At 44.8% G+C, this 72089-nt stretch overlaps 1 non-coding gene across 1 annotated transcript; it reads left to right on the forward strand.

Moving 5' to 3' along the window:
* The first annotated feature begins 42997 nt into the window (after nt 1-42997).
* On the forward strand, nt 42998-43161 carry LOC127028005 (U1 spliceosomal RNA). Its single transcript, XR_007767913.1, has one exon. It is a non-coding gene; the product is annotated as a U1 spliceosomal RNA (small nuclear RNA).
* Nucleotides 43162-72089: the final 28928 nt, after the last annotated feature.

Here is a 72089-nt window from a genome sequence, read left to right on the forward strand (position 1 = left end):
GGGGATTCACACACTTTCAAGATTCCTGGGCAAGGTACTGATCTATTTGGTTTTGAATGCTTTTCTCTGCTTCCCGAGGGATAGGATACTGTTTTACAGCTGGGGGCACTCCTCCCTTTGTTTTTTATGCATATCGGCTGTGACGATTTTAACAACCCCGCATCAGTTCCAGATTTACTCCACAATTCCCTGGGCACAGCTTCTAGGGCTTTTGGTATCTCTAGATCGGGATCCTGGACTTCAGATACTACACATACCCCCGCAATTATCAAATTGGTACTCCTTGGTGATAAATGTAATTGTACACCCAGGGTTTGGAGGACATCTCTCCCTAACAGGCAAGCTGGGGAATCTTTCACTATCACAAATCTTCCCCATACTCCTTTATTCCCTATTGTTAATAGTAATGGTTTACTGAGGGCATGTTCCCCTTTCCTGGTCACTCCTTGAATCATTACTCTATCTTGAGACATGGAGTCTTTCGGTATAAAATTTAGAAGGGACAGTGTCGCTCCTGTGTCGACTAGGAATTCAATTTCTTTGTTTCCTATTTTCCCAATTATGTGTCCTCTATGGTCTAATTTAGTTTTCCACATCCTGTAAATCTCAACTTCCACAGAGTCTTCTAAGTCCCCTCCCTCCTGTCATTGCTGTCCCGAGTTACTGCCCTCCAATCTCGGTCCTAAGAATTCTGAATTCAATCCCCTTTGGGGTCCTCTGGGTCAAGGCAGGCATTCTTTCTTCCAATGACCACTTTCCCCACAATAATTACATCTGTTTACCTAGCCATCTCCAAATCTACCTGCTCCTCTGTATCCTCGACCTATTCCACCTCTTCCTCTACCTTCTATTTTTGTGTGTTTTATAATGTACATAATATATTAGTACAGTAGTACATGTATATAAATTATAAATAAACACATATACATATATTGGGGGTGCATGCTCAGAAATTTTTTATTGATAGGAGTGTGTGATCAAAAAAGCTTGGAGACCAGGAACAGGGATCCAAGCATGATAACAAGGCTGGGAGGGCAGGGGCCTCTACAGCTAGGGCCCCGTCCCACAATACCCAAGAAAGGCAAGCCTGGGGATGGGAGCTGGGATCAACTGAGAGTCCATATCACCAGACAAGTTTGTGGTGATGAGCAAGGTCCAAAGTCAAGCTGGGAAATCAGTCTATAGGTCAAGGTTAATAGACAGGCACAGCTATAATAAAACTGGAAACAGGTAGTCCCTCAATGTAGCTTAAGCAGGAAGTAAAGGTCCAGGCCTAAGTTTAAATGGAGCTCCTGGGGCCATGGGCAGGGGTTATGGGGTAGAGGTCCCAGGTGAGGCTGATCAGGGCAATTAAGGCTTATTGATACATTCAGGACCCTGATACCATGTGTTGTTTGCATTTTTTTTTATATATATATATATATATATAATGCAAGGTCCATGTTATTGAGTCACTTACAATTTGTTTTCTCCCAAAGTAGATTCACCTGGGTTTAGATGGCATAAATGCACCACCTCTGGAAATTTCTCCTAGTATCCAAGTGTAGATGATCAAAACAAGTGTATATGCAATAATTTGTCATAACTGTTCTCATTATTTCCTGCATATCATTTTTATCTTAAAATAAGTTCTCTTGAATTAGTTTAGTTTAATTTTGTCCCTGGTGTAATAGGCAGAAAGCCTACAACCTTGGGGCAGGCAAGAAATAAAGATGGTAATCGATTAACAATGTCAGTGCCTTATCCATGATGCTCACTTTCTTATGATTTTTTTTAGCTTGAACTCTGAGCTTGAATTGATTCCAAGTTTCAAACAAGTATATGAAGTGTACTTACTAGTAGTTATGTGTATTGCCTAAGCCTAAATGAAGTGGGAACAGGAAACTTAAACTATTTTCCAGCGTTAATTTTTTTTCACCTATCTTGAAACTTTTATTTCTTGCAGGGCAGAGTTAGAAAGGAGAAGGGGAATGCAAATGCAGAAGTACAAAGTTCTTGGACAAATGTGTGTGTGTGTGATAGACTGGCATGCTCAGAACTGTTATGACCTGTTAAGCCACTACAGACTTACTAACTTCTGTGCTCAAGCATTGCCTTTTTAATGTGATGAGTCAGGAAAAAGTTCATTTTGTGGAACTCAGCTGTTTGGGGGAAAGAATTTTCAAATGAATAATCCTCCCAAAACGTACATTTTGTTGCAAATTGTAAATCTTCTCTCTAAACTAAACCTGGCAAACTGGTAAGGAAATCCCACCTTTAAAGTACTCAGTCAGGGATCAGTTTGGCAGGATCCAATGGGGACTGCCCTGAAGGACATAGTGGCCCAGGAAAGCTGGCTGATCTTCAGGGACAACTTCCTCAAAGCACCAAAACAGTCCATTCTGATGAGCATAAAGTTGCACAAGTGTGGTAGAAGGCCAACATGGATGGACAGGTAACTCCTGAATGAGCTCAAACACAAAATGGGAAGTACAGGGAAGATGGAAGTGGGGATGGGCTACCCAGGATGAACATAGGGACATTGCCAAAGTGTGCAGGGATGGAATTTGGAAAGCCAAAGCTCAGCTGGAATTAGAACTAGTGAGGGATGTGAAGGGCAACAAGAAGGGCTTCTTCAGGTATGTGGGCAGCAAAAGGGAAGCTAAGGAAAATGTGGTCCCACAGTTCAATGGGACAGGGGATCTAGTGACCAAGGACATGGAAAAGGCTGAGGTACTCATTGCCTTTTTCGTCTCTGTTTTCACTGGTAACCTGTCCTGGTTTCGGCTGGGATAGAGTTAATTTTCTTCTTAGTAGCTGGTATAGTGCTATATTTATGGCTCTGTGGGCCCATGACGCCTCAGGCCATCAGGGAAGAGATGCAATGTATAGATGGGCTCGTGATCGAGGGGTGGACCTGACCATGGACACTATCACACAGGTTATCCATGAATGTGAAACATGTGCTGCAATTAAGCAAGCCAAGCGGTTAAAGCCTCTTTGGTATGGAGGACAATGGCTGAAATATAAATATGGAGAGGCCTGGCAGATTGACTACATCACACTCCCACAAACCCACCAAGGCAAGCGCCATGTGCTTACAATGGTGGAAGCAACCACCGGATGGCTGGAAACATATCCCGTGCCCCATGCCACCGCCCGGAACACTATCCTGGGCCTTGAGAAGCAAATCTTATGGCAACATGGAACCCCAGAAAGAATCGAGTCAGACAACAGGACTCATTTCCGGAACAATCTCATAGACACCTGGGCCAAAGGGCATGGCATTGAGTGGGTGTATCACATCCCCTATCATGCACCAGCCTCTGGGAAAATCGAGCGATACAATGGACTGTTAAAGACTACATTGAGAGCAATGGGTGGTGGGACCTTCAAACATTGGGATACACATCTAGCAAAGGCCACCTGGTTAGTCAACACTAGAGGATCTGTCAATCGAGCTGGCCCTGCCCAATCAGAACTTTTACATACTGTAGAAGGGGATAAAGTTCCTGTGGTGCACATAAAAAATATGCTAGGAAAAACAGTCTGAGTTACTCCTGCCTCAGGCAAAGGCAAACCCATTTGTGGGATTGCTTTTGCTCAAGGACCTGGGTGCACTTGGTGGGTGATGCGGAAGGATGGGGAAGTCCGATGTGTGCCTCAAGGGGACTTGATTTTAGGTGAGAACAGCCAATGATTTGAATTGTATGATGTTGATTGCTATATAATCCTGCCATTGTATGTCATCATTATTCTAATTGTTATATGCTATATCAATGGTATTACAGTAAGAATTACTTAGATTAATGAAGAATGAACTTTGATAAAACCGAGCAAAGTGCAGTAGTGATGGAACCGGGACTGACTTCAGCATGCAACAATCCAACACCACACACCATCCTCCTGCTGCTCCCAATGTCACCTGCCCACTGCACCACACTGAAGCCCAATCCTGTTCTGCTGACTGAGCGGACTTTGCTCCATCCCTCCTGCCCAGACAGACTGTTATGATAGATGGAGCCCAAAGTCATGGACTGAATGAACTCAACAGACATTTGATAGGGATGGCCCATAGGCTGTGGGAATGATATCTGTGTGTGTATATTAAAAGACAGGAAAAGTGGTGGTGATTAATTGGAAATGCATCAGAAAGTGTGGGATCTGGGCATGATGTAAACGGTATAGAATAAGGGGTGGATATTGTTCTTGTTTCGGCTGGGACAGAGTTAACTCTCTTCTTAGTAGCTGGTATAGTGCTGTGTTTTGGATTTAATGTGAGAATACTGTTGATAACACTCTGATGTTTTAGTTGTTGCTAAGTAGCACTTATCTTAAGCCAAGGACTTTTCAGTTTCCCATGCTCTGCCAGCAAGCAGGTGTGCAAGAAGCTGGGAGGGAGCACAGCTGGGACAGCTGACCTGAACTAGCCAAAGGGGTATTCCATACCATGGAACGTCATGCCCAGTATATAAACAGGGGGGAGTTGGCCGGGAGGGGTGGATCACTGCTGGGGCATCTGTCAGCAGGTGGTGAGCAATTGCATTGTGCATCACTTGTCTTTTCTTGGGTGTTATTTCAGGTTTTTTTGTTATATTCCTTTTCATTACAATTATTATATTATTATTATTATTAGTTAGTATTATATTTTATTTTACTTTAGTTATTAAACTGTTCTTATCTCAACCCATGAGTTTTCCTTTTTTTTTCCTCCTCCCCACCCCACTGGGAAGGGGGAGGGGGAAGCAGCTGCATGGTGCTTAGTTGCTGGCTGGGGTTAAACCACGACATAAGCTTTGCCCTCAGGTATCTCAGGTCCCTGAGCCTAGTGGCAGAATCTTGAAGAGTGAAGTATTACCCAGAGTAGAGGAAGATCAAGTTAAAGAGCACTTAAGCCAATTAGTCATTGTCATGGTTTAGGTCAGGATAGACTAAACATACACTTTAGTTACAGCACAGTAATTGGATCCATGTGAAGGAGTTTGGATATTTATTGCCTCTGTAAAAGAGTGATTAATGATGTGAAGAACACTACAAAGTTACAGAAAACTGGTTATCTCTACTTCCCTTTTCCTTGCTGACAGGAGTGGCAGTTGTCAGTAGTCGGGAGGAGTAGGGTGTTGAGTGTGATGGTTCCAGCTATGTGAGCTTGGTTCCAGGCATCCCTGAGGTCCTCCACAATAATGTGTCCCTAAAGGTAGAGATATGCGGTTCCCCTTTGTGCTGAGATGGATGAATTTTATGAGGTGGAGAGACTCTTCCAGGTTGTTTTATCTTTACTGGTTGGTGGATCATTCTGAACTGTTAATTTTTGATTGGTGTAGCAAGTCACCAAGCAAATATTATCGTATAAGTTTAGTTCTGCTATTTCTGCCAATTACACTTGTTTTTCATAACACCTGCTTAATTGCGCTTTATCTAACAAAAGTTACATCCCTAACAACTACATATCAACATACTGAAGGTCAAACTGTGGGCCTCTGACATCACCCTAATTACTTGAGTGATGTCAGCTCTGTAGGCCAGAATACATTCCACCCATTTCTCTAAACCTCTATAACTCTCTCTCATCTAATTATATGTAGTGGGAGGTTACTTGCATCATAAATAACACCTTCTGTGACAGTCTCCAGATCTTTACATATAAGACTATAACAACAATGGTAAAGATTATAAGTGCCCCCCAACAATACATCAATAGAGTGAGTGAGGAGATGGAACAAGGCATTAGCATTTGGGCTCCAAACAAAGATTGTATTATACCAATGTGCTTCATCTGCAGTGACTACACTGTGAGCAGTCTTAAGTATATTCCCATTGTCACTCGATGCTATGGAGACAGGCAGGTTCTTTAGGGAGCCTTGGTAGAATGAGGACTGGCCACAGGACTGTGGTTATAATTAGAGCTTTATTATTACATAGAAATTTTAACAATCAGCATAGCTTATTGTTACATGGAATTTTTAGCAATTAGCATAGCTTACAGTTAAACAGAATTTCTAGTAATTAGCATAGCTTTCTTATTATGTAGAATTTTTAGTTACATAGACTTTTTAGTCACCTAGACTTTTTAGTCACCTGGACCCTCTGCAAATCAGGTCAAATTCTTAATAACCATTGCGTGTGATACAATAATCACAATCTAGACTTAGACTTTACCTAAAAGAACATGAGTCATTCACTCAGTCATTGGAGGAAGAAGACAACAATGGAGGCATCTCTGACCACCAGGGAATCATGGATTTTGCCATGCAGTCTAAGTCCCACTTGTAGCTGCTTGATTTTATAGGCAATATCTCATGTACTGTTACACTTTCCTGTTCCGTAACGGGTGTCACCATATCCTGGCAACAATGCTGGTGGGCAAACGCTCTTATCGCAATGCTGACAGTAGTTTTGCCTGTTCTGTAATGGGGGTCATCACATTCTGATGACAACACTGGTGGGCAAATGGTCTTATCACAATATTGAAAAAGGGGGAGAGAGAAGAGGGCGTGATACGTGATCAGCACGCTTACATATTATGGCTGTTTGCCTGAGAAAATGGCATTGGTTATGCTAACCATATTGCCAGGGGTCAGGAGCAGGGGGTACCGGTCACACCCATGTTGATGTAACACTTAGATCCCTACCTCTCAGTGTGTATCTAGGTCTCTTAACAGTTTTGTGATTTGTGTCTCTAATTCTGCTTAGCTTTGGAGGATGCTATTTAGGTATCCCCCAACCTCAGAGCCAGGTACTGTCCATTGAATACTTTCTTTAGACAAGTTTTTCACATCTGCCTGTGTGAATACTGAGGCATGATAAGTGCAATTACCAATTATAGCCACAGTAGCATTGGGTTTACATTCTTGCATGGGTGGAAACGAACAAGTTCTATCTTCCCACTCTACTGGTAGAGCTACAGATTACACAAAGACTCCCGTTCCAATTAGTGGTTACAAATTGTTTTTCTCTAAAAGATAGAAGGATACAAATATATTGAGTTCTGCTATTTATACAAGTCAGGCACAATGCGGGGTTCTTGTGTGTATATCCATTTCTATTCTGGTTTAATCATAATATCTTACTATTCACTATCACTTTTTAAACTTTCATATGCGCTTGCTTAACTTTCAATTCTCTCATCTTTTAACCACTTAAGTACAGGTAACACTTAGTTGGTTTCCCTTCTGTTTTAAACTTTTTACCTTCTTGATACCCCCTCTTAGTTTCCTTTTGTTAGTTACATATTTGTTTAAAAGAATACTGCTGAAACCAATAATTTTATCACTGGGTTTGGTTGATTCTTTTCAAGTTGCTGTTCTTCAAAGGATCACCTAGTAAAACAAAACAAAAAGATTTACCAAGGCCATTAAGTTGTTATACTTTGGCTTTAACTGCGACTGCTGAAACTATTTTATGGGTCAGTCTACACGACACCAGGCCTGCTGGTGACAGATGGGGTACACCTTTCTCAAAGGGGGAAAAGGATCGTTGCGCAGGAGTTAGCAGGGCTCATTGAAAGAGCTTTAAACTAGATTTGAAAGGGGAAAGGGATAAAACCAGGCTCACTAGAGATAAGCCTGGGGGTGGCACGCCAATGTTTAAGGGACGGTGTGCTAGCGAGGTCCTTCGGTCTGCCATCTCAGTGGAGGTAGGGGATGGAGATCCATGTGGCAGCAAAGAAGCAAGGGTTATTGATGTGTTAGAAACCATGGAAGCGCCTGAGAACGGTCACATAGGAATTAGGGCTTCTCCCCCAAAAAAGGTGGCGGGATCAATGGCCCAACTGAAGTGCATCTACATCAATGCATGCAGCATGGGCAACAAACAAAAGGAGTTAGAAGCTGTTGTGCAGCAGGAAAACTATGATATAGTTGCAATCATGGAAACATGGTGGGATGACTCGCACAACTGGAGTGCTGCAATGGATGCTATAAACTCTTCAGAAGGGATAGGCAAGGAAGGAGAGGCGGTGGGGTAGCCCTGTATGTTAGGGAGTGTTTTGACTGTCTAGAGCTTGACAATGGTGATGAAAGGGTCTAGTGTTTATGGGTAAGAATCAGGGGAAAAGCCAACAAGGCAGATATCATGGTGGGAGTCTGTTATAGACCACCCAACCAGGATGCAGACGCAGATGAAATATTCTATAAGCAGCTGGGAGAAGTCTCACGATCGCTAGCCCTTGTTCTCATGGGGGACTTCAACTTACCAGATGTCTGCTGGAAATACAATACAGCGGAGAGGAAACAGTCTAGGAGGTTCCTGGAGTGTGTGGAAGATAACTTCCTGACACAGCTGGTGAGGGAGCCAACTAGGGAAGGCACCCCACTGGACCTGTTGTTTGTGAACAAAGAAGGACTTGTGGGTGATGTGATGGTTGGAGGCCGTCTTGGGCACAGTGACCGTGAAATGATAGAGTTTTCTATTCTCAGAGAAGTAAGGAGGGGGGTCAGCAGAACTGCTACCTTGGACTTCAGGAGGGCAGACTTTGGCCTGTTTAGGGGCCTGGTTGACAGAGTCCCTTGGGAGGCAGTCCTGAAGGGCAAAGGAGTCCAGGAAGGCTGGGCATTCTTCAAGAAGGAAATCTTAAAGGCACAGGAGCAGGCCGTCCCTATGTGCTGAAAGACGAGCCAGCGGGGAAGAAGCCTGGCCTGGCTGAACAGAGAGCTTTGGCTGGAACTCAAGGGAAAAAGGAGAGTTTATGACCTTTGGAAGAAGGGGCAGACCACTCAGGAGGACTACAAGGATGTCGTGAGGTTATGCAGGGAGAAAATTAATGTGGCTACTGCCATAAAAGACAATAAAAAATGTTTCTATAAATACATTAGCAACAAAAGGAGGGCTAAGGAGACTCTCCATCCTTTATTGGATGCGGGGGGAAACATAGTGACAAAGGATGAGGAAAAGGCTGAGGTACTTAATGCCTTCTTTGCCTGAGTTTTTAATAGTAAGACCAGTTGTTCTTGGGGTACCCAGCCCCCTGAGCTGGAAGACAGGGATGGGGAGCAGAATGAAGCCCCCATCATCCAAGGGGAAATGGCTAGTGACCTGCTACACCACTTAGACACACACAAGTCTATGGGGCCGGATGGGATCCACCCAAGGGTACTGAGGGACCTGGCAGAAGCGCTTACCAAGCCACTTTCAATCATTGATCAGCAGTCCTGGCTAACCGGGGAGGTCCCAGTTGCCTGGAGGTTAGCAAATGTGACGCCCATCTACAAGAAGGGCTGGAAGGAGGATCCGGGGAACTACAGGCCTGTCAGTCTGACCTCAGTGCTGGGGAAGGTTATGGAGCAGATCATCTTGAGTGCCATCACACAGCATGTACAGGACAACCAGGCGATCAGGCCCAGTCAGCATGGGTTTATGAAAGGCAGGTCCTGCTTGACTAACCTGATCTCCTTCTATGACAAGGTGACTCGCTTCGTGGACGAGGGAAAGGCTGTGGATGTTGTTTACCTGGACTTTAGTAAAGCCTTTGGCACTGTTTCCCACAGCATTCTCCTGGAGAAACTGGCTGCTCATGGCTTGGACAGGTGCACTCTTCGCTGGATAAAAAACTGGCTGGATGGCCGGGCCCAAAGAGTTGTGGTGAATGGAGTTAAATCCAGTTGGCGGCCGGTCACAAGTGGTGTTCCCCGGGGCTCAGCATTGGGGCCAGTTCTGTTTAATATCTTTATCAATGACCTGGATGAGGGGATCGAGTGCACCCTCAGTAAGTTTGCAGATGACACCAAGTTGGGCAGGAGTGTTGATCTGCTTGAGGGTAGGAAGGCTCTACAGAGGGATCTGGACAGGCTGGATCGATAGGCCGAGGCCAATTGTATGAGATTCAACAAGGACAAGTGCCGGGTCCTGCACTTGGGTCACAACAACCCCATGCAACACTACAGGCTTGGGGAAGAGTGGCTCAAAAGTTGCCCGGCGGAAAAGGACCTGGGGGTGTTGGACAACAGCTGACTGAATATGAGCCGGCAGTGTGCCCAGGTGGCCAAGAAGGCCAATAGCATCCTGGCTTGTATCAGAATTAGTGTGACCAGCAGGACTAGGGAAGTGGTCGTCCCCCTGTACTTGGCACTGGTGAGGCCACACCTCGAATCCTGTGTTCAGTTTTGGGCCCCTCACTACAAGAAAGACATTGAGGTGCTGGAGCGTGTCCAAAGAAGAGCAACGAAGCTGGTGAAGGGTCTAGAGCACAAGTCTTATGAGGAGCAGCTGAGGGAACTGGGGTTGTTTAGTCTGGAAAAAAGGAGGCTCAGGGGAGACCTTATCGCTGTCTACAACTACCTGAAAGGAGGTTGTAGCGAGGTGGGTGATGGTCTCTTTTCCCAAGTACCAAGTGATAGGACAAGAGGAAATGGCCTCAAGTTGCACCAGGGGAGGTTTAGATTGGATATTAGGAAAAATTTCTTCACCGAAAGGGTTGTCAAGCATTGGAACAGGCTGCCCAGGGAAGTGGTTGAGTCACCATTCCTGGAGGTATTTAAAAGATGTGTAAATGTGGCACTTAGGGACATGGTTTAGTGGTGGACTTGGCAGTATTAGGTTAACAGTTGGACTCGATGATCTTAAGGGTCTTTTCCAACCTAAATGATTCTATGATTCTATGATTCTATTTCTGTTAAGATTACTCAAGGTTACATCCATCAGCCATTTCTTTCCATTCATTTTTTTTCTTTATTATCACAGATTTTGCTATATCTTGAGACAGTTTCTAGCCTCTTCTGTTTTTTTATAAGTGTTATTAAAGATGTTGGTTCTACTTTTATCAAGGTTTCAGGATAATAGGAGATATGGTATATCCAGTCAATTCCATGTTCATCTGTCTATAATTTTATCATTTCATATCTGAAATGAGTGATTCTCAGACTAAATTCTTTCAGGTGTACCATGTCTCTGCAAAATTTGTTTTTTCAAGACCTACTATTGTGCTTTTAAGCAGTGTCATGGGCTACTAGATAAGTCTTCAGCCAGCTTATAGTAATTTCTACCATGGTAAGGACATATCAGTGCTCCTACTAGTTCTGCACAGAGGTCCAATGTAGTTTACTTGCCATGCATATCCAAATTGGTAGTTTAAACTTCATCTTTCATGATTTGATATATTTCGTTGTTCAGCTTTTTTCACTAATGCATAAATTTCAGTCCTTTATTATTTGTATAATGACACCTTTAGACAAGTCCACCCCTCAGTCTCTTGCCCAGAGATAGGTGGCATCTCATCCTGGATGTCCTGACGTTTTGTGAGCCCATCTAGCTACAAAAAGTTCCCCTTTATGTTCCCAGTCCAGGTCTTTGTTGATTGTTGCAATCTGAGCAGCTCAGTCTGCTTGATGGCTGTTGATTTGTTCTTTGGTGGCTCTTCCTTTTGGGACATTGACATGTTGCACCCACACATTGAGTTTTTCCAAATCCTGTGCAATGTTTTTCCACAAGTTAGCCATCCAAATAGACTCTGTTTCCCAGAGGGTGTTGGCCACCATCCAAGGGTCAGTATACAGGTATAACTTGGGCCATGTCCTCTGTAATGCTACATCGATGGCTAGTCTTATGGCTTGGACTTACACAAATCGATTTGATTGTCTTTCACCTTCATCTGTTTTTAATCACCTGTTAGACAGGATTCCAAATGGCAGCTTTCCATCTTCTCCAATTGCCAATACTCTGATAGGAACTGTCAGTGAACAGGGCATATTGTCAATCTTCTTTGGATAGTTTTTCATATTCCAGGGCTTCTTGAGCATGTAGTAATACCTTGGGTGAGGCCCCCAAAATCACAATTTTCAGGCTATTCTATCAGGTCTTCTACCAGGCCTGGACATTCCTGTTTCCCCATTGGAGCCTGTTGGGTAATCAGAGCTGTCCATTTACTCCAAGTACCCCTCGACTCATCACGTGACAAGTGCATTTCTCCTTTCAGCATGCAGTGAAGTGCCAGCAGTTAGGGGCCAACAGTTGTGATGCTGTTCCCACCACTTTAGATGCTGCCTGAATTCCCTCATAGGCAGCTAATATTTCCTTTTCTGTCAGGGTATAGTTCTCCTCAGATCCTCAGTAGCCTCAGTTCCAGAATCCAAGGGGTTTTCCTCTGGTCTCTCCTGGTGCTTTATGCTATAAACTCCATTGGATTGATTGGTCCCCTGCTGATGCGTGTAGCATGTTTTGGACATTTGGACTAATTATGATGGGGCCCAGGGTAACTGCACATGCTACTTATTGTTTTAGTTGGTCAAAAAGACTTGTTGTTGCTCAGGTTCCCACTCAAATGAGTTCTTTTTCCTGTTAACTTAGTACAGGAGGTTCATGAGCTGACTGTATCTGGAAATGTGCATCTGCCAAAATCCCACCATTCCAAGAAAAACTTGTTTTTCCTTTTTATTGATCGGTGGTGCCATTGCCATGATCTTATCAGTCATCAGTAGGAATGTGACAGTTCCCATCTTTCTATTTGACACTGAGAAACCGTATTTCTTGCACAGATCCCTTCACCTTATTCCTCTTGGTTGCAAATCCAGCATTTAGTAAAATTCTTGTAATCTGTTTGCCTTTGTTTTCCACCTCTTGAATAGTGTTTCCCCATATTATGATGTCATCAAAGTACTGTAAGTGATCTGGGGCATTGGCCTCCTCCAAAGCCCTTTGTACATTCCCCTTCCTTCCATCCTTGTCTCAGGCAATTGTATGATGTGTACTGTACTCCTCTCTAAGTAAAGGCAAACTGTGGTTTACACTCAGGGTCCAGGGGAACTGAGAAAAATGCATTAGCTACGTCAATGGTCAAATATCAGGCAGCATTCTTTGTTCAATTTCATACTGTAGTTATAGCATACCTGGTACTGCTGTGCTCAAAGGTGGTGGTACCTCATTCAAACCTTGATAGGCTATGGTTAATCTCCAAACCTTTCTGGGATTTGCACTGGCCAGATGGGGCTGTTGAAGGGCAAATGGGTTTGAGGAACCACCCCTTGACTTTCTAGTTCTTTGATAAGACCACTTATGGGACCAAGTGAAGCTCTGTTGATCCGATATTGTCATCGGTGCACCATTTGAGTTGCAACTGGCACTGATTGAGGTGACGTCTATAGCAGCTCTGCTACTGACTCTCCTTTTGAGAAACCAGGTGGTTTAAATAGCATAGGGGTGTTCTCACTCATTTCCACAACAGCAATGCCAAATGCCCATCCATGCCCTCACAGGTCCTTAAAATGTCCATTCCTTACAAAGTAAATGCTCAAGATGCAAGAGACACCTGGTCCCATTACCACTTTGTAGGGTTTCCAGTTTCCTTTAGCAAGACTGAGTTCACCTTCTACTACATGCAGCTTCCACTGGCTTCTGGTGACTCCTTTGATGACGATTGGTGTCTTTCCACTCAGAGTGTAAGGAAACAGGATGTATTGAGCTCCTGTGTCCACCAAGGCTTGATGTTCTATGGGTCGATGTTTGTCAGGCCATTAGACCCATATAGTCCAATAAATCCAGTTATAGGATAATATAATTTTAGAATGGTTTGGGTCGGAAGGGACCTTTAAAGATCATGTAGTCCAACCTCCCTGCCATGGGCAGGGACATCTTTCACTAGATGAGGTTGCTCAAAGCCCTGTCCAACCTGACTTTGAACACTGCCAATGATGGGGCATCCACAACTCTGGGCAACCTGTTCCAGTGTCTTACCACCCTCATCATAAAGTATTTCTTCCTTATATCCAATCTAAATCTAAACTCTTTTGGTTTAAAACCATTGCCCCTCTTCCTATCACTACAGGCCTTGGTAAAAAGTCTTTCTCTGTCTTTCTTATAAGCCACCTTTATATATTGAAAGGCCACAATCAGGTCTCCCCAGAGCCTTCGCTTCTCCAGGCTGGACAACCCTAACTCTCTCAGCCTTTCTTCATAGGAGAGGTATTCCAGCCTTCTGATCATTTTTATGGCCCTCCTCTGGACCCGCTCTAACAGGTCCATGTCTTTCTTGTACTGGGGCCCCTGAACTGGATGCAGTACTCCAGGTGGGGTCTCATGAGAGTGGAGTAGAGGGGCAGAATCACCTCCCTCGACCTGCTGGCCATGCTTCTTTTGATGCAGCCCAGGATACGGTTGGCCTTCTGGGCTGCGAGCGCACATTGTCGGCTCATGTCCAATTTTTCATCCACCAGTATCCCCAAGTCCTTCTCCACAGGGCTGCTCTCAATCCCTTCATCCCCCAGCCTGTATTGATACTGGGGATTGCCTCAACCCAGGTGCAGGACCTTGCACTCAGCCTTGTTGAACTTCATGAGGTTCTCATGGGCCCACTCCTCAAGCCTGTCAATGTCCCTCTGGATGGCATACCTTCTGTAGGAGACTAATTCAAATAAGAGGCAGTCCACATTGAAGGATAAGAATATAAGGAGAAGGCAAGTGCCAAAAAAGGGGGGACTAAGAGGAAAAGAAGAAGAAAAAGGAGGAACTTCTGGATGAGCGCACCCACAGACCAGAGACCCCCCCCATTGGCTGGACCAATGCTGGAACCCGGACTAGTGATCTCTCTCCCCCCCCCTTTCTCTCTCTCCTCTTCCTCTTCTCAAAATATATTGTAAGCCTAACCAAGAAATCCAGTCAGAGTTTTGCCAAGTGCCTTATTCTGTCCGAAAGTTTTAAAGTTTGGAAGTAAAGTTGCTTTGATTGAACCTCCTGAGAACTTTGTCATTTCTCCCGTGCACCACCCCAGAGTATATCAAACTACCTTTCCCTAAATCCGCTGAGCAGGACAGGACATTTTAATTGGCATCATGGACAGGATGCTCTGTGAGAAGCGGTGAGGAGGTTTGTTTTTTTTTTTCTACGGGGATAACAGCCAGAGCACTGGACAAAGGAGAACTGATTTTTGGTCAAGACCGAAATCTCCGGCAGAAGATCATGGCAATCCAGGATACGCCTGATCTTGACTGCTCCCCACTACTAGATTTGTTAAAAGACTATAAAGCCTGTCCGACCCTGAGAGGACGGAGCTGAGCTGAGGAACATTGGCAATCTCTAGCAGTTGTGGCTGAATGAATAAGAGACTTGGCAAAGGAAAACAAATTTAAATGCAGAAAGGGAAAAGCTGTGGTGCGTGGAGTTCTGGGAGCTGCCTTGATGGTGGCCCAAACGGATAAGTGCGTGGTTAAGAAAAACGAAAAGGAGACAAATGAATCTTTGTTAGAGCTAGTCAAGACCTTGCAGACCAGCTTAGAGATCGAACACTGAGAACGGTGGCAAGACGAGGAGGCGCTAAATGGAAAAAGGAGGTTAACAGGGAACTTACATAACAGTTTATGTGAGGCTTTTGTGAGAGAAAGAAAATTAAGATTGGAACTTGCCCATTTGCAGGAGGAGGATTTGGATAGCGAGTCAAGGTTTTCCAGCCTTGCTGAGGAGGCGGACCTCCATGATCGAGAGGTCACCCCTCATTACCCATGGAGGGAGCCTGATGCAGCACAAATAGACCCGCAACCTCACTCTAAACTCCGACCGCTCATAAAAACTGAGGTTGCTTATGAGGGGGAGGACGAGGAAGCGGAACCCATTATAACGACTAAACAAATGCCCTATAGCGCAACTGAGCTGGCTAAGCTGCAAGAAAAATACAGCAGGCAAGTAAAGGAAACTGAAACTGAGTACATATGGAGGGTTTCCCTGATGGGGGGGACAGGATAAAACTCTTGGAGGAGGAAGCACAGGGACATTGGGGTCCTGGAGTGTTTTTGACAATGCATGATGGTAGGGAACCCTGGTCTCTAACCCAAAGGGCAGCCTATTGGGCAGGAGGTTTAGACCCCTTGGAGAGAGGAGAACCCATCTCCATCCCCACTCCAATGTTAGGTCAACTTACTGAGAGTGTGCAAAAGGCGGCTTGTCTCCAATTAATACACGACAGGTGTCTTGTACCCCGTCAGCCTTCTCCCTTGTTGTTATTTGCTGATCCAGATAGAATGACCCCCTTAATTAAAGGATTACCTGACTCATTAAAGCTGTACGAAACCCAACTGCAAGATCAGCTCAGAGCTGCTAGCATGGGAGGACCGCAAGCTGGACCTGGTCTTACTTGGGGGGGAAATAGCAGAGGAGCTAGTAAATTATGGCCGACGGGTGGGATTTGTTGCAAGAGAAGTGAAGAGCCAGACAACTGTCCGAAGGGCAGAGCTGAGGGTAAAGCCTTCTCGGTTCCGAGATCGGAACTACGGAGGGGAAGCCTCAAGGAACCAGTTATGGAAAGAGGGATTAGAGAAGGGAATTCCCCAGGAATTGATGGATGGACAACAGCTCTCAAATTTACAAATGTTAGTGAGAATGTGGAAATCGAGAGATAGGAGTCCTCAGAAGTGGGACCGTCCTTTTTCAACACCCAGCAAGCTGATGGTCCCCATGGCCCCACTAGTGGAGCAGGATGTGGCTGATTCTGAGAGGTCAGGAAACTCTTGGCGCCGTCCCCAATAGGTGAGCCGGGGGACGGCCAATGGAAATATCTCAGGAGGCTCACCGAAAATAAAGATGGGGATCTGTTGGCAACTTTTCCCCTTGGTCCCTCGTGATCCCCAGTTACCTTTTTAGTAGATACAGGGGCCCAAATATCAGCCCTGAATGAGGAAACTGCCAGATGAAGCGGGATAGTCCCCAACAGAAAACAGATACACGTCACTGATGTGTTCAGGTACTCTAAGCCGCAGCTCATAGCCCGAGTAAAATGCTGGTTACCCGGTGACAGTACCCCTATGGAGACCATAATGATATTGGGCTCTTTCCCTCTAAACATTATGGGATTGGATCTCCTGAAGGGGAGAACCTGGGTAGATTCTAAGGGAAAGGAGTGGAAATTTGGATCCCTGGTGTTCTCAGTGAGACTCCTACAAACTGCCCCTGTGCTACCACCATCTAAGGTAGTGAATGTAAAACCTTACCCTCTGCCATTAGGGGCAAGAGAGGGAATTGCCTCGGTCATTCAGGAGTTAAAGGAAAGGGGAATTGTTGTTCAAACCCACTCCCCCTATAATTCACCAGTATGGCCTGTTTGTAAGCCAAACGGGAAGTGGCGACTAACTGTGGACTATCGTCGCTTAAATGCGAACACTGGTCCCTTGACTGCTGCAGTACCTAATATAGCCGAACTAATTACCACCATTCGAGAATGAGCTCATTCTGTTTTGGCTACAATTGATGTAAAGGATATGTTTTTTATGGTTCCCCTTAGAGAGGGAGATCAGGAATGTTTTGCTTTCACGTGGGAGGGAATACAATATACCTTTACTCATCTCCCACAGGGATACCAGCACTCACCCACTATAGCACATCACGCTCTAGCTCATGAGCTGGAGCGAATCACCCCAGATGGGGATACAAAAGTGTATCAATACATTGATGATGTATTGATCGGGGGTGCTGATATCGCTGAGGTGAGACAGACTCAGACAAGTATAATCGACCATCTAGAAAAAATAGGCTTACAGATTCCCCCTGAGAAGGTGCAACCCCCTTCCTCGGAAGTGAAGTTTCTGGGTATATGGTGGAAGGGAGGAGCTGTATGCATTCCCCCTGACACACTAGCTATCCTAGAAGAAGTAAAAATTCCTGGGAACAAGAAGGAGCTCCAGCATGCCTTAGGATTGTTGGTGTTTTGGAGGAAACATATTCCTGATTTTTCTATTATAGCTCGACCCTTATATGACTTAACCAGGAAAAAAGCTTCCTGGGATTGGACGTCAGTCCACGAGGAAGCCCTAAAGCTGCTAGTTTTTGAGGCAGGAATATATCAAGCTCTCGGGCCAATTCACCCACAGGACCCCCTGCAGATTGAGTGGGGTTTTGCCATCCACAGGCTGTCAATTCATGTGTGGCAGCATGGACCAGAGGGTCCTACACGCCCGGTCCAATTTCACTCATGCAGTTTTAAGGATACGGTATTCTGCATGGGAAAAGAGTTTGTTTGTGGTAAATTTAGCCTTACAGGAGGCAGATAAAATTTGTGAGGCAGCAGGCAATAATACTACGAGGCCCCTTTAAGGTCCTTAAGATTGTTACCTCAGGTATGCCTCCCCCTGTCAGGGTGGCACAGAGGGAGACTGTCAGGAAGTGGTACGTGCAGATAGAGCATTATTGTCATATTCATAAAGTAGAGGAAGGACCACCTAAAGCCCTTTCTGTGCAAGAGCCGACTCAGATCGAGCTGCAAGAGGCCCCTTCCCTTTCCCCCATTAAATCTGCACTGCCTTATACCTCTGATTTACGGAATGTCTGGTTCACAGACGCTTCCTCTAAGAGAGAGGGGAAGACATGGAAATATAGGGCAGTAGCTTTGCATGTTGACACAGGAGATCAGATTACAACAGAAGGGGAGGGCAGTGCTCAAGTCAGAGCAGTCTGGAGTGTGATTGTTAGGAATTCAGAAGATAAGGAACCAGTCTTTATATATACAGACTCCTATGCGGTCTATAAGGGATGTACTGAGTGGCTCCCTTTTTGGGAGCAAAACCACTGGGAGGTAAATAGGGTGCCGGTATGGCAAAGAGAAAAGTGGGAGGAAATTCTGAAGATTGCAAAATCTAAAGCGGTGTCAGTGGGATGGGTAGCAGCCCACCAAAGGGGGGACCACCCAGCCCACCTCTTAAATAATCAAGTAGATTCCCTCACTCGGTTGGCTGTCTTAGTGGAGGAAAAGGAGGCAGAACAAGAAGAAGATAAATGGGGACATCTCTTGGAATGGCTGCATGGGAAACGTGGCCACTCCGGGGCAAAAGATTTGTTAAGAGAGGCAGCAAGTAGAGGGTGGCCCGTCACCCGAAGGGCATGTAAACTGTTATCTCCGCCTGTGGCCAATGCCGCACCAGACTGGAGAAACATCCTCTGCAAGACCCCCCTCTCCATCTAAGGATAGGGAAAGGGTTGTGGGAAACCTGGCAGGTTGACTATATTGGCCCTTTTAAGAAATCAGGAGGAAAACAATATGTGTTGGTAGGAGTCGAAACAGTATCAGGTTTGGTGCAGGCTGAAGCAGTAGCACGGGCTACAGGGGAAAGTACTGTGAAAGGGTTAAGGTTATGGTTCAGTTTCCTGCCCAAAGTCAATACAATCGGACACTGGCAGTCACTTCACAGCAGGAATAGTCCAAGAATGGGCAAGGGCTGAAGGAATACTGTGGGTGCTTCACACCCCTTATTATCCATAAGCAAATGGGATAGTAGAAAGAACAAACTGTCTCCTAAAATGATTTTTGAGACCTCAGGATCCGGCGTGGTCTGACCAACTTTGGTATGCTATGACCAAAGTGAATGACTGTTGGGGAGTAAATGGATGTCTGCAACTTACAGCATTTTGCCCCAAGGCACCTGCCATCCCATCCTGGAACAAAGGGACTGACGATCCCCAGAACCCTTCACATTTCCGAGGCCAGCCAGTGCTGGTAGACCTGCCAACCATTGGGGAAGTCCCGCTGGTCTTAAAGACCCCTCTGAACATGTACGCATGGGTAGCCACAGATGCCCGTGGCAGGGAACATAAAATTAATGCCAGATGGATAGTTCCTTCTTTTTGAAACCGGTTCAAGTGGAACCGAGTTTTCCTTTTCTCTTTTCTCTTACAGGTATTCAACGAGAAGACAAAGTTGCAACAGGACTGAAGATTTATGCTGGTTTTAGCTGTGTTGATTGCTTGTGTGGTTTTTAGCTTGGTGATTTTTGCAATGTGCATATATGTTTGCTGCAATCATTGTTTTGGGCCATTTGTATCTCTTCCCTGTACACTGCAGTGGGGGGAAAAGATTCCTTCCCCAATTTAGCTTGGGAGCTCATACAGGGTTTCACATGAGTATGGAATCAAACAGACCAAGGTATTTGTGTAACCCTTCCCACCTCATCAGAGCAAGGTTTAAAATTTTTTGTAACACCCATTAATATAACCTTTGATCTGAACAAGATCCAGAGAGTGAAACGGCCATATGCTCTCCTCCCTACTATTTGGGGATTCCATGATAATACCTTTTTGGAATGGAAAGCCCACCACTTGTTAGTGGAGGCGCAAGAGGAGGAAATTAAATGCTCTGAAATGAATACATCCTTAGGGATAAATGACACCTATTTTACATATTATGATCAAACGGTTGAGGATTTTGGGGGTCAGAAAATCTGCAATGCTTTTCGCCCCAAAATGACCTTCACCTTGCCTACCAAGGAGGTAGGAGTGGCTTGAGTTTTTGTTAGAGGGAATAGAACCTCCATATCGGTGAATTTTCAAATTCTAGCTGCAGGACCCCATAACATTTCTTGTGAGAAGTTTCCTTTTGACTATACCTTCCACCCTCTGAAGCAGCCAGACTATTATGAAGCAGATTTTTCACTGAATGTTACTCTCCCATGGTGTATAACACTCCCAAATGGCACAGGAGTTGGGTCAAGAAATCTAACCAATTTTATGTGGCTGTGGTCTAGAGAAAGCCCGAAACTAGAACCTCTACAGCATACCGACATTCCCCCTTCCCCTGGGCATTCGAATCTCTTGAACTGTAATAAGATAATTGACTGCAATAGGGGTCCCAGGGATCCTCCTGAAACCTGGTTGGTAGAAGGGTTAAGGGTGTTAGTCCGAGATATGTGTACTTGTTGGGGTTATCCCTCTTCTGGTTTCTGGAATCGAGATCCTCGGTGTAATCATATGGTTAATATGGCACCGTCTTGGAAAATACAGAATGGTAAAGTATATATGTGTCCTGGTTTCAGCTAGGACAGAGTTAATTTTCTTCCTAGTAGCTGGTATAGTGCTGTGTTTTGGATTTAGTAGGAAAATAATGTTGATAACACACTGATGTTTTTAGTTGTTGCTAAGTAGTGTTTATACTAAGTCAAGGATTTTTCAGCTTCTCATGCCCAGCCAGCAAGAAGGCTGGAGGGGCACAAGAAGCTGGGAGGGGACACCGCCAGGACAGCTGACCCAAACTGGCCAAAGAGCTATTCCATACCATATGACATCATGCCCAGTATATAAAATGGGGGAGCTGGCTGGGAGGGGGAATCGCAGCTTGGGAACTAACTGGGCATCGGTCAATGAGTGGTGAGCAATTGCATTGTGCACCACTTGCTTTGTATAGTTTAATTCTTTTAGTATTACTATTGTCATATTATTATTATCATTATCATTGTTTTTCCTTCCTTTCTGTCCTATTAAACTGTCTTTATCTCAACTCACAAGGTTTTTTTCCTGATTCTCTCCCCCATCCCAGGGGTGGGGGGAGTGAGCGAGTGGCTGCGTGGTGCTTGGCTGCCGGCTGGGGTTAAAACATGACAGTCCTTTTTGGCGCCCAATGTGGGGCATGACAGGTTGAGATAATGACAAATCTGACTGGAATGTGTTAGAACAAATTTGTTATAAACATACATTATATTAGTTCAATAGTTGCTGATCACAATGTTGATGTATTTGCTCTCAAAGTTGGTGCACTTGTTCTTAAAGGTGCGTTATGTAATACCTTACTTGCAGTATATGCTCCCTGTTGTGCTGTTTATCACCTGTGGGAACTGGGCCAGAGTTATCATGTTGTTCTACTTTGTAACACTGGCTTATGATACGATAGAATTGCTGGTCATGAAACTAATCTGGTATTCTCCCCCGAATCATGGTTTGCATCTCTCCTACGATCTCTGGGACTCACGGGGTGGGGAAGATGGCTCATGCAGATAGGAATCGCTATACTGACTGGGTTTATATTTTTAATAATAGGAATAGCAATTGTCCGCTGTATGATTGCTCGTATACTCTCCTCTTCTCTCTTTTCTCCCTCTGTCCTCTATGTTAGAATCACCACCATTGAAGAAGAAGAAGTTCCCGTCGCGCCATTCCTGATGGTTGTTTAGAGCCACGGGGTGGTGTAAGAGACCAGAGGAACAAAATGGTTTGTAAATATTGGCCTTATGATACTGTATAACAGGCCTTGTGGTGGTTAGATGTATGATCTCTCGCCTACTATTCTCTCTGTCTTCTCTTTCTTCTGTTGTACCTGTCCGCTATGTATGGATCACAACGGTCGAAGAAAATCTTGGAGTGTTTGAGCCATGGGGTGGTGTAGGAGACCAACTGGAAAAACAAACTTGTAACCCCCTGGAACAAAGAGCTGTTTGCTCCGAAGGATAACGGCAGGAGACAAAACTCGATAAGGGTGCAGGGGAGGATGTTAGATCCCCTGAGCCTGTCCAAAGAATGTCTCAAACACTCGCAATTTACGATCCTTGAAGAGGAGCTAAAGACTGATAAGAGGGAGTAGCCTGTCAAAGGCTGGATGAATTGTCCAAGAAGCGGCGAAGCCAGCAGTAATTGCCCAAGAAGCAGCGAAGCCAGCAGTAACTAGGGGAAAGGTAAATGTGGCAGGGGGAGATCACGACCACCGACTCAATTCGAGACCAAAAAGACTTTCCCCCCACGCCTGCAAGGAGCATGCATGCTAATTTACATAGCAAGCGAGGCTAATTCAAATAAGAGGCAGTCCACATTGAAGGATAAGAATATAAGGAGAAGGCAAGTGCCAAAAAAGGGGGGACTAAGAGGAAAAGAAGAAGAAAAAGGAGGAACTTCTGGACGAGCACACCCACAGACCAGAGACCCCCCCCATTGGCTGGACCAATGCTGGAACCCGGACTAGTGATCTCTCTCCCCCCCCCTTTCTCTCTCTCCTCTTCCTCTTCTCAAAATATATTGTAAGCCTAACCAAGAAATCCAGTCAGAGTTTTGCCAAGTGCCTTATTCTGTCCGAAAGTTTTAAAGTTTGGAAGTAAAGTTGCTTTGATTGAACCTCCTGAGAACTTTGTCGTTTCTCCCGTGCACCGCCCCAGAGTATATCAAACTACCTTTTCCTAAATCCGCCAAGCGGGACGGGACACCTTCCCTCAAGTGAATCAACTGCACCACTCAGCTTGGTGTCATCTGCAAACTTGCTGAGGGTGCACTCGGTCCCACTGTCTCTGTCATTGATGAAGATATTAAACAATACTGGTCCCAGTACAGACCCCTGAGGAACACCACTCATTACTGGTTTCCACTTGGACATTGAGCCATTGACTGTAACTCTTTGGACGCAGCCATCCAGCAAATTCCTTATACATCTAACAGTCCTTGCATCAAACACATATCTCTCCAATTTAGAGACAAGGATGTTTTGTGGGACCATATCAAAGGCCTTACAGAACTCCAGGTAGATGACATCCGTAGCTCTTCCCTTGTCTGCTGATGCAGTCACTCCATCGTAGAAGGCCACTAGATTAGTCAGGCATGACTTGTGCTTGGTGAAGCCATGTTGGCTGTCTTCCACATGTTTCGACATATCTTCCAGGAGGATCTGTTCCATGATCTTACCGGGCACGGAGGTGAGGCTGACTGGTCAGCAGTTCCCAGGGTCCTTTTTTTTACCCTTTTTAAAAATGAGGGTAATGTTTCCCTTTTTCCAGTTCCTGGGGACTTCACCTGACTGCCATGACTTTTCAAATATCATGGAGAGCGGCTTAGTGACTATATCCTGCCAGTTGCCTTAGGAGCCTAGGATGCGTCTCATCAGGTCCCATGGACTTGTGTATGTTCAGGTTCCTCAGGTGGTCTCGAACCTGATCTTCTCCTACGATGGGAGGGACTTCATTCCCTCAGTCCCTGCCTTGAGATTCAGGGACTCGAGAGATGTGGGAAGAGCAATTGCCAGTGAAAATGGAGGCAAAAAAGCTGTTGAGCACCTCAGCCTTCTCCATGTCGATTGTCACCAGATTCCCTGTCTTGTTTATCGGGGGGGGGGTGTGTGGGGTGTGTGTGTACAATTTCTTTAATCTTCCTTTTCTGACTAATGTACCTGTAGAAGCCCTTCTTATTATTCTTCATATCCCTTGCCAAATTCAGTTCCAGCATTGCCTTAGCCTTCCTGATCCCATCCCTACACTCCCAGGTAGTATCCCTATATTCTTCCCAGGATGCATGTCCTTGCTTCTACTGCCTATGCATTTCCCTCTTGTGTTTCAATTTGACCAGGAGGTCCTTACTCAGCCATGCTTGTCTCCTGACTTCCTTGCCTGATTTCTTGCACATGGGAATCGATAGTTCTTGTGCTCTAAGAAAAATGTCTAAATAGCTGTCAGCTCTCTCCTCCTCCTTTATCCCTGAGGGCAGTTTCCCAGGGGGTCCCATCCACTAGTCCTTTAAACAATTGAAAGTTCGCTTTCCTAAGGTTTAGGGTCTTGACTATACTTTTCGCCTGGCCTATATCCCTTGAGATCATGAATTCCACCAGGGCATGATCACTGCAGCCCAGGCTACCACCAGCCGTGACCTCTCCAAGGTCAAAATATCTTCTTTATCATCTTCATTATCCTTTTCCCTGACCTGGCCGGGTGCAGAGCCTCCCTCTTTGGTAACCTCTTTGAGGTTTACCAAAGCCAGTTCTTCAAGAAGAGTGATGTAGGAGGAATTTTCTGCTGGTGGGGCTGATGGCGTGAGGTCTTCCTCAGCCTACTGTGGCTTAGATGTCTGTCAGGGAGTAGCAAGGGCCAGCTTCTCTGTAAGGGATGGGGAGCTGGGAGCCAAGCATGATAACACAGCTGGCAGGGCAAGGGCCTTGCCAGCCAGGGTTCTGTCCCACAGCCCCCAAGCAAGGGGGCAGGCCCGGGGATGGCAGCAAAGGTCAGCCATGAGTCCAGATCATCAGGCAAGTCCATGGTGATGAGGCAGTTCTGAGGTCAAGCTTGGAAGTCAAGTCAGGATCAGGTCCACTGAGGGTAACCAGGGTGGGGACACTCCATGGATCACCAGGCAGGTTCACAGTGATGAGGCACATCGAAAACCAAGCTGGGAAGTAAGTCCATGGGTCAGGGTCTGGATCACTGTGGTCCATCGCCAGGCACAGGCATTGCTGTGATGGAGCTGCAGACAAACACACCTACAACATAGCTGAGGTAGGGACTGAAGGCCCAGGCCTGAGCTGTGTTGGGGAATTTTTATTGTATTCCTTGAGGTGAATTAAACACACGTTTGTGCTTAAATATAAAGAGATTGCATTGCACAGAGTCCTACCATAGGGTCCCTCCCAAGGGATACAGTCCTTCATGAACTGCTCCAATGTGGGTCCTTCCCACGGGCTGCAGTTGTTCAAGAACTCCTCCAGCATGTTCAAGAACTCCTCCTCTCCACAGAGTACAGTCCTTTAGGGACAGACTGCTCCGGCATGGGTCCCCCACAGGCCACAGTGCCTGCCAGAAAATCTGCTCCAGTGTGGGCTCCTCTCCATGGGCTGCAGCTTCCTTCAGGGCATATCTACCTGCTGCAGCGTGGGTCCTCCATGGGCTGCAGGGGACAACCTGGGTCTTCACCATGGTCTTCACCATGGGCTGCAGGGGAATGTCTGCTCCTGTGCCTGGAGGACTTCCTCCCTCTCCTTCTTCACTGGCCTTGGTGTCTGCAGGATTGTTTCTCTCACATTTTTTCTCACTTCTCCCTCTCACAGCTGCTGCGCAGCATTTTTTACCCTTTCTTAAATATGTTATCACAGAGACGCCACCAGCTTCGCTGACTGGCTCAGCTTTGGTGTCCTGGTTTCGGCTAGGACAGAGTTAATTTTCTTCCTAGTAGCTGGTATAGTGCTGTGTTTTGGATTTAGTAGGAAAATAATGTTGATAACACACTGATGTTTTTAGTTGTTGCTAAGTAGTGTTTATACTAAGTCAAGGATTTTTCAGCTTCTCATGCCCAGCCAGCAAGAAGGCTGGAGGGGTACAAGAAGCTGGGAGGGGACACAGCCAGGACAGCTGACCCAAACTGGCCAAAGAGCTATTCCATACCATATGACATCATGCCCAGTATATAAACTGGGGGAGCTGGCTGGGAGGGGGATCGCTGCTCGGGAACTAACTGGGCATCAGTCAACGAGTGGTGAGCAATTGCATTGTGCACCACTTGCTTTGTATAGTTTAATTCTTTTAGTATTACTATTGTCATATTATTATTATCATTATCATTGTTTTTCCTTCCTTTCTGTCCTATTAAACTGTCTTTATCTCAACTCACGAGGTTTTTTTTTCCTGATTCTCTCCCCCACCCCAGGGGTGGGGGGGCAGTGAGCGAGCGGCTGCGTGGTGCTTAGCTGCCAGCTGGGGTTAAACCACGACATTTGGCCAGCAGTAAGTCCATTATGGAGCCAGCTGGAACCAGCTCTGTCTGGCATGGGGGCAACCCCCGGTCTCTTCTCACAGAGGCCACCCCTGCAGCCCCCACCCGCTACCAATACCTTGCCATATAAACCAATACATGTATACAGCAGTAAGGTCTCCCCTTAGCCTTCTCTTCTCCAAGTTGAACAGGCCCCGCTCTCTCAGTCTCACCTTGGATGTCAAGTTCTCCAGCTGCCTGACCAGTTGGTGGCCCTTCACTGGACTCGCTCTAGTAGGTCAGTGTCTTTCTTGTAATGGGGATCCCAAAAGTGGACACAATATTCCAAACGCAGTCTCACAAGTGCTGAAAAGAGAGGAAGGACCACTTCCCTGGACCTGCTGGCTATACTATTATTTCTAATACAGCCCAGTATGCGGTGGACCTTCTTTGCTGCAAGGGCACACCGCTGACTCATGTTGGATGGTTGAGTTTAAAATCTTTAGTGATATGAGAAAAAACTGTCAGCAGAGCTGCTACCCTGGATTTTGGGAGAGCAGACTTTAGGCTGTTCAAGGAGGTAGTTAGTAAGGTCCCCTGGGAATCTGCTTTTGAGGGTATTGGAGTCCATAAATGCTGGTCATTTTTAAGAGCCATCTTTTAAGAGAGGCAGGCAATTCCAATGTGTCGGAAGTCAAGCAAGTGGGCAGAAGGCCAGCTTGGCTGAACAGGGAACTCCTATTGGAACTTAGGCGGAAAAAGAAAGTGTATGGACTTTGGAAGCAAGGTCAGGCTACACAGGAGAACTACAGAGATGCTGTTCGCCACTGTAGGGAGAAAATTCATATGACCAAAGCTCAATTGGAGTTGAAGTTGGCCAGTACTGTGGTGGATAACAAGAAAGGCTTTTTTAAGTATGTTAACAGCAAAAGGAGGAATAAAGAAAATATTGGTCCATTACTTGATGAGATTGGTCACCTCACAAATAGGGATGAAGATAAAGCAGAGACATTTAATGCCTTCTTCGCCTCTGTCTTTAACACCAATGATGGGCCCTGGGACTCCTGAGCCCTGGGTTGGAGGGCTGCGACTGGGGGAGTGATAAGCTTCCAGTTGACTTGAACTCGTATGGGACTTTGCTGCTGCAACTGACTGCACATAAGTCTATGGGGCCCGATGGGATTCATCCCAGGGTACTGAAAGAGTTGGCTGATGTTATTGTGAGACCCTCTCAGTTATTTATCAATGGTCTTGGGAATCTGGAGAGTCCCAGTCAACTGGAAGCTAGCAAATGTTATTCCCATTTTCAAGAAGGGCCAGAGAGATTACCCTGGTAATTATAGGCCTGTCAGTCTCACTTTGGTGTCTGGTAAAATTATGGAGAAGGTTATTCTGGGAGTTATTGAAAAACACTTGTAATACATGATGGTAAGCTCAATATGAGTCAACAATGTGCCCTGGCGGCCAAAAGGGCCAACCGTATCCTGGGGTGCATTAAGCACAATATAGCTAACCGGTCGAAAGAAGTGATTGTCCCACTATACTCAGCATTGGTGGCCTCACCTCGAGTACTGTGTGCAGTTTTGGGCTCCACAACATAAGAAGGATATAAAAATATTAGAATGTGTCCAAAGGAGGGCAACAAAGATGGTGAAAGGCCTAGAGGGCATGACTTATGAAGAGCGGCTGAGGATACTAGGTTTGTTCAGTTTAGAGAAGAGGAGACTGAGAGGTGACCTCATTGCTGTCTACAACTTCCTCATGAGGGGAGCGGAGAGGAAGTGCTGATCTCTTCTCTCTGGTGTCCGGTGACAGGATGCGAGGGAATGCTTAAAGCTGCATCAGGGGAAGTTCAGATTGGATATTAGGAAAAAGTTCTTCACTGAGAGGTGGTCAAGCACTGGAACAAGCTCCCCAGGGAAGTGGTCGTGGCCCCAAGCCTGTCAGTGGTCAAGAAGTGTTTGGACAATGCTCTCAGATATATGGTTTAACTTTTAGGTTGCTCTGTATGGAGTCAGGAGTTGAACTCGATGATCCTCGTGGGTCCCTTCCAACTCAGGATATTCTATGATTCCATGTTCAACTTAGGTGGGGGAGCCCAAATAATACCTTGCCCCTGGCTAGTCCCAGGCCCATCACAGGAGAGCTATCAGCCCATCAAAGGCCCATCTCCACAAGCCCAGAGGAGCACAGAGGCACAGTGGCAGGTGGGGAACCCAAATTACAGAATCAGAGGAAGTGACACCTTGTCTGGGTTCCTCCCAGGTCTGTCCCAGGAGAGCGATCGGCCCCATTGTTCAGGGATGAAACCCATCAAGATGAGTCAACACTGGAGCACCTTTTGGACTGAGAGGGACCGCTGCCTAGGGGTATGGGACACATTATGGGATGCAGGGGAAGAGCATTTGGGGATTGCATGGGATTTATTATGGGATGTTTTGGGGAGAGACCAAAGGTGGGGAAAGGGAGGGATCTAAGTGGTTTGGAGAGGAACAAGTGTGGGAAAACAGAGGGAACAAAGGGATTAAAAAGGCCAGTCACACAAAAAGAGTTGCTGGTCAGTATACTTGTCTGCCATGCCCTGTGCCTCATCAGCAGAGTCTGTCCAATCTTCTTATTTAATTCCATTTCTATCTATCTATTTTCCTAGGTAAGGGACTCTATTCTGTGGCATATGTGTGTATGGGGGTCTAAGTGTGAGCAACTCGAGTTAGACCATGGGTCACAGGGCCTCTATATCTGATGCCATCAACTGGAGAGACTGGAGTGAATGGACTTAAGTGCCAGCAACTGGAGTGGGACCTCTGGTCACAGGGGCCCCTGTGTCCATGGTGCCAGCAACTGAGTGAGTGAGGGTCTGAGTATCAGCAACTGGACTGGGACCGTGGGTCGGCGAGCCCATGTGTCCATGGTGGCAGCAACTGTAGCAAATGAGGATGTGTAAGAGAGTGTGTGATCACTAGCGAATATCAAGCCAGACTAGCCAGCAAGTAGGTGAAGTGGCCTGGGAGCCAGGTATGTGTGTGCTTCTCTAAGGGTGAGACCACAGGAGGAGTTGGCTACTGGAGGGACCAGGGTGGCCCAACCAGCTGCCAGAGGGACTATAGGGTCTGGGGGTCTCTGAGGGTGAGATCCGCTTGTGTCTGTGTGTCTCTAAGGGCAAGACTACAAGGTTTGGCTACCAGAGGGACATGGGGAGTCCCAGCCAGCTCTGCACGTGTGCATGTGTGTCTGTGAATGAGGAGGTCTGTACCAGCAACTGGAGTGGGGCTGCGGGTCTCAGGGGCTCGTATGTCCAGATGCAAGCAACTGGGGATACCGGGATCCAGGGCCAGCTACTGGGCAGACTGAGTGTCCACATTTTACATGTGTATATATTCCTACTAATGGACCTTCATCCTGATCAGCCAGAGAGGGAAAGAGGATGAAGCCATTGGTGCTGCTTGTGTTTGTGTGAGTTCTGTGTGTCTATCTGTGTTGATCTGTGTGGCCGGCTGTGTATATATGTGGTGTATACGTGTGCTCATGCATGTGCCTGCTGGGAAGAAATGCTCAGCCTGGCTACTGCTTGGACATGGGAGTATGGAGCTGCAGCAGCCTCACCTCTTTCAGGCTACTGGATTCGTCCTTCTCTAACATTCACCTCTGGGTGAACAGGATATAGTGAAAAGGTAGCTTTCTGGGACGCATCCATTCTCTTTCAAGTCACACATTGTCATGGCACACTTGCTCTCAGAACCCTGTTAGATGGTGGTTTAATCCAGCTCCATAAGTAATACCACATATAAGGGAGGCTCTGTATTCTGGATCTTCCAGAAGTTACAGTGAAGTTGATAAAAAAGAGAAGAGTTAACCTCCACAGGCAATAAATATTGTGATGTGGACTGCATTTATGTCACAGATTAAGAAAATACATTCCTAGATCTCCAATTCTTAGGTCTGGTTATTTCAGTATTGTGGATGCACTATTCCTAAGTTATCATCTCCTATGACCCCATAGGGATAAGCTCTTTCCTTATCCCTAAATCTAGCTGATTTTCTCCAGTAATGTCTTATCTTTGCTGAGCTGCAATCAGACAGCTTTAATTAATAACCTTCTAACTGTGGTGGGTTGACCCTGGCTGAATGCCAGGTGCCCACCAAAGCCGCTCCATCACTCCCCCTCCTCAGCTGGACAGGGGAGAGAAAATATAACGAAAGGCTCATGGGTCAAGATAAGGACAGGGAGAGATCATTCACCAATTACTGTTACGGGCAAAACAGACTCGACTTGGGGAAAAATTAATTTAATTTATTATCAATCAAATCAGAGTAGGATAATGAGAAATAAAAACTAAATCTTAAAACACCTTCCCCCCATCCCTCCCTTCTTCCCGGGCTCAACTTTACTCCCAAATTCTCTACCTCTCAGCAGCACAGGGGGACAGGGAATGGGGGTTGCAGTCAGTTCATCACATGGTGTTTCTGCCGCTCCTTCCTCCTCAGGGGGAGGACTCCTCACACTCTTCCCCTGCTCCAGAGTGGGGTCCCTCCCACGGGAGACAGTCCTCCACGAACTTCTCCAACATGAGTCCTTCCCACGGGCTGCAGTTCTTCACGAACTGCTCCAGCATGGGTCCCTTCCACGGGGTGCAGTCCTTCAGGAACAGACTGCTCCAGTGTGGGTCCCCCGTGGGGTCACAAGTCCTGCCAGAAAACCTGCTCCAGTGTGGGCTTCCCACGGGGTCACAGCCTCCTTCGGGCATCCACCTGCTCCGGCGTGGGGTCCTCCACAGGCTGCAGGTGGATATCTGCTCCACCGTGGACCTCCATGGGCTGCAGTGGGACAGCCTGCCTCACCATGGTCTTCACCAGGGGCTGCAGGGGAATCTCTGCTCTGGCGCCTGGAGCACCTCCTCCCCCTCCTTCTTCCCTGACCTTGGTGTCTGCAGAGTTGTTTCTCTCACATATTCTCACTCCTCTCTCGGCTGCTGTTGCGCAGGGTTTTTTTCCCCTTCTTAAATATGTTATCCCAGAGGCGCTACCACCGTCGCTGATTGACTCGGCCTTGGCCAGCGGCAGGTCTGTCTTGGAGCCGGCTGGCACTTGCTCTATTGGACATAGGGGAAGCTTCTAGCAGCTTCTCACAGAAGCCACCCCTGTAGCCCCCCCACTACCAAAACCTTGCCACGCAAACCCAATACACTAACAGAAGAAGAAAAAAAGCTCCCAACACTGAGGCATGACAAGAGAAACAGACAGCCTTGCCAAAGCCTGACGAGGAGATAGAAAGCCTCATGGGAGACAATATTCAAGCCTCCTTACAGAACAAAGGAAACAAGAATGGGTCTCTCCTTTTTGACCAGTAGCTACTGTAGCATCTGTTGGGGAATTTTTATTGTACCCCTTGAGGCAAATTAAACACGTTTGTGCTTAAATATAAAGAGATTTAATGGACAATGCATTGGACAGAGTCCTACCACCATAAGCGGTTCTACAAGGAGTCTGCAAAGATGCAGCACAAGCCGATTCCTTATATACACTTGTGCCAGCACCAATCATAGGAGCGTTGGCATCAGGAGCCTTAACTCGGTGTTTGGTTCATCCCCCAGTGCCAGTTCTGCTGACCAAAAGTGTCCCCCTGAGCACTCACTTTCCATGATCCTTACAAGACAGCATTTCTTATCTTATCAGCAAGGGAATCTATGCTCCCTTGCAAGAAGTCCTTCCGTCTCTGGTATTCCTGCTTCTAGGCAGTTTAACCAGTTCTGCAGTTAGGCCTTCTTGCCCTCCACACCAGATCATTCCTCTGTCACAAATTACCATTGCTGAGCAGTTACAATTTGAATTTCCCCTTCAGCTGAAACGGATCCCCTGGGCCCATGGGCAGAGGGTGTGGTGGAGGCCCCAGGTGAGGCTGGTCAGGGCCAGTAAGGCCTATTAGTGCACTCAGGGGCCTGACAAAGGCAGAAATGTCCTTCTTATTACTTGAGTTCATGTACCCAGATGGCTAACTTCTTGGTGACTGCATTATCTATGGCTCTGTCATTAGACAGAGAACCCAGCCACCATGCCTCCCAGTCATCTAGCTCTAAGCTGCTGATGCCCACACCCCAGCATCGTAATAGGTTAGTAGTTTTCCTCTACTCATTTAAAAACAGTCTTTAGGTCCCTATTTAAGGGTTGTGTGGTTTCAGTTTCTTACATCATTAGTGTTTTGTGTGACTGTTCTCAGCCCCTCTTCCAGCCTGGCAGAAACCGTTGCAAGAAACAACCTCTTCATATGGATGCCAGGAGAGGAAGTGTTAAGATACGCTGCTTGGAGCACAGCTACACAACCTTGACTCCTGTTTCCTCCCACTGCTCTTCAAGGAGTATGCAGTGTCTTGGCCCCTCCCCCTTCCAAGAAGTACAGTTTCATACCAAGGATGTTTCGGACAGCACAGAAAGGATTTGCTGGACTATATACTAGGAGTTGCTGAGTGATTAAAGAAGACATACCAGGAAGGGGAAAGAGCTACATTACATTTGTTACTGTTTTATGCTTGAACATGTTTCAAAATGTTAGTGCTATCTTATATATGCTATTAACATGCTATATAGAGTAGGAGGTAGTGGTATCTTATATACAGTATTGACACATATCAAGTAGAAGTTAGTGTTATCTTATATATGTTAGTGTTATCCTATATGCACCATTAAAACACTACCTCGAGAAGGAGTACTAAGTGTGCTTCCCACCAGACTCCTACCCCAAGCGCCCACTCTCAGGTTCTGCAAAATTACACCTGGGCAAACTAATTCAGCAGCTGTAGGTAGTCTCAGCCTTGTGGACATTCGTTGGATGGTACTACAGCTGTACAATCTTCTTTTCACAGTCCAAAACCTCCTTCGGATCCCACTTATGACACCATTTTTATTAATGTCATGGTTTAGGTCAGCGCAGACTAAATGTACATATTAATTACTATGCAATAATTGGATCTGTGTGAAGGAGTTTAGATAGTGCCTCTGTGAAAGAGTGATTAATGATGTGAAGAACACTACAAAGTTACAGAAAACTGGTTATCTCTACTTCCCCGTTCCTTGCTGACAGGAATGGCAGTTGTCAGTAGTCAGGGTGCTGAGCATGATGGTTCCGGCCACGCAAGCTTGGTCTCAGGCATCCCTGGAGGTTCTCCAGGGTCGGGTGTCCCTAAAGGTAGAGTTGTGCCACTCCCCTTTGGGCTGAGGTGGATGAGTTTTATGAGGTGGAGAGACTCTTCCAGGTTGTTTTATCTTTACTGGTTGTGGACCACTCTGAGCTGTTGCTTGTTGATTGATGTAGTGAGTCGCCAGGTGAACATTCTTGTATAAGTTTAGTTCTGCTATTTCTGCCAATTACACTTTTTTTTCATAACACCTGTCTAATTGTGCTTTATCTAACAAAAGTTACATCCCTAACAACTACATAGCAACATACTGAAGGTCAAACTGTGGGCCTCTGACATCACCCTAATTACTCAAGTGATGTCAGCTCTGTAGGCCAGGACACTTGCCCTTGCCTCACTGTGGAGCTAAGCCATTTCGCAGCTTCACAAGCCCCTCTGGACCACAAGTCTCACCTCCTGTTTGACTTTCAGATACCTCAGTAATAGACCCTTAGACTGGCTTTTGTCTAACAGTTATTTCAGAGAAAGTCATCTGATCTGGCATGGAAGACATCAAAAAATCCCACCATATCCTTTGAAAGCTTGTTCCAAAAGTGAACATGCTCTGTCTGTTAAAAATGTGGTGCCTCATTCTTGTTTGTGCCATTTGGTTTTGACATTTTCTGGGTCTTTTTCAGCTTTTTTTCTACCAAAGTAAAGAGCTCACTAGTATCCAGTATTTTCTCCAGTGCAGTGAAAGTCTTTGTACATTTATGAAGTCACTTCTCAACCTTCTTTTTCTAAAGCTGAACAGATCAAGCTCTTGAAGTCTCTCATTGGGAAGAAATTTTCCTCAGATGTTTAGATAGGAACAGAACTGAGGTGTGATCAGAGGCAAAATTAATTAATTCCTTGATAAATTCCATTGGCTCGCTGGGGTCACACAGGAGAGGAATGTGACCTTATGAATATCTTTGTCAAGGAGCTTACATTAGCACAGGGTCCACACTCCTCCATGGCATAAACCCTTTTGGAGAGTAGGAGAACACAGGTGCTGAGGGGAGAAAGCAGAGGGATGTTCAGAAACCTATAGGAGGGCTTTCATATACTTGGCCTGTGGGAGACAATGTCCACCACAGTGATGGCCTTGGACCATGAGATAGTCAATCCCCCTACATAAAATATCTAAAAATTTCCCTCCCCTCCCCCCAACACTGAATATCTGAATTAGTTTTGGATCTTACCCCAGTATCACTGGGCAAATTCAACACTGAATTGCAGGGGGGGAGCATTTAATCTCTTTCCCCACCAGCCATTCCCAAAATATGTTGCTTATAAAATTGCTGATAAATCAATCAGAAATTACATTTGATTCTAGTTAGCAAGCAATGATCCTAAGTCCAATGTGTCTCATTCATCAGTGCCTAGTCAAGTGACTTGGAGAATGCTCAGTGGAAAACCAGACCAATATCTTAGTCAACATGCTGACAGTAATTCTGTCTGAGCCAAGAGGAAATGTATCATCAGTGTGACCTAATCCACCTGGAAACCTACCATTCTGAGTGAGATTTGGTAGGGCTGCATTGGCCAGGATGGGAAGGCACCTCAGGCAAGGAGAAATTATAGTATAAATTATACTTGAAGCACTGCAGCCAGAGAAACAGTCTCTTTCTGGAGTCCAGTTCTTCCTCCTTCATTCCAGCTAAGAAGCATCTTGATACAGAAATAATTCACAGTGGGAGCTGTTACTCAGTGAGGTAAAGCTCTGGAGCATGTCCCTTAACTCAAATGCATGGGACACCTAACCTGTTGTACACTCTCTGGGTTGTTGATGGATACAGCTGAGTATTTTCTGTGTCCTATACACCTGAAGGCTGTAACAGATTAAATATTCACACACTCACAAATGTATGTCCACACCCCATGACTGCATATGTACAACACTGCTTCATTTGTTGTGCCAGAGATCCAAAGTTTAAGGCTGTGTTACACCCCCTGCACACATGTGCACACAGGCATATTCTGTTATATCCATTCCCCTAATACCAACAGGAGTCAGAGTCTGAATGTAAATCAGCCCACTGAAATGAATGTCCATTTGCTCAGAGGATCTCCCCATATATTCTAGCAGAAGGTAGTGTAGCCCATCTTTAGTCCTCTGTCACATCAGCAAAGAGAAGGTTTCAAAAGTCCCTGCATGACTTAAAAGTACAAAAGTTTCTGAGCCTGCCCAGTTCAGCATGTGCTATTTGCATTTGGCCCACTTGCAGTGGGCATTTTTGGTCCGTCACTAGTAAAGTCTTCATAGACTGGCAGTTAAGGCAAACACTGAAAAGTTCTGCTTTACAATCTCATCCTTGCTTGTCTCTCTTACCAGTGTCTAACCAAATTAAAGAAGAAAGCTCAGGGCACTTTCTCCATCATTGGAGCAGGTAATTGTCTGCCTGTTTGACAAAGCTCTTTCTCAATGACCATCTTCACCAAAGTGACTCAACATGCCACAGGAAAACATGCACTGGCTTCCGTGCAGATAACAGTCAAGCAAGGTGTCCTGGTTTCGGCTGGGACAGAGTTAACTCTCTTCTTAGTAGCTGGTATTTAATATCTTCATTAATGACATAGTGGGATTGAGTGCACCCTCAGCAAGTTTGCAGATGACACCAAGCTGCGTGGTGCGGTTGACATGCCTGAGGGACGGGATGCCATCCAGAGGGACCTTGACAGGCTTAAGGAGTGGGCCCATGTGAACGTCGTGAAGTTCAACAAGGCCAAGTGCAAAGTTCTGCACCTGGGTCGGGGCAATCCCCTGTATCAATACAGACTGGGAGATGACTTGATTGAGAGCATCCCTGCGGAGAAAAGGACTTGGAGATACTGGTGGATGAAAAATTGGACATGAGGCGGCAGTGTGCGCTTGCAGCCCAGAAAGCCAACCGTATCCTGGGCTGCATCAAAAGAAGCATGGCCAGCAGGTTGAGGGAGGTGATTCTGCCCCTCTACTCCGCTCTCATGAGACCCCACCTGGAGTACCGCATTCAGTTCTGGGGTCCTCTCCTATGAAGAAAGGCTGAGAGAGTTGTGGTTGTTCAGCCTGGAGAAGAGAAGGCTCCAGGGAGACCTTATTGCGGCCTTTCAATACTTAAAGAGGGATTATAAGAAAGACAGAGAAAGACTTTTTACCAAGGCCTATAGTGATAGGACAAGGGGCAATGGTTTTAAACTGAAAGAGTTTAGATTTAGATTGGACATAAGGAAGAAATTCTTTACTGTGAGAGTGATGAGACACTGGAACAGGTTGCCCAGAGAAGTTGTGGATGCCCCATCGTTGGCAGTGTTCAAAGTCAGGTTGGATGGGGCTTTGAGCAACCTGATCTAGTGGATGATGTCCCTGCCCATGGCAGGAGGGGTTGGAACTAGATGATCTTTAAAGGTCCCTTCCAACCCAAACCATTCTATGATTCTATGATTCTATGTTTCTATGATTCTGTGATTCTGTGATTCTATGGTTCTATGATGTGGAAACATTCAAGACTGTCCACCTTGCCAGGGCTGGTAGCAGGGAAGGGAGAGAGACACAGAACAAACTTAATTAATAAAGCAACAAACAGAATTGAACATATAACAATATATAAAAATTAAGCCAACAAACAATCCTGTCAATGTAGGTGAATATTTCAGTATTTCTTCTCCTTTCCTGCCACCTTTTTTTCCAATAAGAGGGTCCAAGGGGCAGTTCATTTTTTTTCTCTAGAGTACCTGTATCAGAGCTGTAGACCCACACTATTCCTTAAGGAGCACCTTTTTTTATTAGAAAAATTTGCCTCATGTCTTGCATCAGAATAAGGACACAGGAGATGATAGCATATTGCATGCATAATTCAAGGAGTACAGCAACGCAAAACACCTGGGTGGAGAAGATGGCAGTTAAAACTGCAAACCTGAATGATGTGTATGAAAAATCTTGTATATCATATTTATAGGCATTTTTAGTGGCCCTGAAGTTGATTTGAACCAGAACCCATGTCAGTTTCCACAGGAGAAAATTTGGCTGTTTATTGATTAAACTCTTAAGAAGTAAATACTTTTCCTACCCCGATATACGAATATTTGAAGAATCAAATAAGTTTAGAGTTTGCTCAGGTTTACTTCATAAATTCGTGCTTATTTTATCAAGTAATTAACATGAATAACAAGTAACTGCATACATTTGGCATAAATTTGTGAGCTTTTGGGACTTCCAAACATTTTCTTGGAAATTGGAAAGTTAGCTAAACAGTTGTAAATAAGTGTACACATGTTCCCAAAACCAAAATTAAAAAATTACAAAATGAAATGAAATTGCGTTTTTCTTCATAGATTTTAAACTCTGCTCTCATGCCCTCATTTTTGCCTAGCTTTGTTATAGAATATTAGATATTGATATTCTTTCAAACAATGATCTTCATTGTCACTTGAAAGGTGTTAATTGGCCATTGAATGAGTAATTGATGTTGGCTTCAAAGCAAAGTCTGGCTGCATTAAGGAAAGTCCTATGGTTAGAAGGGATAATATGGGAGAATGCTGTCTGCTTTCCACTTTGCCATAAAAAAGAGCTGTAAGACAAATCCATGGATTCTTTTGTACAAATATAACAGTTACCAACTACCAATCAGCACAACAGCACTAACTTACTTGTGTGCACTCTTAACTTGCTAGTTGTGAAGTAAATCTCATTGGTTTAAACCACCCTCATGCACTCAGGGATGAAAAAAATTGTAAGGCACAGTAATTTATTACTTTTTTATTGTGTAGACACTGTCTCACACTCAAATAACACAAGTATTGAAAAGAGCAATAAGCATCCATTTTAGGTCACAGTACCCCAGAAATCTAAAATAATTTGTTTTAAGGCTGTACTTTGCTTAGCGAAATTTCAAGAAGTTTACTCCTCCTTACTCAACTGAATGTTTTAGCCTACAAAAAAAGAATATATAAATAGTTAAATCTTTTTTTATGAAATCACATAAAAGGTTTAACATACGGTAAGGAAATGAATCCATTCCTTTTTCTACTGACAAAGAATACCACCACTTTTAACCATAGTGATGTCATATCTTGTTACCCTCACAATTACCTTTTCACTTTCACTCCTCATTCAAGAAAGCTGAAAAATCAGTTCTTTTTCCTCATTTTGCAACTCTCTAAGTCTGCCCACTCTTCCAGAAATTATAAACGGACATCATCTGGCAAGCCGCTTCTGTCTACTCCAGAGTAAAATCAAATACCTCACCTGCAAAGGTGACATTTCCACAGTTTGGTTTGTGTAACTAAACAAATATTTGTGTGACTCTACGCATAAAAAATCCATATCTACTGTCCTGGTTTCGGCTGGGACAGAGTTAAGTCTCTTCTTAGTAGCTGGTACAGTGCTGTGTTTTGGATTTAGTGTGAGAACAATGTTGATAACACGCTGATGTTTTAGTTGTTGCTAAGTAGCGCTTATCTTAAGCCAAGGACTTTTCAGTTTCCCATGCTCTGCCAGCAAGCAGGTGTGCAAGAAACTGGGAGGGGGCATAGCCAGGGCAGCTGACCCCAACTAGCCAAAGGGGTATTCCATACCATGGAACGTCATGCTTAGTATATAAACAGGGGGGAGTTGGCCGGGAGGGGCGGATCGCGGCTCTGGCATCGGTCAGCGGGTGGTGAGCAATTGCATTGTGCATCACTTGTCTTTTCTTATTTCTTTTTTTTTGTTGTATTCTTTTTCATTACAATTATTATTATTCTTAGTTAGTAGTGTATTTTTATTTTTACTTTAGTTATTAAACTGTTCTTATCTCAACCCACGAGTTTTACTTTTTTCCCTTTCCTCCTCCCCATCCCACTGGGAGGGGGGAGGGGAAGCGGCTGCGTGGTGCTTAGTTGCTGGCTGGGGTTAAACCACGACAGCCTTTTTGGCGCCCAACGTGGGGCAGAAAGGGTTGAGATAACGACAGATCTGATCAGAGTGTGTTAAAACAAACTTGTTATAAGTATTCATTGTATTGGTTTGATAGTTACTGGTTACAATGTGGATTCTTTTGCTCTCAAAATGCTCCCTGTTGTGCTGTTTATCATCTGTGGGAACCGGGCTAGAGTTATCACGTTGTTGTTGTTTGTAACACTGGTTTATGATATGATAGAAGTGCAGGTCGTGAAACTAATCGGGTGTTTGTACTCGGCATTGTCACCTCTATACTTCGGGAGCCGCCTATGGGAGACTATTAATAATTATACCTTTTACCTTTTCTCCTCTGGGAACCAATCTGTGGATCTCCGTACTTCGGGTGCTATCTCCTAGAGAATATTAATAACTGCACTTTCTCCCTTTTCTCCTCGGGGAGCCAACCTTTTGGGGAGACATCTTCCCACATCTTCCTTTTCTCTGCCAGGTTAATTACAATAGCATTGGAGGAGTTTGTAAATTTTGAATATCCTTGGGATGTTGAACTTAGTATGGTCCTATTGCTAGGAACCAGCATGTTCCTGAATGTGATTCAGATCTTGTTTAGGGTTAAACAACCATTTAAAAACACCACCCAGAGATCAGCTCCCATGACTGCGGCTACTCAAACTCTGGTGACAGGTATTGCAGCTACTCAAACCCCTATGACAAGCACTGCGGCTACTCAAACTCTGGCGACAGGTATTGCAGCTACTCTAATCCCTGTGACAAGCACTGTGGCTACTGAAACCACGACGACAGGTGCTGCGGCTACTCCAATCCCCACAACTGTGGCTACTCAAACCCCAGCGATAAGCACTGTAGCTACTCAGACTCCGGCGACAGGCACTGTGGCTACTCAAACCTTGGCGATGGATGATGCAGCTGAACTAGAGAATCAACCAGTGCCAATATCAATTGTCCCTATACAGAAGAAGAAATATACAAAAAAGACAGCTCGCTTAGTGAAGGATGAAGGTGAACCAGGGTCATCACGAGAACAGGAGGAAGAGGCAGAACCGGAGATAATCACCCGATCCCTATCCCTGAGTGAGCTGCGAGATGTGCAAAAAGATTTCAGCCGTCATCCAGGCGAGCACATTATCACCTGGCTGCTCCGATGCTGGGATAATGGGGCAAGTAGCTTGGAATTAGAGGGTAAGGAAGCCAAGCAGTTGGGATCCCTTTCTAGGGAAGGGGGCATTGACAAGGCGATTGGGAAAAAGCCACAAGCCCTCAGCCTCTGGAGGCGACTCCTGTCAAGCATGAAGGAAAGGTATCCCTTCAAGGAAGATGTTATATGTCAACCAGGCAAGTGGACCACCATGGAAAGAGGTATCCAGTACCTGAGGGAATTAGCCGTATGGGAGATGGTTTATTATGACCCAGACGATGGGCGGTTACCCACAGATCCAGATGAAGTCCAATGCGCATGACCCATGTGGCAGAAGTTTGTATGAAGCGCACCATCGTCGTATGCCAATGCATTGGCAGTAATGGACTGGAAAGATGAAGAGGGACCAACAGTAGATGAATTGGCTCGCCGACTTCGGCAATACGAAGAAAGTCTCACTTCCTCCCTCGTCTCAGCTGTGGAGAAACTGCCAGACATACTAGCTGAGAAATGGTCCCAAGAGTTCCAGCGATTTGAGGATAAGTTCTGCCTCCCACCTGCACGGACCAATACCTCAGCTATTAGGAGAAGGTATTCTTCTGGGCAAGAGAGAGGAGAGAGAAGGTATACACTACGGGGTACCCTGTGGTCTTACCTGCTTGACCACGGACAGGATATGAGGAAGTGGGATGGAAAACCTACCTCAGTCCTAGATGCACGGGTACGTGAATTGCAAGGAAAAACAACCACAAATGAGGGTTCTTCCAGGAAAATTGCTGCTTCAGCCTCCAGTGAGCACTGTGAGCGGTGTGGCAGACAGAGTGGAAGAGCTGATCTTTCTCCTGATCCTATGAGAAGGAATTCTAATCCATTTTTACAAAAAGTGAGTGGAGAATCCTATGACCAGGACTAGAGGGGCCCTGCCTCCAGCCAGGTGGAGGAAGGGGACAACCGGGTTTACTGGACTGTGTGGATTCAATGGCCTGGCACATCAGACCCACAGGAGTATAAGGCTCTAGTGGACACCGGTGCACAGTGTACTCTAATGCCATCAAGCTATAAAGGGGTAGAACCTATTTGTATTTCTGGGGTGACAGGGGGATCCCAACAGCTAACTGTATTGGAGGCTGAAATAAGCCTAACTGGGAATGAGTGGCAAAAAAACCCCATTGTGACTGGCCCAGAGGCCCCATGCATTTTTGGCATAGACTATCTCAGGAGAGGGTATTTCAAGGACCCAAAGGGGTATCGGTGGGCCTTTGGTATAGTTGCCTTGGAGACCGAGGGAATGGAACAGCTGTCCATCTTGCCTGGTCTCTCGGAGGACCCTTCGGTTGTGGGGTTGCTGGGGGTCGAAGAACAACAGGTGCCAATTGCTACCACAAGGGTGCACCGGCGGCAATATCGCACCAACCGAGACTCCCTGATTCCCATCCATACGCTGATTCGTCGACTGGAGAGCCAAGGAGTGATCAGCAGGACTCGCTCACCCTTTAACAGCCCCATATGGCCAGTGCGAAAGTCTAATGGAGAGTGGAGACTAACAGTAGACTATCGTGGCCTGAATGAAGTTACGCCAGTGCTGAGTGCTGCTGTGCCAGACATGCTAGAACTTCAATATGAACTGGAGTCAAAGGCAGCCAAGTGGTATGCCACAAGTGATATTGCTAATGCATTTTTCTCAATCCCTTTGGCAGCAGAGTGCCGGCCACAGTTTGCTTTCACTTGGAGGGGTGTCCAGTACACCTGGAATCGACTGCCCCAGGGGTGGAAACACAGCCCCACCATTTGCCATGGACGAATCCAGAATGCACTGGAACAGGGTGGAGCTCCAGAACACCTGCAATACATTGATGACATCATCGTATGGGGCAACACAGCAGAAGAAGTTTTTGAGAAAGGGGAGAAAATAATCCAAATCCTTCTGAAAGCCGGTTTTGCCATAAAACAGAGTAAGGTGAAGGGACCCGCACAGGAGATTCAGTTTTTAGGAATAAAATGGCAAGATGGACGTCGTCATATCCCAATGGATGTGATCAACAAAATAGCAGCTATGTCTCCTCCGACTAGTAAACAGGAAACGCAAGCTTTCTTAGGTGTTGTAGGTTTTTGGAGAATGCATATTCCAAATTACAGTCTGATTGTAAGCCCTCTCTATCAAGTGACCCGGAAGAAGAAGGTTTTTAAATGGGGCCCTGAGCAACAACAAGCCTTTGAACAGATTAAACGGGAGATTTTTGGATGCAGTAGCCCTTGGGCCAGTCCGGGCAGGGCCAGATGTTAAAAATGTGCTCTACACCGGAGCCGGGGAGAATGGCCCTGCCTGGAGTCTCTGGCAGAAAGCACCAGGGGAGACCCGAGGATGACCTCTAGGGTTTTGGAGTCGGGGATATCGAGGATCCAAGGCTCACTATAGTCCAACTGAAAAGGAGATATTAGCAGCATATGAAGGAGTTTGAGCTGCTTCAGAAGTGGTTGGTACTGAAACACAGCTCCTATTAGCACCCCGACTGCCGGTGCTGGGCTGGATGTTCAGAGGGGGGTTCCCTTCTAGACATCATGCAACTGATGCTACATGGAGTAAGTGGGACACACTGATCACACAACGAACTCAAATAGGAAACCCCAGTCGCCCAGGAATTTTGGAGGTGATCACGGACTGGCCAGAAGGCAAAGATTTTGGAATATCACCAGAGGAGGAGGTAACGCGTGCTGAAGAGGCCCCATTATATAATACTTACCTGGGAGGGGAGACACCATGATCAGGCAGGTGGTTTTCCCAGGGCGAGGCTCATCCCCTGTACTCCGGGTGTGCTGACCCCTGCGATTTCCCCAAATGCGGGAAACTCGACTGCATAATTTGTGGTAGTGGGGGACTGCGTTCACGCTCTCCCCTGGCTTTTTTCCAAAAAGGCTGTTGTGGTTTAACCCCAGCCAGCAACTAAGCACCATGCAGCCGCTTCCCCCTTCCCCCTCCCAGTGGGGTGGGGAGGAAGAAAGGGAAAAAAGTAAAACTCGTGGGCTGAGATAAGAACAGTTTAATAACTAAAGTAAAAATAAAAATACACTACTAAGAATAATAATAATTGTAATGAAAAAGAATACAACAAAAAAAAAGAAATAAGAAAAGACAAGTGATGCACAATGCAATTGCTCACCACCCGCTGACCGATGCCAGAGCCGCGATCCGTGCCTCCCGGCCAACTCCCCCCTGTATAAAATATAAATAGTATATAAAATATACTGGGCATGACGTTCCATGGTATGGAATACCCCTTTGGCTAGCTCAGGTCAGCTGCCCCGGCTATGCTCCCTCCCAGCTTCTTGCACACCTGCTTGCTGGCAGAGCATGGGAAACTGAAAAATCCTTAACTTAGGATAAGCGCTACTTAGCAACAACTAAAACATCAGAGTGTTATCAACAGTATTCTCACACTAAATCCAAAACCCAGCACTGTACCAGCTACTAAAAAGAAAGTTAACTCTGTCCCAGCTGAAACCAGGACAATATAAATATCAAAGAGGTACCTAATTAGACATAGGTGTGTGAAAATAACTGATTTGTGCATACATAGTGGGTATGCTTAGGTACAAACTGTCCTCACAAAAATATATGGCTACAGTTGAGTCTTTCTAAATTTTTCCCTTGTTTTCTTCCTCTTCTTTGCTCATACTATTAACGCTTCTAATTTTCCCTGTGTTACTTAAGTCCCCAGCCAATAAGAGCCTGCTCCATCATCTAGAACAGCTTCATCCCTATGTGCCAGGCAGTAAAAATCCAATCTTGGAACTAACGTTTTCCCCTGATATCTAACCAATATTAATACTTTATGCTGAGTGGAGTTTTCCTGATCTGTTTTAACTCACAAGTATAATAATGAGCTTTTGGCTTCAATCTTGTCTCATAGAATATTGTAACTGTTTCATTTTTTGCATGTTAGAGGAATATAGTTTTCTTTGCCCAATTAGATGTTTAGCAATATTTTCTTTTGAAAGGAGCTATACATATAGTTGTGTTGGTCTGGTAAGCAGTTAGTCCTCATATACACAAAACCAACCTGTTTAATGTATTCTTCATATGCTTAGCATGATTTAAAGGACCATATTTTGCTCTTGACTCACATCCATGTAAGTCTTTTGACTCTCAGTCACTTATCAAGTGACAGCACTGGATTAAGATGTTAACATCTTCCACCTGTCTGTTCCCCTTGTCCTCCTGAAGAATACTGATTTGGTAGAAGAATTGGCAGAAGGGAAGATATTTTCACTCTGGGCTTTTCCTGAGTAAATCCTGTTTTTTGAGCACAATCTCATCTTTATCAGTAATTTAAAGTCAGATTTTGCAGTGGAATGGTTGTTCGCACACATTTCCTTCTCATATAGGGTGGAAATCTGTGGCAGAACAAGTGGACAAGGGAGGGGGACAGCAAGATTCTTTAAACCGTAGCAATTAGATTCACTGGAAAGACCTTTGCGTCTCCTGCGGATCAAGGATAGCTATCCCCTTGCTGTTTTCATAATTCAGAGAGTTCAATATTCTGTCTTTGCATGTTCACTACCACAGAAGCACTTTTGTGCGTGAAGGAAGTTCAGAAGTATACCTTTGAATTGTTTTCCAAAGATCACCACCATTAGAGTACTAAGTTTATAATCTTATGGTTTATTTTTCTCTCCTTTTCCCATAATTTAAATTTCTCTGAGTATAATTTAAACGTAGGGCAGCAAATCTTATGGGATTGTAATACAGTGTTTTCTGATGGCATGTTTGTTTCTGTTGCTTAAGCATGCTCTAACTCGTGTGAGGGTTCTTTTCTGCAATTTGTAATTATGTGCAAAGTGATATTTTACTCCTTTTACATTTGAGTTATATGCTATAGTAAACCTTGAAGAAACTCCACAAGTCTGCAGTACTACTTGTTCATGACATCATGAAATGAATGTTTATATTCTCTGATCAGTACTTAGCTGTCTGATGGGTGCTAGTATAGTATTAGGACTTCTAGGGGTAAGTATATAAATAAATATGAATAATACTGCTACTGTTCTCATTTCATCTCTAATTGAAAACCATCTAAGTTAGATGATCTGCAGCTTTGTAATGTGGTATTTTATGATGTCATTCAAAGCTCTACTGTATTCTAAACAGCTGTCTAAAGCTTGTGACCTTTATACTTATTTCTCAGTGTAGCTTTTATTTTTTGTTAAGAACATTCAAATCAAATTAAAATAACATTTGTTTGGGCTCTTGCTAAATGATTCCTTAACATGTTTGTTGTTTTTTTTTTCTTCTTTCCTTTTTTAAGGTAAAAAAAACATATCAGAATCTATAACTGTTAAGCTGGGTACACCTCTGAAAACTGTGTCAGTGTGAAGTTGTCATCTGCTAAAGTTACTCTTAAAACTCCTGGTTTTGAGACTTCAATTACTGAAGTGGCTGTCACTAAAACAAAGGTCCCTGCTTTGGAGAAAACAACCTTAGAGACTGAAGAAGATACAGAAATGACTACAGATGTGGCTGAGGAAAAAAGGGAAATGGAGGTGCTTATGGAGAACATTAAGTTAACCGCCCTTCTATCTATCTCAGACTGTCACAGATGGCAAAATAAGCACTTACAATGCACTGGGAAGGACTGAATATGATGTTTCACCTAGGTTAACAGAGAGCACATCTGCAGCTTTGGAACTGGAGCACACTTACTCTGAAGCAGAATTGCCTGAGGAACAAGGTAGGTCTGAAAGCATTGAGGATGCTTTCTTGACCTCTGTATTTTTTCAGGATAGTACAACTGTAGCTAAGAGTTCCACTGGTTCATGGGATGATATTGAAACAGGAGATACACAAAACCATTATGATGATAATCAGACTCAACAAATAAAAGTGGTCCCTACAATGACACCTACAGATAGCTTGGTACCAACTTTTCAGAGAGAGTTTCCTAGGAAAGGAACTTCAGTTTCACTAACAAAAGAGGAAATGTATCTTGGTGCTCAGTCAACAAAAGAACCCACAAAAAAAATCAATGGAAGCAAAATCTGACAAGAAACTTAAAACTGTTATAATCCCCAAAACTTTGTTCACTGATCAGTATGATCTTACTACAGAGTGGGAGGGCAGATGTCCAGGTTTCAGCTGGGATAGAGTTAATTTTCTTCTTAGTAGCTGGTATAGTGCTGTGTTTTGGATTTAGTGTGAGAATAAAGTTGATAACACGCTGATATTTTAGTTGTTGCTAAGTAGCGCTTAAGTTAAGGATTTTTCAGTTTCCCATGCTCTGCCAGCAAGCAGGTGTGCAAGAAGCTGGGAGGGAGCATAGCCGGGGCAGCTGACCTGAGCTAGCCAAAGGGGTATTCCATACCATGGAACGTCATGCCCAGTATATAAACAGGGGGGAGTTGGCCGGGAGGGGCGGATCGCTGCTTGGGCATCGGTCAGCGGGTGGTGAGCAATTGCATTGTGCATCACTGGGTTTTTTTTTCCTTTTTTTTTCTTCTCCCTCTTTTTTTGTTATATTCCTTTTCATTACTATTATTATTATTATTCTATTTTATTATTATTATTGTTAGTATTATATTTTACTTTAGTTATTAAACTGTTCTTATCTCAACCCACGAGTTCTGCCTTCTTTCCCGATTCTCCTCCCCATCCCACTGGGAGCAGGGAGGGGGGTGGGGAGTGAGGGAGCGGCTGCATGGTGCTTAGCTGTTGACTGGGGTTAAACCACAACAGTGGTTTGATTTCTTCATGTTCTTCTGATATTTCTTGAACCTTCTGGAGTTTGGCTTGGAGAAGCTCCCAAAGTCAGAAGAGTAATGCTTTCTGTAGTAGAATGACCTGTAGGCATCGTATGGGGGGGGCAACACAAATTCCCAGCTCGCTACACTGCTGTCTTCTTCTCTGACAGGGGTTCCTCTGCTTTTGTATGCTTTTGCTTGGGTAGCTGCTGTTACAGACATCACTTCAGTAATCTTTTCTTCTTTCAGCTTTGGGAGTCACTGTGAGATGCAAGGTCCTGGTGCTAGTTTCAACAGGTCCTACAACTTTTCCATAGCAACAACATCAGTGTGTTATCAATCAACATTATTCTCACACTGAATCCAAAACACAGCACTGTACCAGCTACTAAGAAGAAAATTAACTCTATCCCAGTCGAAACCAGGACAACCACTTATATTTTCAGCTAATGCAACAGATATGACAACAATTCTCAGTCATATAACTACATCTTCCATTAGTGCTGTAGACAAAATTCAGCCTATTTTAGCATCTAAACCTTTTGCTACCCAAAAGTCACCACATATCATTCCTGGGGAAGAAGAGGAGGTAACAAGTAGTGACATCATAATAACTGATGAATCTATTTCTCCAAGTAAAGCCACTGCTGATGATGATCTGACAGGAAAGATGTTAGAACCAGAAATTGATAATGAATATTTCACATCATCAGCTGCTACTGCAGTTGCATGACCTAATGTGCTACCCAAAGTGAAGGAGGCCACAGAGGCGTTGCAACCTCAAGAGGTCTCTTCTTCTTCATACCCTGATAGTAGAACTAACATAAGATTGTATGTTATTCAAATCATGAGCAATGATATAGGTAAGATTTTGCCTTTTGACCTGCAGTCCATTACAATGGACAACTTACCATATCAAGCTGTGGTGGGTTGACCTTGGCTGAATGCCAGGTGCCCACCAAGCCACTCTATCACTCCCCCTCCTCAACTGGACAGGGGGAGAGAAAAATATAACAACAGGCTCATGGGTCAAGATAAGGACAGGGAGATCACGCACCAATTACCATCATGGGCAAAACAGACTTGACTTGGGGAAATTAATTTAATTTATTACCAATCAAATCAGAGTAGGGTAATGAGAAATAAAAACAAACCTTAAAACACCTTCCCCCCACCCCTCCCTTCTTCCTGGGCTCAACTTCACTCCTGATTTCTCTACTTCCTCCACCTGAGCGGAGCAGGGGGACGGGGAATGGGGGGTTGCGGTCAGTTCATCACACATTATCTCTGCCGCTCCTTCCTCCTCACACTCTTCCCCTGCTCCAGAGTGGGGTCCCACCCACAGAAGACAGTCCTCCACGAACTTCTCCAACGTGAGTCCTTCCCACGGGCTGCAGTTCTTCACGAACTGCTTCAGCATGGGTCCATTCCATGTGTCCTTTCCACGGGGTGCGGTCCTTCAGGAATGGACTGCTCCAGTGTGGGTCCCCCGCGGGGTCACAAGTCCTGCCAGAAAACCTGCTCCAGTGTGGGCTCCTCTCTCCGTGGGTCCACTGGTCCTGCCAGGAGCCTGCTCCAGCGCGGGCTTCCCACAGGGTCACAGCCTCCTTCGGGTGCTTCCACCTGCTCTGGCATGGGGTCCTCCAGGGGCTGCAGGGTGGATACCTGCTCCAATGTGGACCTCCATGGGCTGCAGGGAGACAACCTGCCTCACCATGGTCTTCACCACAGAATCTCTGCTCCGGTGCCTGGAGCACCTCCTCCCCCTCCTTCTTCACTGACCTTGGTGTCTGCAGAGTTGTTTCTCTCACATATTCTCACTCCTCTCTCCCGGCTGCTGTTGTGGAGCAGTTTTTTTCCCCTTCTGAAATATGTTATCACAGAGGTGCTACCACTGTCGCTGATTGGCTCAGTTTTGGTCAGCGGCGGGTCCATCTTGGAGCCGGCTGGCATTGTCTCTATTGGACTTAGGGGAAGCTTCTAGCATCTTCTCACAGAAGCCACCCCTGCAGCCCCCCCACTACCAAAACCTTGCCACGCAAACCCAATACACAAACTGGTGTATTTCTTGGATCTCTGAAGCATACAAAGTACAAGTTTTATCTAGACAGCAACTTACCAAATTTTGGTAGGTCTATTTTTTCTATCCATTAAAAGAGAAAAAACAACAGCCCTAGAAATATATAATATAGATGGGTTTTGGCCAGATTCCTTTTTTTATGTAAGAATGAATCTGAAACTGTTGTATTTCCTATAAAGTGTCATGATGGTTATATTCCAGTTTTCTTATATGATGTTGTCAAGTCACTGGTTTAACTTCATCTATCTGTGAAACAGGCATTTTAATTTCACAGCTTCCAGTCCATGCATTACTAAATGAAACACTACATTGTTTACCATTCCATCAGTCTGTAGCTGTCAACAATGCCATTTACAGTATAGTCAGCTAAAAAAAGCTTAAGGCATTCTGTTATGGCCACAAGTGGATCTCCTGTGACTTGGGGGAAGGGTTTTTGCAGGTTTTTATGACATATTGTATAATTTTTCTGTCTGTTTTACAAAATGTTATGCAAATTCACATAATTTGTACAGCTTCAGTATATTTTTTTAGCTGATGGAACTGTATATGTGTATGCGGCTTCAATTCCATGGGTATCCAAACCAGAAACTCCTGAAGTAGCAATGAAGTGTTCAGTTTTATGATGACTGTGTCTCGATAATACAATAGCTGAAGGCTATGCAATTTTAAAGAAGTCTGTCAACTGACCATTATTTAAGATCTCTTGGTAAAACCTTATTTTTTAAATTGGGATGTAAAATAATTGACAAAAAGGATAAAGCTCAAAATATCTAGTAGGTTTAATATTGCACCCTGTTAAATTATTTTATAATTTTTTACTTTTTGGAAAGAACACAGAAAAAATTCATTTTATGTATCTTATATATCTTGACTATATGTGATACTTTTGAATGGTTATATAAGAAGCTGTTTTCTCATTAGTTCTTGACCATAACTTCCATATCTTTTAAGAACTTATCCAACAGATATAATTTATGCAAGTCTTTTGATTGATTTTGTCAGGAATTCCATTACACTTAGTAGAGTTATGTTCAAAAATCAAAAAGCAAAAATAGATCCCTTGAGATGTGCTATATCATTATTGGAACTTTCATGCAGTGGATTTTCTATCTTTATTTACTTTATACTTATTACCCTACTTTATATATACAAGATGTAAAACTGCACAAGCCGTATCAGTGGTGAGTTAACTTTCTATTTCAGAACATAATAGTTCCGTTATTTTTAAATTTAAACCCTACTTTTGTTTCTGGGATACTTTATCGTTATTTTGGCTGAAGTTATATAAGTTGCCAGAGTCTGAGAATTCTCAATTAAATGAGACAGTCTGGTAAGTCAGAATAGAAGGGTCATTTCTGAAGACTGGAGTTAAGCTTGTTGTGGTTTAACCCGGCAGGCAGCTAAACACCACACAGCCATTCGCTCACTCCCCCCGAGTGGGATGGGGGAGAGAATCAGAAAAAAGGTAAAACTCGTGGGTTGAGATAAAGACAGTTTAATAGGACAGAAAAGGAAGGGAAAATAATAATAATAATGATAAAAGAATATACAAAACAAGTGATGCACAATGCAATTGCTCACCACCTGCTGACTGATGCCCAGCCAGTCCCTGAGCAGCGGGCCACCACCCCCAGCCAACTCCCCCAGTTTTATTGTTCAGCATGACGTCATATGGACGTATGGAATATCCCTTTGGCCAGTTTGGGTCAGCTGTCCTGGCTGTGTCCCCTCCCAGCTTTTTGTGCACCCCCAGCCTCCTCGCTGGCAGGGCAGTATGAGAAGCTGAAAAGTCCTTGACTTAGTGTAAGCACTGCTCAGCAACAACTAAAACATCAGCGTGTTATCAACATTATTCTCATCCTAAATCCAAAACACAGCACTGTACCAGCTACTAGGAAGAAAAATAATCTTTGTCCCAGCCGAAACCAGGACAATATCCACCCCTTATTCTATACCATTTACATCATGCCCAGGTCCCACACTTTCCAATACATCCCAATTAATCACCACCACCTTTCCTGTCTTTTGATGTATACACACACAGATATCATTCCCTGAGTCTATGGGCCATCCCTCTAAAATGTCCGTTGAGTTCATTTAGTCCATGACTTTGGGCTCCATCTGTCATAGTAGTCCTTCAGGGCAGGAGAGATGGTGTGTGGTGTTGGACTGTTGCATACTGAAGCCAGTTCTGGTTCCATCATCGCTGCGCTTGTCCGGTTCTATCATCGCTGCACTTTGCTCGGTTTCATCAGAATTCATTCTTCGTTAATCTGGGTAATTCTTACTGTAATACCATTGATATGGCATATAGCAACCATAGTAGTGATGACATACAGTATTATATAGCAATTAACATCATACAATTCAAATCATTGGCTGTTCTCACCCAAAATCAAATCCCCTTGAGGCACACATTGGACTTCCCCATCCTTCCGCATCACCCACCAAGTGCACCCAGGTCCTTGAGCAAAAGCAATCCCACGAATGGGTTTGCCTTTGCCCGAGGCAGGAATAACCCAGACTGTTTTCCCCAGCATATTTTTTATGTGCACCACAGGAACTTTATCCCCTTCTACAGTATGTAAAAGTTCTGATTGGGCAGGGCCAGCTCGATTGACAGATCCTCTAGTGTTGACTAACCAGGTGGCCTTTGCTAAATGTGTATCCCAATGTTTGAAGGTCCCACCACCCATTGCTCTCAATGTAGTCTTTAACAGTCCATTGTATCACTCGATTTTCCCGGAGGCTGGTGCATGATAGGGGATGTGATATACCCACTCAATGCCATGCTCTTTGGCCCAGGTGTCTATAAGATTGTTCCGGAAATGAGTCCAGTTTTCTGACTCCATTCTTTCTGGGGTGCCATGTCGCCATAAGATTTGCTTCTCAAGGCCCAGGATAGTGTTCCGGGCAGTGGCATGGGGCACGGGATATGTTTCCAGCCATCCGGTGGTTGCTTCCACCATTGTAAGCACATGGCGCTTGCCTTGGTGGGTTTGTGGGAGTGTGATGTAGTCAATCTGCCAGGCCTCCCCATATTTATATTTCAGCCATCGTCCCCCATACCAAAGAGGCTTTAACTGCTTGGCTTGCTTAATTGCAGCACATGTTTCACATTCATGGATAACTTGTGCGATAGTGTCCATGGTCAGGTCCACCCCTCGATCACGAGCCCATCTATATGTTGCATCTCTCCCCTGATGGCCTGAGGTGTCATGGGCCCACCAAGCCAGAAATAATTCACCCTTATGTTGCCAGTCCAGATCCACCTGAGCCATTTCAATCTTAGCAGCCTGATCCACCTGCTGGTTGTTCTGATGTTCTTCAGTGGCCTGACTCTTAGGTACATGAGCATCTACGTGACATACTTTCACAACCAGGTTCTCTAGCCAGGCAGCAATATCTTGCCACCGTGCAGGAGCCCAGATGGGTTTACCTCTGCGTTGCCAGTTACTCCGCTTCCATTGCTGCAACCACCCCCACAGAGCATTTGCCACCATCCATGAGTCAGTATAGAGATAAAGTATTGGCCATTTTTCTCATTCAGCAATGTCTAAAGCCAGCTGGATGGCTTTCACCTCTGCAAACTGACTCGATTCACCTTCTCCTTCTGCAGTTTCTGCAACTTGTTGTATAGGACTCCATATAACCGCCTTCCACCTCCGATGCTTTCCTACAATACGACAGGGCCCATCAGTAAACAGGGCATATTGCCTCTCATTTTCTGGCAGTTTATTATACAGTGGGGCCTCTTCAGCACCCATCACCTCCTCCTCTGGCGATATTCCGACATCTTTGCCTTCTGGCCAGTCCGTGATCACCTCCAAAATTCCTGGGCGACTGGGGTTTCCTATTGTGTGATCAGTGCAACCCACTTACTCCATGTAGCATCAGTTGCATGATGTCTAGAAGGGAACCCCCCTCTGAACATCCAGCCCAACACCGGCAGTCGGGGTGCTAATAGGAGCTGTGTTTCACTACCAACCACTTCTGAAGCAGCTTGAACTCCTTCATATGCTGCTAATACCTCCTTTTCAGCTGGAGTATAGTGAGCCTCAGATCCTCTGTATCCCTGACTCCAAAACCCTAGAGGTCGACCTCGGGTCTCCCCTGGTGCTTTCTGCCAGAGACTCCAGGCAGGGCCATTCTCCCCGGCTGCGGTGTAGAGCATATTTTTAACATCTGGTCCTGCCCGGACTGGCCCAAGGGCTACTGCATCCAAAAATCTCCCGTTTAATCTGTTCAAAGGCTTGTTGTTGCTCAGGGCCCCATTTAAAAACCTTCTTCTTCCGGGTCACTTGATAGAGAGGGCTTACAATCAGACTATAATTTGGAATATGCATTCTCCAAAAACCTACAACACCTAAGAAAGCTTGTGTTTCCTGTTTACTAGTGGGTGGAGACATAGCTGCTATTTTGTTGATCACATCCATTGGGATCTGACGACATCCATCTTGCCTTTTTATTCCTAAAAACTGAATCTCCTGTGCGGGTCCCTTCACCTTACTCTGTTTTATGGCAAAACCGGCTTTCAGAAGGATTTGGACTATTTTCTCCCCTTTCTCAAAAACTTCTTCTGCTGTGTTGCCCCATACGATGATGTCATCAATGTATTGCAGGTGTTCTGGAGCTCCACCCTGTTCCAGTGCATTCTGGATTCGTCCATGGCAAATGGTGGGGCTGTGTTTCCACCCCTGGGGCAGTCGATTCCAGGTGTACTGGACACCCCTCCAAGTGAAAGCAAACTGTGGCCGGCACTCTGCTGCCAAAGGGATTGAGAAAAATGCATTAGCGATATCACTTGTGGCGTACCACTTGGCTGCCTTTGACTCCAGTTCATATTGAAGTTCTAGCATGTCTGGCACAGCAGCACTCAGCACTGGCGTAACTTCATTCAGGCCACGATAGTCTACTGTTAGTCTCCACTCTCCATTAGACTTTCGCACTGGCCAAATGGGGCTGTTAAAGGGTGAGCGAGTCCTGCTGATCACTCCTTGGCTCTCCAGTCGACGAATCAGCATATGGATGGGAATCAGGGAGTCTCGGTTGGTGCGATATTGCCGCCGGTGCACCCTTTTGGTAGCGATTGGCACCTGTTGTTCTTTGACCCTCAGCAACCCCACAACCGAAGGGTCCTCCGAGAGACCAGGCAAGGTGGACAGCTGTTCAATTCCCTCTGTCTCCAAGGCAACTATACCAAAGGCCCACCAATACCCTTTTGGGTCCTTGAAATACCTTCTCCTGAGATAGTCTATGCCAAGGATGCATGGGGCCTCTGGGCCAGTCACAATGGGGTTTTTTTGCCACTCATTCCCAGTTAGGCTTATTTCAGCCTCCAATACAGTTAGCTGTTGGGATCCCCCTGTCACCCCAGAAATACAAATAGGTTCTACCCCTTTATAGCTTGATGGCATTAGAGTACACTGTGCACCGGTGTCCACTAGAGCCTTATACTCCTGTGGGTCTGATGTGCCAGGCCATCGGATCCACACAGTCCAGTAAACCCGGTTGTCCCCTTCCTCCGCCTGGCTGGAGGCAGGGCCCCTCTAGTCCCGGTCATAGGATTCTCCACTCACTTTTTGTAAAAATGGATTAGAATTCCTTCTCATAGGATCAGGAGAAAGATCAGCCCTTCCACTCTGTCTGCCACACCGCTCACAGTGCTCACTGGAGGCTGAAGCAGCAATTTTCCTGGAAGAACCCTCATTTGTGATTGTTTTTCCTTGCAATTCACGTACCCATGCATCTAGGACCGAGGTAGGTTTTCCATCCCACTTCCTCATATCCTGTCCGTGGTCAAGCAGGTAAAACCACAGGGTGGCCCGTGGTGTGTACCCACTATATCCTCTCTCTTGAGCAGAGGAATGCTTACTCCTAATAGCTGAGATACTGGTCCATAGTGATGGGGAGTAGGACATATCCTCTTTGAATTGCTGGATCTCCCGGGACAGTTTCTCCACAGCTGAGATACAGGCCCGTAGGGAGGAAGAGAGACTTTCATCGTATTGCCGGAGTCGGCCAGCCAATTCATCCACCGTTGGTCCCTCTCCGTCTTTCCAGTCCATTACTGCCAATGAGTTGACATACGACGATGGTGTGCTCTGTACAAACTTCCACCACATGGGTCGTGTGCAGTGGACTTCATCTGGATCTTTGGATAACTGCTCGTTGTCCAGGTCATAATAAATCACCTCCAACACAGCTAATTCCCTCAGGTACTGGATACCTCTCTCCATGGTGGTCCACTTGCCTGGTTGACAGATAACATCTTCCTTGAAGGGGTATCTTTCCTTTCCAGGGGTATGTTTGACAGGAGTCGCCTCCAGAGGCTGAGGGCTTGTGTCCATTTTCCAATTGCCTTGTCAATGCCACCTTGCCTAGCAAGGGATCCCAGCTGTTTGGCTTCCCTACCCTCTAATTCCAGGCTACTGGCCCCATTGTCCCAGCATCGGAGCAGCCAGGTGATAATGTGCTCACCTGGACGATGTCTGAAATCTTTTTGCATATCCCGCAGCTCGCTCAGGGATAGAGATCGGGTGGTTTCCACCTTGTTTATGAGTTCTGCCTCTTCCTCCTCCTCTTCTCGTGATGGCCCTGCTTCGGAGTAGCCTGCCTCGTCTGCTTCTTCCTCCTTCCCCTTCCTAGTAGGAGTTTCTCCCCTTACTAAACGAGCTGACTTTCGCATCCAGTATTTCTTCTTGTTTATAGGGGTGACTCATACCAGCACGGGTTGGTTCTCTGGTTCAGCTGCAGTGCCTGTTGCAGGGGTTGGAGTGGCTGCAGTGCCTGTCATTTTGTCATCAGATCCAGAGATCCAGAGACCTTCTCTTCCCCTTGAGGGTACTGAATAGTGTTGAACAGGGCTCGGTAGGCATGGGCCAGGCCCCAGCACATTGCAGTGATTTGTGTCTCCCGGGAATTGTCAGGGTGACAGCATACTTTTTCCAAATGTTCTCCTAGTTTTTCAGGATTTGGCACTTGTTCAAGGGTGAAGTTCCAAAACACTGGAGGTGTCTACTGTCCTAGGTACTTGCCCATGCTATCCCACACACCCTGCCACTCATAACTCTCCAGCCTCGGGGCAGATCTCTGGGTGGTATTCTTAAACAGTTGTTTAACCTTAAACAAGACCTGAAACACATTCAGGAGACAGCAATAGGAATATGCTGGTTTGAACATCCCAAGGATATTCAAAATTCTCAGGAGCTATTGTAACTAGCCTGGAGGAGAAGGGGAAGGTGAAGGAGCGGGGGAAAGTGTCCCCCCTTGTCTCCCCCATAGATTGGCTCTCCGAGGAGAAAAGGTAAAGAGTGTAATTATTAATAGTTTCTGAGAGATGGTTCCCAAAGTACGGAGGTGACAGCAATGCTGAGTACAAATACCAGATTAGTCTCACAACCAGCAATTTTATCATATCATAAGCCAGTGTTACACAGTACAGAAAAATGATAGCCTTAATCCAGCCCCAGAGGTGATAAACAGCACAACAGGGAACATATACAGCAAGTAAGGTGTTACATAACACAACTCTGAGAACAAGCGCTACAACTCTGAGAGCAAATAAATCAACATTGTGACCAGCGACTATTAAAATAATATAATGAATGCTTATAACAAATTTGTTTTAACACACTCTGTCCAGATCTGTTGTTATCTCAACCCTTCGTGCCCCATGTTGGGTGCCAAAAAGAGCTGTTGTGGTTTAACCTGGCAGGCAGCTAAACACCACACAGCCATTCTCTCACTCCCCCCGAGTGGGATGGGGGAGAGAATCGAAAAAAAGGTAAAACTTGTGGGTTGAGATAAAGACAGTTTAATAGGACAGAAAAGGAAGGGAAAATAATAATAATAATGATAAGAGAATATACAAAACAAGTGATGCACAATGCAATTGCTCACCACCTGCTGACTGATGCCCAGCCGGTCCCTGAGCAGCGGGCCACCACCCCCCAGCCAACTCCCCCAGTTTTATTGTTCAGCATGACGTCATATGGACGTATGGAATATCCCTTTGGCCAGTTTGGGTCAGCTGTCCTGGCTGTGTCCCCTCCCAGCTTTTTGTGCACCCCCAGCCTCCTCGCTGGCAGGGCAGTATGAGAAGCTGAAAAGTCCTTGACTTAGTGTAAGCACTGCTCAGCGACAACTAAAACATCAGCGTGTTATCAACATTATTCTCATCCTAAATCCAAAACACAGCACTGTACCAGCTACTAGGAAGAAAATTAACTCTATCCTAGCCAAAACCAGGACAAGCTGCGTATTGAATACTTTTGTACCCATGGAAATTTGGTTAATTCAGATTAATAATTAATAGTTGGTCTATACAGTAGCAAACTAATTTTCCCTGTTACATTTTTAGGTTATACTGGAGAGTAGTTTGCATTGAGCAGCTATATGTTTCAGGTGGATAGGAAGAAGTAGGTTGTTTTAGGAGTGTGTGGATACTTGATATTTTCTTCAAATAATACACAAGGTATATGATTTAGGTTTTCTCTGCATATATATCAAGGAGAGTGTTGTTTTACACTTTCCTCAGAAAAATGGGGATATTTTGATTCTGTAAACTGTTAGTCCAAGCTGGACTGTCTAAAGGACATGTATAGCCACTTTCCATAGCTACACTTGCTCTCACTTGGTTGATCTAGTCCTTAGGACAGACTTTCTTCAAGTTTTGCCTTCTCTGTCTTCACAAACTTTCTAAAACTGCATGCATATTTCCATGTATATATGTTGATATGTTTCTGAGTGTTTATATGCAGAGTTACAGCTATACAGTCTTAAAATTCTTAAGCCCTTACTGAATAGAGTTTTTAAGGTCATGAATACTTTTGGTGAGTTCTGTCAAACTACTCCCATTCATAAAATTAAACAGAGAATCTTTTGCAGGACTGGGGGGAAATGAAATAGGGCCAATGCTATAAGGTAGTTTCTTTTCTTTCCCAGTGTAAAAATGTATTTAAATACTAGGTGAACTTAATGGAAATATTGTCATTGCCAAATCTTCACAGTAATCTTTTATTCACAGTTTGATCTTTTTTTTTTCTATCATCAAAAGGAAATGGAATCCTTTTCAAACTTCCCATGAGTCTCTCATGTAACAGAAACAATGTTCTATAACAGCATGAGCCAGAAACCAGGGGATTCTGAACTGATCCATATACTTATTGTAACCTTGTGCTGATCTCTTTGTAGTTCAGCCAACCTATAAAACTGGGTAATGGCAAGAACTTATTGAAGTGAGATGTAATTTTAATTTAAACTATTAAATTATAATAGAACCTCCACACTGAGGGATTTGTTCAGTAGACTTTCCTGATAGAGATGTCTAAGAATTTATCTGCTATTCTGAAAAAAAGTGTATTTCTGTTCTTAGCAGAGTTATTGAACAAAGAAAGCTTTGCAATGGTAGTTTAAGCCAGTTCAGTAGTTAAAAACCAGGCAGGAAATGTTGCTTCACTTTCAGATGAATGGCACAGAGAATATCCAGTCCCTACAGCTTTCCTTGTTTTTTTGATTTGCCTTATTAGTATTGCATTAAGAAGCAATCAGATAAGGAAGCAGTCAGAATGAAATAAATTAAAAATCACATTGGAAATTACAAGTGTCAAAAAATGCCAAGGCAGATTTATACTTTAAGCACATTTAAACATACTGAAAACATGCTTTCTTTTACCAGAAGGAAAAGCATTAACCTTTGAATCTAAATATTAGATGTATTTCAAGTAAATTAGCTTTAGTTATGTGCAAAAGATTATTGGCCTTTACACAATAAAGAGGTCAAGTAGTTAAGTTTTGCTTGCATCAGTAGTTTATTTTGTTGTGCTTCAATAAACACAGAATTTCTTGACTGTTCTGGAATGCAAAATACGAGTTATTGATCTCAGCCACTTGGTATGCCATTTGGAGATAAAGGAATGGCTGAAATTTCTAAATGTGTGTCATGAAGCTGAGATACTGCTTACTCATAGATTTACATTGACAATATGCAAACACCTGAAAGAAATAAATAGATTACTCATTAATAAGGAGATGAGTCCCCTAAATAAGGTTGGTTATCTGAAAATTTAAATAACAAATCTCCCACAAGGGTAGGATCTTGTTCATGACAGGAAGGCTACACTCATTCAGATGGGTGCTAATCAAACTGAATTTAAAAAATAGCAATTGACTAATAAAATTAGCTACTTTGCAGCTCTTGCTGTAATCCCTGTGTTCTTAGATTTAATTCATGTGAAAAGTCAGTCTGTCACCCAATTGGCAGATTATGGCTATGGTTTAATTCAATACCATATAAGGAAAAACTCCAAAAAAGGGGGAACTTAATAAAAGGTCTTCATGTGCTCTTGTTGCCATCATATCCAAGCTCCTCCTTTGAGGGAGGAAACTACACTGTCACTATTTTACAGACTGGGAATCAGTCAGCCAAGTGTATTGTCTAATGTCATGTAGGAAGCCTGAAGAACTGAACCCATGTCTCAGTTGTGGTTCTAACCAGTGGATCATCCACCCTCTTTCTGCAGGAAAATTTTCAGTACTCTGAAGCAGAGAAAGCTAGAACAAGTAAATCCAATGTGTGTGGACTTCAGTTTTACCAAAAACTTGTACAAGAAAGACTTCTTAAAGCATAGCATAATTAAAGGCGTAAAGCTCCTGCTTTCAGTTTGAAAATGATGGCAATACAGAATAGTGGTGTGGCTCCTAAAGGACTAATGTACAGATACCAAAATCCTGTCCTGAAGGCCAGCTTCTGCAGTTACCTGATTACACTGAAACCTCAGTTTTTGATAAAAACAAGCAAGTTTCTAGCCATCAGGGAAGTTGAGCTGTGCAAAGTGACTGGTGCAGCAGTATCTACCTGAGGCTGAGAAGCGTGTACTTCCTGCATTCACTCCCTTGCATTGCTTTGAACTTTACTCCCCACAGCCACCACAGCAACGCATGCTTCATGGCTAGAGGAGAAAAGTATAGTTAGCCAAACCTTCTTTGAAGTATATTTTGGGTCATGTACATAATAAAGATTATATAGCCTAAAATGTACAGCATGGAAGTGCTTTGCATTTTAATCTATGGGATAACTTCACATGAGTTATGGTAACATTCCACAGAGCATTGCTTAAATGGAAGCCAGGGTAGTAATAATTTTTAGGTCCCTCTGTTTGATAGCCCAATTTAATATTTCTGCTGAAGACAAAAGGGCTGTGGCATTTTTTCTTCCATGCATTAACTTAACATTTAAACCTGTTTAGGTTTTCAGAAGCAGAAATCATGAAAGGTACAGCTGAAAGTGTTGATAAAGATGTCGATTGAAGCTTGATTGTGGGCAAAAGGATGTCTTGAACTTTATCAATTCAAGCACTCCTTAGTGGTGGTTTCACTGGTCTTCTGAGACAATAACAATTTACATGAAGATATAACTTAGCAGCAGGGTGGCTGGAACGATGCCAGCATATTTTTAGCTCGGATGTGAATTTGGCTGCTCTTTTTTGGACATGATCTTAAAAAGCAAACAAACCTGAATGGTAAATGTTGCCAAGGAATGAAATAGAAATATTGCAAATTATGGTACAGTATATTTTTCTAAAAGACAGTAATTGCATTGAAATACAAGTGTGGTGGGTTGACCCTGGCTGGACATCAGGTGCCCACCAAAGCCGCTCTATCACTCCCCCTCCTCAACTGGACAGGGGAGAGAAAATATAACTAAAGACTCGTAGGTCGAGATGAGGACAGTTTAATAAAGCAAAAGCAAAGGTCGCGCACGAAAGCAAAGGAAAACAAAAGATTTTATTCTCTACTTCCCATCAGCAGGCTTCCCGGGAAGCAGGGCTTCAATACGCGTAGCGGTTGCTCCGGAAGACAAACATAAATAACGAATGCCCCCCACTTCCTCCTCCTTCTCCTAGCTTTTATTGCTGAGCAGACATCATATGGTATGGAATGTCCCTTTGGTCAGTTTGGGTCAGCTGTCCTGGCTCTGTCCCCTCCCAAGATCTTGCCCACCCCCAGCCTACTGGTGAGGGGGGGCAATGTTGGAGAGACAGCCTTGATGCTGTGGGAGCACTGCTCAGCAGTAGCCAAAACACTGGTGTGTTGTCATCAACACTGTTCTAGCTACCAATACAGAGCACAGCACTATGAGGGCTGCTATGGGGAAAATTAACTCCATCTCAGCCAGACCCAATACAAACAGCTAGTCTGTGCCAGCAAGGCCTTGAGACTTGCCCAGAGCACTGTCACCTCTGATTCCAGTGCTAGCATCCCAATGTGATTGTGTACCTCCCTCCTTGCTGCTTCCCACCTACTCTGGCCCTTTGCAGTTGCTGTTAACCTGAGTTTATATGTCAGTAAGCGTAAAGAACGGAGGGGATGGTAACCTGGGAAAGGAGAGCCACAGGCAGAACCAGCATAGCTTTCCTCAGCCTGAAACAACTGCTATATCCCTGGAGGTTCAAAAGGAGATGCAACACTTGAAATACTCCCTACCACCAACTTTTTTAAAGGCCAGTTCTTTTTTACAAGAGAGCAATGATGTGCCCTTCTCTCTGGCAAGACAATGGGACAGAAAATAACACTGCTGCTGTTCCCAAACCTGGGAGAGGAGGAAGAAAGAAATTCCAGCTTTTGAGGAAAAGCAGATGCCAGATTTGAGGATACTGCATAGTTTCTTATTTGACTAGAAGACACACACAAGACATGCAGGCAGGAGGGATTCAGGATTAAAAATGAGATCACTGGGGCTTGCTGAGATGCCAAAAGGTCTTTGTTATCCAGCAGCCAGTGAGAAACAGGGTCAAATTAATCTAACTGCATATTTTTGGGAGCATGGCAAAATGAATGCCCTTGGTCTTTCTAGAATGGACAGGCAGGGAGTTCAAAAGAAAAAAAAAAAACAACAACTCAGAGCAAACCAGAATCGCTTCATTTACAATATCTTTAGCACTCTGGACCCAGCATTCTAGCTTATTGCCGTAAAAGTCAGCTTAAATGAAGAATGAATCCTACTTCCTTAATACAAAGAGCAATGATCTGTTGTGAAACAGTGATCTGATCATGGAAGATGGGGTAAATGCTGTTTTTAAAGGCTTGTCAGTGTCGCTATCTGGCTGCTTTCCTCATCAGGTTTCTGACAGGCTGCTTCTTCTGAATAAAATTATCTATATGTATCTAAATTTCAGAAATATGTAAATGATGAATTCAAGAAGAAATAAGATGGGACATGTGAGTGTTATTGCAGATTCCAGCATATTACTCAAAGAAGAGAATACTTCTTTGTTTCCCAGAACTACTTTCTTCAAGTAGCACCATCAGAGAATTTGTAAGGTGACTGGATGCTGAACAACTGTAAACTCTGCAAACTCCAGATAATTTCTTGCTAAACAGTTGTCTGCAACAGGACAGCTGAGATCTTTTTTGGAGATGAGACAGATGGTGCGCATGGACACACAAGAACCTTAGACAGTGGACTAGTGGTGAGGAATGCACTGGGTTAACCTCCAGCTGCTTCTTCTGGCTGGGAACAAAGATGGAAATAGCATGATTACTAGCTCTGACCAGAACTGGGATGAAAAAAAGTTTTCTAGGTGGATTTTTCACCCTTCCAGGTATATTTTGCCTTGAAAGATGGGCGGCAGCTTAGCTGTTACTATCTGGATTCATTAGTTCATACATATTATATAACAGAACCAGTCACCATTGGTCACTAATTTCCCATATTTTTCCACTCCTGCTTCCATACTTATCAATTGGTTTTTTGATTCTCTTATAAGTGAACAGCTCCCCCATTGTGGTGGGTTAACCTTCGTTGGCTGCCATGTGCCCACCAAGCTGTTCTCTCACTCCCCCTCCTCAGCAGGACAGGGAGAGAAAATAAGATGAAAAAGCTCGTGGGTCAAGATAAAGACAGGGAGATCACTCACCAATTACCATCATGGGCAAAACAGACTTGACTTGGGGAAAATTAAATTAATTTACTGCCAATTAAAAATAGAGTGAGAAACAAAAACAAAACTAAAGACACCTTCCCCCCACCCCACCCCTTCTTCCCAGTCTCAACTTCACCCATTCATTCCCAACTCCTCTACTTCCTCCCCACCCCAAGCAGTGTAGGGGAAACTGGGAATGGGGGATTGTGGTCAGTTCATAAAACTTCATCTCTGCCTCTCCTTCCTCACAATTTTTCCCTGCTCCAGCGTATCCACAGAATACAGGCCTTCACGAACTGCTCCAGCATGGGTCCTTTCCATGGGGTACAGTCCTTCAGGAATGGACTGCTTCAGCATCGGTCCCCCACAGTCACAGGTCCTGCCAGAAAACCTGCTCCTGTGTGGGCTCCTCTCCACGGGCCACAGTTCCTGCCAGGAGCCTGCTCCTCTGTGGGCTCTCCACGGGCTGCAACTTCCTTCGGGGCATATCCACCTGCTCTGGCGTGGGGTCCTCCATGGGCTGCAGCGTAGATATCTGCTTTGATGTGGTCCTGCATGGGCTGCAGGGGGACAACTTGCGTCATCATTGCCACCTTCACGGGCTGCAGGGGAATCTTTGCTCCAGCGCCTGGAGCACTTCCTCCCACTCCTTCAGTGACCTTGGTGTCTGCATGGTTGTTTCTCTCACATTTTTCTCACTCCTCTCTCTCACAGCTGCTGTGCAGCATTTTTTACCCTTTCTTTAAATATGTCATCACAGGTGGCTTTGGCCAGCGGCAGGTCTGTCTTGGAGCTGGCTGGAACTGGCTCTGTCTGACATGGGGCAGCCTCTGGTCTCTCCTCACAGACAACACTCCTGCAGCCCCCTCGCTACCAAAACCTTGCCACGTAAACCCAATACACCCATCTAGGTTGGGAAAGGATCCAGCAACAGACCCTCAGAAGGATAATGGATGTCACCACAAAGACACTAAGCTGTATTAGTTTGTTTAATGACATTGCTTCTTGTTTTGTCACAAGAAGCAAGAGGTGTAACTGCACAAGCTTATGGAGGGCAATGGATAGACAAAACTGAGGGATATGACTTGTTGCTGTGATAACGTGGCTCACAGGTTGTGGCCTTTTGTTAATCATCTTGGTGCAATTAGACAGATGACCAAGGCAATACAATATGGAGTAGCTAAGCTAGCTAAAAATGAGCTTGTTCAAGTTCCAGAAGCCATCCAGCTGTGCAGGCTAGCGCACAACTCACTCTGGGAGCTGCTTTTCCGAGCTGTAGGAAAGACTGCCTGCCACAAAGGAATACTGACTTGGAAACTTGCTACATGGGTCATCTTTGCTCTTGCTCAGTGTCGTGGTTTAACCCCAGCCAGCAGCTAAGCACCACGCAGCCGCTCGCTCACTCCCCCCATCCTCCGCTCCCAGTGGGATAGGGAGGAGAATCGGGAAAGAAGGTAGAACTCTGGGGTTGAGATAAGAATGGTTTAATAACTAAAGTAAAATATAATATTAACAAAAATAATAATGAAATATTATAATAATAATAATAGTAATGAAAAGGAATGCAACAAAAAAAAAGAAGGGGCAAAAAAAAAAAAAGGAAAAAAACCAGTGATGCACAATGCGATTGCTCACCACCCGCTGACCGATGCCAAAGCCGCAATCCGCCCCTCCCGGCCAACTCCCCCCTGTTTATATACTGGGCATGACGTTCTATGGTATGGAATACCCCTTTGGCTAGTTGGGGTCAGCTGTCCTGGCTATGCCCCCTCCCAGCTTCTTGCGCACCTGCTTGCTGGCAGAGCATGGGAAACTGAAAAGTCCTTGGCTTAAGATAAGCGCTACTTAGCAACAACTAAAACATCAGCATGTTATCAACAGTATTCTCACACTAAATCCAAAACCCAGCACTGTACCAGCTACTAAGAAGAGAATTAACTCTGTCCCAGCTGAAACCAGGACACTCAGTGGTGCCAAATCAAGCACTGTAGGCCAAAGGATATCTTGCCATCTTAAGTAAGAAGGCACAGGAAGAAGCGTGCCATCAGCCTCTGTTTTATTCTCTGCCTCTCTTTCTCCCTTGTCTGATTGCTATGCAATCAAAACTGTTGTTCTTCTTGTCATTACTTTGTACACACCCTACATTGACTTCAGTGTGATTCCCACTTCAAGGACAGTAAATGGACTTCTCACACTGTTAGAGCTCTCAGTTGAGTCTCGCCTGCTGGCTTATTGGTTTTGTTCCAAATTCTACTGGTGGACACATATTCAGGTTTATGTTTGTCTTTTTGTTTGTTTTTTGGTTTTTTTTTTTTTTTGCTTTTATCTGGCTTCTGCACTCAAGAGCAATGGTTTAGAAGGCCAGGAAGGTAGTCTTGGGCAGAGGGGAAGAATTAGACTGTGACCCTTGGCAAACAGCTTTATCCACTTTATTGGTCAGAACTATCCAGAATCTTCTGCTCATTCTACTGCATGACTTGATTATTCACATATTTTAACAGAACGACTTACAAAGCAACAGTAGGGAAAAAAAAGTGCATTTTAGAAAAAAAAAAATCACAAATCAGAGGGGTTTTTTCCCCCTTAAAAGTCTATATAGATGTGTTTTGTCAGATAAAAACTCATGCATTGCATAGATGGTCCACACCCAATAAAACATTAGTCAAATAACACTGTATGCCATCCTACTTTAAACAAACACAGAGTTGTTTCTCTTTTCCTGTAGTGTTATCTGGGACCTGAGCATAACTCTTATTCTAAAATATCCTCACTTTCTATAGAAGTGGTATGTTTTTTTATCCGATTATGCTTATTTAGGAATTCAAAAATCATTTCCATGCTAACAATAGTGCTAGTTATAATATGTATGCAAGTATAGTATTGAGATACATGTGTGTGTGTGTGTGTGTGTATTAATGAGAGAACCTGAAGGGAAAAACATCAGGAAGAATTACACACACACACACTGGATGATTTCAATAAGGATTATGATTTTTTTCCAAAGAATTAAATTGGTATCCCCTAAGGCATACACAGTTTACTGGGGGAAAAAAAGAACACATCTCAGTTAAATGTAGTTCTCTCATTTGCATTTATCACACAAAAGTTAAAATGGAATAATTTTTGTATGGACACAAACTACGAGAGAGGAATCGTAGAATCATAGAATGGTTGGGGTTGGAAGGGACCTTTAAAGATCATGTAGTCCAACCCCCCTGCCATGGGCAGGGGCATCTTTCACATGATCAGGTTGCTCAAAGCCCCGTCCAACCTGACTTTGAACACTGCCAATGACGGGGCATCCATAACTTCTCTGGGCACTCTGTTCCAGTGTCTCACCACCCTCATCGTAAAAAGTTTCTTCCTTATATCTAGTCTAAATCTACCCTCTTTTAGTTTAAAACTGTTGCCCCTTGTCCTGTCACTACAGGCCTTGGTAAAAAGTCTCTCTCCAGCTTTTTTATAATCTCCCTTTAAGTATTGAAAGGCTGCAATAAGGTCTCCCCGGAGCCTTCTCTTCTCCAGGCTGAACAACCCCAACTCTCTCAGCCTTTCTTCATAGGAGAGGTGTTCCAGCCCTCTGATCATTTTTGTGGCCCTCCTCTGGACCCGTTCCAACAGGTCCATGTCTTCCTTGTACTGGTGGCCCCAGAAATGGATGCAGTACTCCAGGTGGGGTCTCACCAGAGCAGAGTAGAGGGGAGAATTACCTCCCTCGACCTGCTGGCCACCCTTCTTTTGATGCAGCCCAGGATACGGTTGGCTTTCTGGGCTGTGAGCACACATTGCCGGGTCATGTCCAATTTTTCATCCACCAGTACCCCCAAGTCCTTCTCTGCAGGGCTGCTCTCAATCCCTTCATCCCCCAGCCTGTATTGATATTGGGGATTGCCCCAACACGGGTGCAGGACCTTGCACTTGGCCTTGTTGAACTTCATGAGGTTCACATGGGCCCACTCCTCAAGCCTGTCAATGTCCCTCTGGATGGCATCCCTTCCCTCCAGCGAATCAGCTGCACCACTCAGCTTGGTGTCATCTGCAAACTTGCTGAGGGTGCACTCAATCCCACGGTCTGCATTAATAAAGATTTTGAACAGTACCAGTCCCAAGATGGATCCCCGAGGGACACCACTCATTACTGGTTTCCATTTGGACATTGAACCATTGACTGCAACTCTTTGGATGCGGCCATCCAGCAAATTCCTTATCCATCTAACAGTCCATCCATCAAACCCCTATCTCTCCAATTTAGCGGCACGAATGTTGTGGGGGACCATATCAAAGGCCTTACAGAAGTCTAGATAAAGGACATCTGTAGCTCTTCCCTTGTCCACTGATGCAGTCACTCCATCGTAGAAGGCCATCAGATTAGTCAGGTACGATTTGCCCTTGGTGAAGCCATGCTGGCTGTCTCTAATCACCTCCCTGTCTTCCACATGTTTTGACATATCTTCCAGGAGGATCTGTTCCATGATCTTCCCAGGCACAGAGGTGAGGCTGACTGATCGGTAGTCCCCAGGGTCCTCCTTATTACCCTTTTTAAAAATGGGCGTGATGTCCCCAGTCACTTTTTCCAGTCATTGGGGACTTCTGACTGCAGTGACTTCTCAAATATGGCGGAGAGCAGCATAACGGCTACAACTGCCAGTTCCCTCAGGATCCTGGGATGCATCTCATCGGGTCCCATGGACTTGTGCATGTTCAGGTTCCTTAGGTGGTCTCGAACCTGATCTTCTCCTACGATGGGTGCAACTTCATTCCCCCAGTCCCTGCCTTGAAGTTCAGGGACTTGAGAGAATGTATGAAGCCTATCTTAAAAGGTGATATGATCAAGCAGTCTGGGATAACAGATAAACGTAACCAAAATCATGACATCCACTACAAGCTTCAGGAGCAGAAGCAAAGTCACAGAAGAGATAAACAGATGTTTTAGATATTTTATAAATTTTGTTCATAGATACTGGAATAAAACAAAAGAAGAAAAGGTATAAGCAAAAGAAATGGGCTAGAGGAAGGAAGCAGAAATGAATACTGAGAGATGGAGAAGGGAAAGAAGAGAGCCAGAAAGGAGGAAAAAACGGAGAATAGTCCACTGTAAGACCATGAGTAAAGGTAGGGGGAAAACTGGCTAGCAAATTAGAAATTTGATTGAGGTCCAGTTGAGGAGAAGAACCAGGAACTAGAATTTACACTGTGTCATGGTTTAACCCCAGCCGGCAGCTAAGCACCACGCAGCCGCTCGCTCACTGCCCCCCCACCCCTGGGATGGGGGAGAGAATCAGGAAAAAAAAACCTTGTGAGTTGAGATAAAGACAGTTTAATAGGACAGAAAGGAAGGAAAAACAATGATAATGATAATAATAATATGACAATAGTAATACTAAAAGAATTAAACTATACAAAGCAAGTGGCGCACAATGCAATTGCTCACCACTCGTTGACCGATGCCCAGTTAGTTCCCGAGCCGCGATCCGCCCCTCCCAGCCAGCTCCAACAGTTTATATACTGGGCATGATGTCATATGGTATGGAATAGCTCTTTGGCCAGTTTGGGTCAGCTGTCCTGGCGGTGTCCCCTCCCAGCTTCTTGTGCCCCTCCAGCCTTCTTGCTGGCTGGGCATGAGAAGCTGAAAAATCCTTGACTTAGTATAAACACTACTTAGCAACAACTAAAAACATCAGTGTGTTATCAACATTATTTTCCTACTAAATCCAAAGCACAGCACTGTACCAGCTACTAGGAAGAAAATTAACTCTGTCCTAGCCGAAACCAGGACACACTGACAGCAGAAAAAGAGATATTAATAAAGCTGAGGACTCATTTCTAAGACAAATTGAATGGCTTATCACCATGACAGACTGGAAAACAGAAAGGTATGCTGTTCATGAGAAGCAAGAATATAAGATGTGGGTTTCTGACTAGAAAGAATCCTAAAGGATCTCCAATCTTAACTTGGATGTATGTCTGGACAACTAGCACTGCCATATTCCTACAAGGAATGGACCAACAAAGACTACACAGGTAGTGTGTAGCTGTGAGGAAGTTTTGGGAGACAGTCAAAGAACGGAAATCATTCAACCTGGGACTTATCTTGTGGATGGACACTTCCTAATACACTGATTACTAGTCCTCTGTGATTGGGACTGGAACTGTTGATAAGGAAAACTCTGAAGAAATCAGATTTAAGACCACAGGGTACCCCGTAGTGTATACCTTCTCTCTCCTCTCTCTTGTCCAGAGGAATACCTTCTCCTAATAGCTGAGGTATTGGTCCGTGCAGGTGGGTGGCCAAACTTATCCTCAAATCGCTGGAACTCTTGGGACCATTTCTCAGCTAGTATGTCTGGCAGTTTCTCCACAGCCGAGACGAGGGAGGAAGTGAGACTTTCTTCGTATTGCCGAAGTCGGCAAGCCAATTCATCTACTGTTGGTCCCTCTTCATCTTTCCAGTCCATTACTGCCAATGCATTGGCATACGACGATGGTGCGCTTCATACAAACTTCTGCCACATGGGTCATGCGCATTGGACTTCATCTGGATCTGTGGGTAACCGCCCATCGTCTGGGTCATAATAAACCATCTCCCATACGGCTAATTCCCTCAGGTACTGGATACCTCTTTCCATGGTGGTCCACTTGCCTGGTTGACATACAACATCTTCCTTGAAGGGATACCTTTCCTTCACGCTTGACAGGAGTCGCCTCCAGAGGCTGAGGGCTTGTGTCTTTTTTTCCAATCGCCTTGTCAATGCCCCCTTCCCTAGAAAGGGATCCCAGCTGCTTGGCTTCCTTACCCTCTAATTCCAAGCTACTTGCCCCATTATCCCAGCATCGGAGCAGCCAGGTGATAATGTGCTCGCCTGGATGACGGCTGAAGTCTTTTTGCACATCTCGCAGCTCACTCGGGGATAGGGATCGGGTGATTATCTCCGGTTCTGCCTCTTCCTCCTGTTCTCGTGATGACCCTGGTTCACCTTCATCCTTCACTAAGCGAGCTGTCTTTTTTGTATATTTCTTCTTCTGTATAGGGACAATTGATATTGGCACTGGTTGATTCTCTAGTTCAGCTGCATCATCCATCGCCAAGGTTTGAGTAGCCACAGTGCCTGTCGCCGGAGTCTGAGTAGCTACAGTGCTTATCGCTGGGGTTTGAGTAGCCACAGTTGTGGGGATTGGAGTAGCCGCAGCACCTGTCGTCGTGGTTTCAGTAGCCACAGTGCTTGTCACAGGGATTAGAGTAGCTGCAATACCTGTCGCCAGAGTTTGAGTAGCCGCAGTGCTTGTCATAGGGGTTTGAGTAGCTGCAATACCTGTCACCAGAGTTTGAGTAGCCGCAGTCATGGGAGCTGATCTCTGGGTGGTGTTTTTAAATGGTTGTTTAACCCTAAACAAGATCTGAATCACATTCAGGAACATGCTGGTTCCTAGCAATAGGACCATACTAAGTTCAACATCCCAAGGATATTCAAAATTTACAAACTCCTCCAATGCTATTGCAATTAACCTGGCAGAGAAAGGGAAGATGTGGGAAGATGTCTCCCCCCATAGGTTGGCTCCCCGAGGAGAAAAGGGAGAAAGTGCAATTATTAATATTCTCTAGGAGATAGCACCCGAAGTACGGAGATCCACAGATTGGTTCCCAGAGGAGAAAAGGTAAAAGGTATAATTATTAATAGTCTCCCATAGGCGGCTCCCGAAGTATAGAGGTGACAATGCCGAGTACAAACACCCGATTAGTTTCACGACCTGCACTTCTATCATATCATAAACCAGTGTTACAAACAACAACAACGTGATAACTCTAGCCCGGTTCCCACAGATGATAAACAGCACAACAGGGAGCATTTTGAGAGCAAAAGAATCCACATTGTAACCAGTAACTATCAAACCAATACAATGAATACTTATAACAAGTTTGTTTTAACACACTCTGATCAGATCTGTCGTTATCTCAACCCTTTCTGCCCCACGTTGGGCGCCAAAAAGGCTGTCGTGGTTTAACCCCAGCCAGCAACTAAGCACCACGCAGCCGCTTCCCCCTCCCCCCTCCCAGTGGGATGGGGAGGAGGAAAGGGAAAAAAGTAAAACTCGTGGGTTGAGATAAGAACAGTTTAATAACTAAAGTAAAAATAAAAATACACTACTACCTAAGAATAATAATGATTGTAATGAAAAAGAATACAACAAAAAAAAAGAAATAAGAAAAGACAAGTGATGCACAATGCAATTGCTCACCACCCGCTGACCGATGCCAGAGCCGCGATCCGCCCCTCCCGGCCAACTCCCCCCTGTTTATATACTAAGCATGACGTTCCATGGTATGGAATACCCCTTTGGCTAGTTGGGGTCAGCTGCCCTGGCTATGCCCCTCCCAGTTTCTTGCACACCTGCTTGCTGGCAGAGCATGGGAAACTGAAAAGTCCTTGGCTTAAGATAAGCGCTACTTAGCAACAACTAAAACATCAGCGTGTTATCAACATTGTTCTCACACTAAATCCAAAACACAGCACTGTACCAGCTACTAAGAAGAGACTTAACTCTGTCCCAGCCGAAACCAGGACAGTAGATATGGATTTTTTATGCGTAGAGTCACACAAATATTTGTTTAGTTACACAAACCAAACTGTGGAAATGTCACCTTTGCAGGTGAGGTATTTGATTTTACTCTGGAGTAGACAGAAGCGGCTTGCCAGATGATGTCCGTTTATAATTTCTGGAAGAGTGGGCAGACTTAGAGAGTTGCAAAATGAGGAAAAAGAACTGATTTTTCAGCTTTCTTGAATGAGGAGTGAAAGTGAAAAGGTAATTGTGAGGGTAACAAGATATGACATCACTATGGTTAAAAGTGGTGGTATTCTTTGTCAGTAGAAAAAGGAATGGATTCATTTCCTTACCGTATGTTAAACCTTTTATGTGATTTCATAAAAAAAGATTTAACTATTTATATATTCTTTTTTTGTAGGCTAAAACATTCAGTTGAGTAAGGAGGAGTAAACTTCTTGAAATTTCGCTAAGCAAAGTACAGCCTTAAAACAAATTATTTTAGATTTCTGGGGTACTGTGACCTAAAATGGATGCTTATTGCTCT

This window comes from Gymnogyps californianus, unplaced genomic scaffold (genome assembly GCF_018139145.2).
Source record: "Gymnogyps californianus isolate 813 unplaced genomic scaffold, ASM1813914v2 HiC_scaffold_130, whole genome shotgun sequence".
NCBI classification, from domain to species: domain Eukaryota; kingdom Metazoa; phylum Chordata; class Aves; order Accipitriformes; family Cathartidae; genus Gymnogyps; species Gymnogyps californianus.